The sequence below is a fragment of the Lepisosteus platostomus genome, chromosome 2 (assembly GCF_059453375.1).
Source record: "Lepisosteus platostomus isolate fLepPlt1 chromosome 2, fLepPlt1.hap1, whole genome shotgun sequence".
Classification (NCBI taxonomy): domain Eukaryota; kingdom Metazoa; phylum Chordata; class Actinopteri; order Semionotiformes; family Lepisosteidae; genus Lepisosteus; species Lepisosteus platostomus.
Window position 1 is genome coordinate 21,233,354 of NC_142612.1, and position 72,089 is coordinate 21,305,442.

Here is a 72,089-nt window from a genome sequence, read left to right on the forward strand (position 1 = left end):
CGCTGGGTGAACGTTCCGAGGTCAAATTCTTCCGCGACAGGGGTACCTTTAAAGCGCAGACGACGGCACCGAAAAATTTTGGCTCGCCCTCTCTTTAAAGCCCTGGCCAAATACGAAGACAGTACGTACAGTTATAATTCAAACTGAATTAAAAACTACTCCTATTTGGCATTTTAGTTATGGAGGCAGAAAGACGCCCTCCCCATCTCTGGGTGCCTGAGTTGTCGCCATCTTTAACCATTCTGTGTCCGAGTCGCAGCAGGTAGAGACACGGTCGAAAAAAAGTTCATCCCAGCTACAATACATTATTTTTAATATTTTTGTGGTAAGAGGGAGCAAAACATCAGTATTTACTGCTAGTAATTAGTGAAAGATCTATATTTGAAATCTGAGCCTAAATAAAAAGAAAAGGCATTTTCAGAGAGCAATTACGCTGTATTTATGTAGAATACGTGATTAGGTTTTGATTAGGCAATCTAATTACTTATTCGTTTAAAACGATATATAAAATAAAGTTTATTATTAATTTTCTGGACAGAGTGGTGAACATTATTTTGCAGAAGACAAAGATAACGATTTACGTTAAAAGACATTTAATTAAACACGGGTCTGTGATTTAAATGGGAATGGGGGTGACGGGAACTCTTAATCTAAATAAAAAATAAAAAATAAAACAGGTTTGGATAGTTAATAACCACTTTTTATGCACGCAACACGGGTGATTTTTCTTCCTCCTGATCAGCTTAGAAATCTGTGCACACTGTAAGGTTTTTACTTCTTAATTAAACTTTTAAAATACGCGTTTGGAATAGAAACAACATATGTTGTTGACTTCCTGGTGTGTAGGGCAGATCAGCACGTCTTTTTTCCCCAATCAGAGGGGTGTCAGATGGTGACAGCCAATCACCATTCTGAAGCCCTACCGTAATCTCTGGTATAGGGAGACCCCAGAATTCTGTCCCATAGTTTAGATAGATAGATGATAGATACTTTTATTGATCCCATGAGGGAAATAAAGTAAATCATTTTCATTTTAGGAAATTATTAAACGCTCGGTTAAAAGCAAAGGAGATTGTCTGTTATAGTGGACATAAAAACAAGAGTTTGCTGCGGTGTTATTGGAAACCCAAATTTAACAAAAAATCGCTGGCATTATATTCTAGACTGGCGCCAGAATGCCCGCAGCGTAAAAGAAAATGCCTGATGAACTAGGGATTGGACAGTTTCCAAGTGCTTGTACAATCGATGGAAATGTTAAAATAAATGTGCAAAAGAAATAAACAAAATAATAATTTATTTCTTTATCATATTGGCTAGCTACTGTCCTCTTTTTGCTAGTTAGTGGCTGTGTTTCTGCGTTGGGTAGCAACGGGTGACTATGTTCTCAGGCGGAAGATGTAAACAGCTTAATTTTCGTGTTAAATAATTTTTTTTAATTAAAATTAATTCTATACAGCAATCGCATATTTGGGTACCGTTTCATAAAACTTTCATGCTTAAAATGTTTAGGGAGAAATGGAAGACTGGTGTGTATTTTTTCTTTAAACTACCAAGACCAGCCATACACAGTAAAGTTTACATACAGTAATGTTTATGTTCCTAAATTAATATCGTTTATGACCTTCAGATGCGTTATGCTCCTCTTCTTTTTATGCTCAGCTACTAAAATTTCTCTTTAGTGGTAAAATTTCATATAAATATTCAATACTAAGCAGATTAAAATGTGCACAGTAAAGAGATTAAATTATTAAATCTTTTCACTACCGACCAATGCACCACGAGTGCCCCTGTCGGTCATTTTGGCCAGCCAATCACTTACCGCGGTGCACTGTGGTGGCTTGTGGGTAGTTGCATGCGGTACGGGTTTGTACCGTGCATTTTGAATGGCTGCATCTGTAGTTAGAATGAACATGTTGAACCCTTTACAAAATCACCACAGTAAGTCACTGTGTTAAAGACTTTGATGCAGAAAATGCTTATGAAGAATGTTTAATACTGTTGTATCCTTTATTTTTTATTTTTAGCAATTACTACCAGCTATATAGAGTAGTTATATATGAATTGATATCTTTAATGACATTCAATGTTATACTTCTGTTTTTTTTATTTTCATCCACAAACATTTCCCTTTATTTACATAACTCCATATAAATATTCCATATTAAGTGGATTTAAAGATGCACAGGAGAGAAACAGATTAAATGCAGCAATCATTTCACTAACATCTAAGACACCACAAGTGTCACCTATCAATCGTCTTTGGCCAGAGAACCACATACTGTGCTATGCTGTGGTGCCAGTAACACCTTCAAAACCTGCTTAATGACTTAATTTAGAGTAAAGTTTTTAAGGTGTAATTTAATTTTACTCTTGATTTCACTAGTCGATGTGGTTTCCTGTTTTTTTCTTCTGTTGTGTATTACTTATGTGATATTGTATAGCAGTTAGAACTGAAAAATACTCATAAATACATTTCAATTAATATAATTTTAAATTTATTTTCTATCTAAACAAGTCTAATAGCTTCTTGAACTGTTTAAATATCATGTCCATGTCCTGAACAATGCAAATTATGATTTATTTATCACCACTATACAATATAATGATAAAGGTAAGAGCCCAGGGTTTATATCTGAGCTCTACCTCTGGAAATGTTTCTGTCAAAATCTCATGTAACCTATTTGCAAGGGACTTACATTTAATATGGAGCCTGACCCACAGAATAAATGACTGAATTTTGTGTTAATATAGACACTTAAGTCAGTCTTTTGAACAGGTAGTATTTCAAATTCAGTGTTTCCCATATTTTACAGTTAATGTTTCTGCTGACTGCATGTAACACATTTTCCTCAATTTCCACATTTAAATTGCATCTGTCAGGTGTTTTCCCAGTCTAGAATTTTACATTCTTTTTAAATATCCTATGAAGCTTCTACAGTGTTTGCTTATCCTATTTTTGTATTGTCTTCAAACTTGACAAGTTTAATACCTATAGCAGAATGTGGACCATTGACATAAATTAGAAGAGCAGTGATCCTAATACAGATTCCTGTGGTGCTCCACTAATTACATTTCCCCAATTGCATCACTGTCCTTGAGGAAGCAATTTATGAAAACGGATAAGATGTTTATGTACATTTCATTGCAATACAGTTTATTATAAAATAAAAGACTTTTCAAATGGTTTTATTTGTTTTCAATTCTAACAGTGGATCCTTTATTTAGAATATTCTTCAATTTGATCATTCTCAGGAAATACAACCACTGCTCTTATAATAAAAGTTGTCAGGATTGAATACATAAAAAGTTTGCAGAGATAACTCTATGTTATGATTACTAACAAAATGTATGCAACCTCTTTCATAACAATGTCATTTTATATTAATTTTATTATACGTTTATTTATAGTTTAGAATTATTTTCTCAAAAATTGTTTTGTTTACTGAATTCTTATTCTTCACTCCCTCATTTGTACTGCAATGGGTCATGACATCGCCTAGTTTTATGCTCCAGCTACAGTAAACTGTGGATTTGTATCCTATAGAGGCACAGCAGGATTGACAGCAGAACTTCGGGCTGGTCAAGGAATGTTAGGTATATTTTTGTCACAAAAGCATAAGAACATAAGGATATAGCTTATTTGTTTGCTCGTATCTAATTGAACTGGAGAGAACATCTAATCTATTCCTATATCCAGGTGGATGCTGCACATTGGTAGGGAGTCACCATTACCTGTAAAGCACTTAGAGTGGAGTGTCCAGAAAAGCGCTATATAAGTGTAAGCAATTATTAATGATTATTATTATTAATAAGAAACCAACATATCACATCATATCAATTTATACAAATATACTGTAGCTGGATAGCTTTTTGCTGCCCTTTTTAGTAAAAAATACCTCTGCAGTTTTAAATGTTTTTAAATTCACTTCCTTATGTAATTTTGTTTTCTAGTATTTTTGGTACATACTTCATAGTTAATATTCCAATGGGTTCACTTTATCAATGCCTTTGAGGATTTTTAATACTGGAACCAAGTCCTTTTGTACTCCTCTCTGTTTAAGACTAAAGTCGTTCTGTTCATTTTGCCTGTGATTGTAGGACATTCTTTAAGCCTGATTCTGATAGGTTGAAGGAGGAGGGACTTCTGAAACACATCCTGGTTTCCAGTAGAGCTACTGAACACTTTTTGTGTTGGGGTATCAGCATTCCAACAGAACAAATCAGAAGAAAAGAAAATGAAAACAGAGAAAATCCATCTTGAGTTGATGTCTATTGCTCAAATTATATCCCTGTACTGTCTTGATCATTGTTTTGCAGTCCATCATACTGTGAAGGTTGGCAGCTGTCTTGATCATCAGCACCCTACTAAAGATAAAGGGCTGTTTAAAAAGACAAGGGCACAGCTATGACTTGTCTAGTCATTTTAATCACCAGCAGCTGTGCTGTGGCTCCTCCTGATGGGTAGAGTGCTGATAGCTTGTCACACTGAGAAGGTGACTAGTCACACTTCTCTGGACCTATTTCAGAGGAATAATGTATTGTAGTTACCAAAATTAAAAAAAAAATGTTCTGTGTTCTTTCTGGTGCATTGAGTCATATTGTACACTTTAAACAATATACTAAAATTGTTTGCCTTTTTATTGTTTTATTGATTAAATGGTGTGTTAAACTTCTCCTTAGTTCTCTATGTAGCTTCTTCAAACTCAGTACTTCCCACCAAAATTGATCATGTATAATTTTACTATACGCACGCTATACTCTGAACTTCACAAATGTAGCTTCTACTGCATTTCCTAAGCTTCCCTAGTTGTTCCAATGTTACACCTTGACCAGTTTACTAGATATATCGAGATCATTGATAGAATGTACATCTCTGTGGTACTCAACTAATTACATCACCACACAATTTGAGCATTTACTCCTTATCTGTGTTGTTAATTTTAATACATGAATTACATTGAATGCCTACCACCTGCAAATGTATCCTTTCCACAGTCCTGAATGTAACTGAAATAAGACTTATTGGCCTATAATTACTTGGTCTATAATTGCTTGATTGTTGCAATTGCTAATGAAATAATTTGAAACAGTCGAAGAGTCCAACAGCTCTATTTGGAATTAATTTTATTAATGGCATTGATAACCAGGTTATGGAAAGTTGCTGGTGAAGAGGTGTCATCATCACCTCAGCTCTGAGGTGGATCCTGCGGTAAAAGTGGTTGAGGCCAACTTGGGTTTGGGGGATGTCCAGCATCCTGGGGACCGATACAAAACTCTGTCTCAGAGCACATTTTGCTGATGACATGATATATCATCTTACAGGATGATCCCTCCACTGGCACCCTTTTTCTGACCACCCCATCATCTCATATCACCGACCACATAATCTGCGTAGCCTCCTTGTTCGCAGCTCCCTTGACTGTCCACAACAATCATGCACACCAGGCACTTTCCACTGCAACAGAACTCACTGCATCATCTGTAAATATATATCCAATACCACACACATTCAAATCCCCTCTGGACGAATTAGGATCACCCAGATAATATAAAGTATTTCAAGCAACCTTACTTTACTGCGACTCTTGCAGAAAATGCCCAGCTATTTACAATGTTGAGATAGGAAGGAGACTGGGAAATGTTCCAGGGAACATATCACAGCTGTGAGCATCATCACAGATCTCTCCAATCTCATAGTTACCCATTTCACCTCTTATAATAATAATAATAATAATAATAATAATAATAATAATAATAATAATAATAATTGCTTACACAGCGCTTTCCTGGACACTCCACTCAAAGTGCTTTACAGATAATGGAGACTCCCCTCCACCACCACCAATGTGCAGCATCCACCTGGATGATGTGACGGCAGCCATAATGTGCCATAATGTTCACCACACAGCAGCTATGAGTGGGGAGGAGAGCAGAGTAATGAAGTCAATTCATAGATGGGGATTATTAGCAGGCCATGATTGGTAAGGGCTAATGGGAAATTTTATTATTATACAGGGGCCTTAGGACCCACACACAACACAGGGTGAGCACTCCCTGCTGGCCCAACTAACACCTCTTCCAGCAGCAACCTTAGCTTTTCCCAGGAGGTCTCTCATCCAGGCACTGAACAGGTTCACACCTGCTTAGCTTCAGTGGGTTGCCAGTTGTGAGTTGTAGCTTGATATGGCTGCTGGAGTGATCTCTGATCTCTCCATCTGCATCCCCACAGAGGGCTTTCAGAACTATTATTACAGAAAGACATCCGAAACCAAAATTATCCTGAAACTAGGATCACATCTTCCCCCTTCCCTTAATAACAGGCTGGTCTTTTTCTAATCCTCTCTATTCATTTGAAGGTTTTGACTTCACACCTCTCTTCCAGTTCTCCCAAAGTGTTGATACTCCTGTCCCTCTCCCTGCCTCCTCTCAACTATCCTTTCTTTTGTTCTCCCATCCTTCATTAACTGTGGGTTTCCCTTTTTCACTCACACCCAAAGAAAGCTCTATAGCCAAAATGTTGTCTCTTTTCTTTTCCTTTCTCCATGGAATAAACCTTTAACTGTTCCTTTGCATACTCTGGATAGCGCCTTTTGGATTTGGGGTGGTCACTTCCATTAACGTGGGTTTTCCTTCATCTAATGGCTCTGGGTTCCCTGAAATTTTAACTCCACTGAGCTCATGAAAAAATAATAAAAAGCTGAATGATAAAAAGATAATCCTGACATACTTCTCATTCATGAATAACAACTTCTCTATTAAAGCAGCTTTCTTAAACTGTGCATATATTTGAGCCATCCATCCATTTTTAACTGCTCAAACATTTTCAGGATTGATGGGGAGCAGAAGCCTATCCTGGCAAGCAATGGGTGCAAGACATTATACACCCTAGATGGGACGCTGGTCCATTGCAGGCAGACACAGACACAGATACATATACAGAAACGTACACTGTAGCAGCAACGCTTATTAATAAGCCAGAATTAAGTGTTGCTGGGCTTTCCTGAATGAGGCCCCATCTCTCTACCTCATGCAAGCTATTCATGCAGTTTCTGATTTAAAGTGTTTTCTCTCCGATAAGGAGCAGCTCCCAAATGGGGATGCACCCAGCCATGCCTCGCTATCATGATCAATGGTCATTCCCGGTGCCTAACTGTCCATGAGATTCTTGGGAACATCTGGATTGCAGTCCTAGATGTCAGAGGTCATTGTTACTCATCTCTCAACCTGACCAACCAATCAGGAACCTGAACTTTGCTTCTTCGGCCATCTCTGCGCACCCTCAGAGACAATCACGTGACGGCCAGTGTTGTCTCTATAGGGACTGGAACCTTGTTTCAGCAAAGTGGCGGCCCAGGGAATGCCCATGCATATGTATTGTAGCCCATTGCTAGCCACCAACATGGATGCTTCGTTTTGATCACCGAAGTATACATTTGGACTCTTGTGTCGACAATCTGAATAAGTTTTTATTCAGCAGTAGTGATATGCTGCAAGCAAACCAAGTTTCTTCCACCCTAAAGAGTGACTTGCTCTGACCCGCAGTCACCCCCTGTGCATAGAGACTTTCTACTAGTCAGCCGGACTACTAGCAGGTCCCTGAGAGAGAAACTGTCGGGTACATTGCCACAACAGAAATCTCTCCCCCTTTTTCTTCAACTGTCTCCGAGCTGCACCACGACCGATTGGCCAGGAGCCAGAGGATGCCAATTGGACATAGGTTCTACATTGCATCTCAAGAATTCAATTGTTACCTCAACACAAGTTGATATCAATTTAATTCATATGAGTAATGCATTAACTTTGAGAATCTAATGTAGAAGTTGTATTAATGAGACTGATTAATGATAGTATAGATGAATGCAATACTGAAGTATATTCTTTGTATTGTATCTTTGTGTTTTGCATCTCTTCGTGATTATATACCTTGCATTTTGATAACCCTCACAGTAAGATCTTCTATCTGTATCCAGGCAAACTGTTGTATGTTTTATATACACAATTTATGTATTAATAAATATATCTCATATATTGAATCTGTGTGTGTACGTCGCTGATCATTTGATTTTCAAATAGCCATAAAGAATCACCTCGTGGTTACTGCTACAATTAATAAATTGTTCCAGTAAATTCACAAAACTCCTACAACACCCTCACATCAGGGCCGATTTTCCAAATCCAAAATAACCCACCAGTATGTCTTTGGACTCTGGGAAGAAAAAAGAACACCCTGCAAAGGCTCATGCAAACACAGGGAGAACACACAAAAATCATGGAGGTAGCACCCCAGGTCCGGAGATGTGAAGCAACAGTGCTTATCAAAGTGCTACTGTGCCACCCCATACATATTCCTATAATTTTTTTTTCTTTAACTTAATAACCAACACCAATTGAGAGTTCATCTTAAAGAAGGAAAATAGCTCTTGTTTTTCTTTATTAAACAGTGTTACATAAACATGCTTATATAATAACTTTTTACACTATATTGACCTTCATGTACTGTATATTTCTTTTCCAAAAGGTATTGCTACTAAAGCCACTACAAAACCTCTTCTCACAGCTGAGTACATAAAATGTATTGGTAATGCATTAACATAAAGGAAAGTTCTTCTGGGGTCATACAACTAAGGATACACTCGAACTTTGTTTGAAAAAGGGTTATCTAATTTTTGAACCCAACAAATAACATAGCAGAGTTACAATAAAAATGTGTTGCTTAATTCAAACATTACTGACTCCATTTTAGTAAGTGAGATGTTAAAATATATAAAAAGCAAATAATCATTATTGATTTATATTGAAAGTAGTTTATTCAGAAGTATATCATACAAAGTGACTATTGTTAACTTTTGAGCTGTAAACAGAATGGTAAGGCTGTTTAATTGACTCTGTGGATTGTATAAACCATTTGATTACTTTAGTTTACTGCATGCAAAAAGATCTTAACTATTATGCAATTTTCCACCAAAATAGTTTGCAACTTAATTTTGCTGGTTTTGTTTAGTAGATCCAAGGGCCATGATTTCTTTTGAGTTTGGATTGAGTATAGATTTCGTTCTACAGTTTATTTAGATTGTGAACACTTTCCAAACAGCTTGTCAGATCCTGCTGATACTTTCTGTCTAGCCTTTCGTGCAATGCATTGATTGATTAATACTTGTACATCCACACTTATGAACTGCAGAAATGTCACAATAAATAGCTGTTATTGCCTGAAGATAAATGTTTAATTGGTTAGTAATGTTGTCTATTGACATACAAAATATTTCTTCCACACTATCACCTGTAGCATTAGCTGCAGCTTCATTGTGAAACTGCTTGCACTTTCTTTGCTAAGTTTATTTGAAATTAAGTTATTTGCATTAAAACTAGTTCTGTTTTTTCCCCATCATAAATAATGCCCTTGCACTCATTTCTCAAAGACAGCATCTCATTTTGGAGATCATTTGTGTTGGCTGTTTCCGTATTTTTATATCTGTTAACTGAAGAAGGAGGTTTCTTTCTCGAAAGCATTTCATGAACTTTTGCCCAGGTTTGACAAGCACAACTACAGTGAAAGACTGGAAGTACTATAGCTTTTCAGACCTTTTGCTTTGGATTTGGCTTCATTTGACAGTTTTCCAAGATTTTATGATAATTTATAGAGCTTCAATAATGCCTGGAAGGTGCTTTGCAACAGAATGAACTACTTAAATTGAAGAACTTTACCTTGTTTCACACAAGTGATTTTGGGAAAGATTCATTTTTGCTTTTAAGGGCTGCAACTGATTATCCCATTTTTAACAGCAAAAAAGTTCCACTTTTTAGGAATTAACCTACAGTACATCATGCACTACAACTAGAGTCAAATAATGTGAGATATGTAGTAAATATGTAGCTAATGTTTTTTTCACACATAAACCTATCAGTACTTTTGTTTATATATTAGCTCCATTGTCAAAACATTGTTCTATTTTCCTCTCCAATCATTTAAGCAACTTTCAGTACATCAGGCTTTCAAGCATTCCACCAGTTCAAAATACTCTTAGTGCCCAGTCCCCTGCCAAGTGGCAGGGCTTTTCCAACAACAGTAGCGCAACATATTTGTACAAAAAGTCCATATTTGTACAAAAAGAGACTTTGTTAAATGTTAAAAGTTGTAATATTTCAGTTCTTCTTTTCAATGGCACAATGGTAAAGCTGTTCTTGTCATGGTTTATAAACTTTTTTTAAAAAGCATGCATGTCCTTGGTACCTTTATTTGATATCAGTTCTGTTGTTGCATTTCATTCTGTATGTCCCATTTCAGAAAGGCAGTGAATTAGATCACACTGTGCAATGACTCAGACTTTGGTTTTTCATTTTTCAGTATGTTCAAGGGCAAATGAAATCCCTTGAATTTCATGAGAAAATTCCAAAAGCTGATTAGTTTCTTTGTACACATTTCTGCGTGATAAAAATAGAAACATCTTGGCAAAATTAATAATGTGGACACTATGGCAGGCACAGGTTTATGCAGCAGGAGAAAAATCGGCGTGGGGACATGTTCGATAATGGAATCCAGCACACCTGGTTCTGTGTTGATCAAAGAATCTTAACAAACCACAGGTGTACTGTTTCTATTAATAGTTTTTGTTTTTCAACAGGAGAGGTAGTAGTGGCAGATAGAGACAGCAGAAATAGACTGAAGTTAGAAAAGGATAGGGAGAGGTGCAGCTGGAGTTTATTCACTTTCTAGAACAAGAGTGATAAACTGGTGAATCAATTGCAGGGGGCAATTGATTAAAAGTTGTAATAAGAACTCTGCCACCCACATATGGGGTGTTAAAGGACAATCATGACATGGCATTGATCCTCTTGTGTTTAACACAATCTTATCATGTAACCTAACTGTGAAGTTGATCAAGGTCTAATGTTGGTTATTGAGTCAGAAGCTGTCATAGCGGTTCTAAAACCTAGCACTGACAGCCCACAAAGAATTGCAACCCAGACCTTTGGGGCCTCCATTAGCAACTCATTTGATGGCACAGCTATTAGAGATGCAGACATCCCCCCTGTCTACCTGGCATCAGCAAACAAAGTAAGATGGGGAGACTATGAAAAATCTGATGTGGGTTTATACTACTTGGTTGGCAACTCTTCTGGAGTCATTGAAGTAAACATAAACCCCATGTCTAGTCATGGGGCTTCCGAATTTGGAACTGCCATAGATGGGAGATGTCCTGTTTATGATGGGTGATCAAGGAAAAAAAAATCTCTGTGTCAGAAGCTGTCATGTGTGCTTATTGCATCATCATGGTGCAGGAAAATAAGCTAAAAATCATACTTCTTTTGTTAATTTTGTGATAAAATCAGTTCTTCACCTAAATTGGTTTGAATGAATTAAGTGATCATGTGTTTGTATTGGAAAACAAATGTATAATGTTTGGAACTTTTCTAGTCTCTGTGATATAGTGCTATATTTTATTCTATTCTTAGTCTCTAACAATAGTACTAACTGGTGATAATCTAGTATGATAGTACTGGTAAAATAGGTAAATACTGAAGTAATTGGAATTAACTTGGTTGTTAAAATTAGTTAACAGCTCTGTAACAAAAATGTTTCCTATTGTTACAAACCCAAAATAAGAGCTACAGGTTACTGAAGTATGAGTCAGTTTAACACCTGTGAGAACATTCAAGAAAGTACTGGCAGCTTATTACTGAAACAGTTTGAAGTCACCACGCAATAATTGTAAACATCTTTCACCGAGACACATTTTAATGATTACCAGAAACCTGCATTCCGACTACAATATCATCGGCTTATTTTAAGTCTTACGTACTAATAATGAAGGAAGTTGTAATTGAGTAATATACCTACTAATGCACATAGTGTTGTGCTGCAGCGTGATGATTAGTCGGTCCAAGCACAGGAGTGTCAGGATCAGAAAATATAAGTGAGATCTGATGCAGGCAGGTGGAAGAAAGACAGTCTGTAAGGATCTGTCTATAAAAATAAGTGAGGCTCCAGCCAAAAAATAAAAAGGGAAGACTGGTGAGCCAAAGCAAAAAAAATATCAGGCAAGGAAAGGCGAGGAAGAAATATCCAGGGAAAAAAGACAAAAGTATAGACTAGAAGAGGGATCTGCTGGATTGTTGCTCAGGGAAACAGAATTGAATGTAGAAGCTTTACTAGCAAAACTGCAGCGAACGGTTGCACGAGTGTTGAGGCTCTAATGAAAGAGCAATGATATAGTGGTTCAAGGTGGCTTAAATAAGGCACCTAATTAGTGTGATTGTACTTGAACTAGATCGGCAGCCTGACTGAAAAAGTGGTGGCTTAATTGAAAGGTGTTTCAATCTAGTTTGAATGGAAGGTTGAGAGTTCGTGGGAATGTTGCTGTTGTCAGGGGCAGCAACAGAAAACGAGCCGGTCCAGAGACCCAGGCACGACACACAGAACCTGTTGTATGCAGTAATTAGTTTTGAAACAAATCATTTGAGGAGGGAAGCAAGTATATTTATTAAATGTAATGGAACTCCAAACATGTTGCTTCTTGTTTGAAAGAGAAGCAGGAATTGAGAGACAGTGTGTAATATGAGTTTTATGTGGTAAAATGTAAGGGTACTTTAATAACACTTTTATCTGCGTATCACTATCATGTGTCTGTGATCCAATAATAATGGGCAGTTAATATAATAATAACAACAATGTTGAAACAGTCTGTATGTGTTTTACTTCATAATGTTATTGTCCAATATTTGGGTGTCAAGTGTATTGGCAACATATTTTTCTGTCGTCTTCACTTTAAAGGTATCCCCGTTGTGGAAGAATTTAACCTCGGAACGTTTACCCAGCGTAATATTGTATTTCATTGCACTTTGACAGATTGTATTTAAATCGTTGTCAAAATATCCCCACCTCCAAACAAGAACAAAATTGCAACGATTTTATTAACTGGCTGTTTCAGTAACTTAACCTTTTACTACCAGTGACATATTTAGCCAATGTCCGCCTGGAATTTTCCCCCCTTAAACATTTTTTATATCTCTGCAGCAGAACATAGCAGGAGCCTGGTTCAGGTCTTAAATTGAAGATAACCCCCTTGGCTTTGAGTGTGAATAGTCAAATTTCTTATATTTCTTAATGTGTCCACTCAGCAGACAAACATGAAAAAAAAAACCCAAAAAACAGCTGGCGAACATTTTTTTGGGGTCTTCAGAGGTCAGATTTTTCAACTATATGCATGTCAAGGGCCTGGGAATGATTTGAAAACATTGTTCTAGGTGGCTACTAGCTTGGATAAAAATTTGGGACAAATTGATCAATTAGAAAAAATTCTACATCATGTTTTGTGAAGACTGGACCTGGAATGAAATTTCATGCCTATAATAAAAAGTCATAAAACTATTGAAAATAATAAGAATAAAAACCATTGCAATTGCTATAAAAACCTTAAGACACTGCTAGAGAACCTTTATCTGCTGTTATGCAATGAAAAAAAACCTCAGAGTTGCCTTCTGGTGTGAAAAAAGGAGCACTGATAAGAAACTGATAAAAAACTGATTGATTACCCCTTCTGAGTCAATGATTGACAGCTAAAAATGCAGCCTGAAGCTTCTAGAGGAAGTCTCACCCCCTAAGGGCTCTGAATGGCTGAAAATACAATGAATGACAGAGGTTTTGACCAATCAAATCGCCTTATTTCTGGCGCTCGTTCTTCAAACATTTATTACGTAATCAATAACGTTTACTAGTCTCTAGCTCTTGAGATAAACTAGTCTGGGTTATTTTGGATATATATCATGCTCCAGAATAAGGTAAAAACATGGGATATATATATATTTGCTGGTTTTTGCTTTTGCGGTTTTGATGATAAAAATGTATGATATTGACATGCTGTGCTTGCCGGGTTGCCGTGTGTTTTTATTGGGATTCTGCTAGTTCATTAATTTATTGGTTTATTGCATAATAGTGTCATGCCTGTGGAAACAAACTTTATGGTTTTGTTGTGGTGATATTTGAGAATACGTGCATGTGAGAAAATTTGTGGAGCGGTTTCAAACAAACGTTGTTTATCTCGCGTTTATCTTAAAAATAAAAAGTGTCATCTGGGGAGACAGGAGTGGTCCTCGGTGACCGCGATATATTTTAAGTAATAATTTAACAATATATGTAATTTTTTAAAGATATGTTTATGTTGTGAATGTCTGTAGATTGTATCTTATTTTTAGTTTTTTTTTGTTTCACGTTAATTTTATAAGGGAGAGTGTCATAGAGATGACTCCTTTACCCCCCATCTTGATTAAAATACTTTTATTTTTTCACAATCTGGCAATGCCAGACATAATTCACATTCGCTGCAGCCAAATGGCCTTGCAGATCAGAAAATCAAGGAACAAAACAACTATCGCGCCCGGCTCCTCAATGGTATCGCTTTAACATGCTAATGTGTTGGTATAACAGTCCGGGTGTGGCAAGCTTCTGTCTCCCAGCTTCGGCGAAAGGAACCCGTCTTTCATTGGAAGACAATGAACACATTCTAACCGTACTTGAGAATATAATGCTGGCGCGTGGGCGCGGTGGGGTGCTGTACCAGCTGTCAAAAAAAAAGTTTTTTTTTAAAAATGTCAATTGATTGTCTATAATATTATGGCCGATGATGTCGGATTTAGAGAAGCGCCGGTTCCCCCAGCCCCAGGACTCCAGAGGCCGTCGGGAAACGGGAGCGGGGCGGCCTTCCCCCCTTTAGGGGGCAACGCCGCTCCGGAAAGCAAGAAGGAAAGCTTCCTCCGGCGGCTGTGGGAAGAGTTGGCCACAGCCGGGGCTTATTCCGTCCCTGCCTCACTGCTAACTCTTCTCACCTGCTGTGGTGAAATTAGCATATTTAGATAAAAGCCTCAAATGTTAACTTCCAGGTTTATAACAATTATTTGTAAATTCCTGTCTTCCTTTCTGTTTTATTTAGGTGGAGTTGAGAATACTTTTTTGCATGTTGAAAGGGTGTCTTGATTGTTGGGTTGTGTTGCTAGACATGTTGAATTGATAACAATGCACAGTGTATCAACTGATTATTCTCTTTTCATGACATTTTAAAGTGCACTGTGGAAAATGGGTGTGGAAAGTGCACTGCTACATCAATCTTGATTCCTAGGACTGATATCAGGTCTGAGTGCCTTATGTTTTAGTATATTATTATTTTTATATTTCTCACTTATTTTTGCATGCGTTTTCTCCCAAATTTCAAAGACATGTTAACGTCCACAGAATACAATGCCCACTATAGAAATGGATAGCTGTATTTTGAAATGATCAAAAGTTTATAAGAGTCTTAAAGGCAACAGACAGATTTGAAACATATACTATAATCCAGTGGTTCTCAAACTTTTTGGAACAAATAACACCCCTGATCAAACCAAAGTATCCAAGTACCACCTACAAGTCATCTTCTCATAGGAACCACAGAAAATCTAAGTGACCAACATGAGCGTGTGTACACACACACTCACACGCACATATAATAAATATAATAATAATAATAATAATAATAATAATAATAATAATAATAATAATAAAACAAATGTATTTCATAAATAGTGCCTTTAAAGGTGGCTTCTCAAAGCTCTTTACAGAATGAAAACAGGAACAACAACAATTAAAAATAAACAATAAAAAGGCACAATTTCATTGAGAAGGGTGAGCCTGTTTAGTCGAGCAAAGCAGATGTGAATTAATTGGTCGAGCCTTGGTACAATTCACAACAGAGTCTAACCGATTTTAAGTCCTCAAGCATTTTCTTGATGGCCAAGGCCTCACAGTGGATGCTGCAGTGCGTCCACTTCATATCTGGAGCAACCTCTAATTCCTGCAACTACACCGCTGTGTATCATTATCATCACTCTAGCACAGTCTGTACAAACTCCGACGCATTTTATCCAGTCGATGCCATTGTCTTCGATAAATTCATTCAGGAGCTGAAATATGTGCTCCCCTGTAGTTCTTGTTGGTAGCGGCTTACAGAACAGAAAGTCCTCATGGGACATACCCTCAAACTTGTATCAAACGTAAATTGGCCAAATCAAAGGCATCTACAGACTCATCTCATTGCAGTGAAAAGCATCTGCTCATCCTAACGCGCTCTATCAGCATACTTTTGATATCATCTGCCATATCAATAATTCTATGAGTGACTGTGTCTTTCGAAGGGGGCAGCAGGTCAAGCTGTTTAGCAGCTTTTTCTCCACATAATACGTGTCAGCTCTTTTTCCAACGGTAAACAAACGTTCTTCACAAATAGTGTGGGGCTTACCTGCTTTAGCAATCCGCAAGCTTGCATTTTTCCCCATTTCCATTTCAGGAGTCCATCACAGAAGTTAAAAGAAGTTTTTATTTCATGCACATGGGAGCAAAACACAGAGATGCTTGGTGTATTTTTCTCAAATTAACCTAGAACAGTCCTTAACTATTTTTCTATATCTATCACACTTTCCTGTGCTCACAAGATTGGCATTGTTCCAAAATCACACACATTCTCCTATCTCCTTATTTGCTGGCGATAAATAGATACATAAATACATTTTTAAATACAATTGGCCTCTTACATTCGTAGCACGCATTCCTATAGAATGGTATAGAATTACATAGTAGCCCTTGTGTCCACTCAAGTATTAGAGCGTGCTGTTTTATAGTACGTAGGCTGTATATTTGACACATAAACTTATTTATTAAAATAGAAAATATGAAAACCCATCCCAATTTTTCAGTGCACACAACACATTTCCACTGTCATATGGCGTACCACATTGGGGCACTCCGCATACCATAGTTTGAGAATCTTGGCTATAATCAATTTCAAAGGACTAAAAAGGTAAAGAATTCATTATATTCTTCTTTTTGACAAGCTTTTGAAGAATGTCAACAATGGTGAAGAAGCAAGTGAAGAACAAAGATGAATGTGAATCATTTTCACTTTGCAATGTCTTTCATGATTTTTTAACTGTTTTTTATAAGATTAATAAGAATAAAATGTAATAAATAGAAAAAGGAAAAAAATACTGTGACCTTGATTTTCGTCTCGTACAGTCTCCTAAGATGAACAAATAGAAGGCAATTCAAAGTGTTGACATGAACCTTTTTGTTTTATGATCCCTCTTACTTTTTAATAATGTAAAAAAGAGAAAAAAATAAAATAATTGAAGAAAAGAAAAAATAGAAAATAATTGATTGGCAGTTAATTTTGAGGTTTTGTGTTGATTTCACAGTCACATTTTTAACAAAGTGACAAAACATTGTTTTAGATCTTTTGATGTTATGCTGTTAAAGATCTGATGAAGAAAATAGAGCTGATTCTAAATGTTTGTTCTATTTATTAAATTCAAAATATTTTTTCTATTATTTCTAATATTTATAAATTAAAATGAATATTCTCCTTTGTAAAGAACTCCAAGTAAAACAATAAACAATTTTTAGATGCATTGAAGAAAAGCAGCTACAGTACATAGTATTATATAGTATTATAGTAATACATAGTATTACAGTATATCTAGAAGAAAAAAACACTTGGATTCCTTCACTAAATTGAGAACACATACTGTAAAAGGTTACAAAGGTTTTGGTTGCTAGCAGCTTAACAAGGACAACATCACTCAGTATGAGGACCTGTGCAGAGGCCAGTTTCATTTAAATTATTTAAGAAAATTTTAGGATTATCTAATTTTAAGATTCAGTAGCATTGTTTTAAGAAACATATGAACAAAAGTAACTGGTGGAAGGTAAAAAATATGAAAAGGGTCCTTTTGAAAATTGAATGTAAATGGCAAAGTAGATGCTGGATAACTGAGACTGATTCCTGAGCTGTGCACTTTATAAGAAAACCATACTTTGCTACTCCTATTTACAAAAAAATACAATATTACATATTTTCCAGTATCTTATGTTTTTCAACATAGATATTGAGTATGTATTTCAGTGATTTGTTCTCACTGTCAGTTTGAAAACTTGATGTTTATGGGTCAAATTAATGCTGCTCATAACAACTCATGTCTTTACTTATGTGAAATTAATTTATAATGATTTAAGATATAATAGAATGTAAAATAAGATGATCATTTAATTAATCTGTTTTGAAGTTTAAAAACTGATGGTTGACATTTAATGTGCTTTTCAGTCATGCTGATTTAAAAAAAAACATTAAGCTTATTTTTTAAATCCATCTAAATATACATCAAATTAAGAACATGACCCATTCTATTATTTGAGAAAATTAAATACTCTTCCATTTGTCTTGTAGAATTTTACACCAATCATTTCACCAAATTTACAATATTAGCATGTGTGTGGAGTTATGTAAAAATAATTAAGTCATGGAAAACACTAATTGTATATGACACTTCAATTAATATGAATTGTAATTATATAGGTATGGAAAAAGCACCAGATATTTGGACAAAAAAAACTTTAATTGGTCATGACTTAAAAAAAGATAAAATATGAATATTAAACAATTACACTATTATTTTACTTCTCTGCTTCACACAAAAAGAATAAAGCCCATACTAGGATAGTAGTAAACGCTGATTTTAGGTATCAGACACGTGCAGATGCAGCCATTCAAAGTGCGTGGTAAAAAGCCATACCACACGCAACTACCCACAAACCACTGCGTTATACCGTGGTACGTGATTGGCTGGCCAAAATGACCGACAGGGGCACTCGTAGTGCATTGGTTGTTAGTGAAAAGATGTAATCATTTAAATTCAAATTTACTGTGCACATTTTAATCTGCTTAGTATTGAATATTTATATGGAATTTATATGGAATTTTACAATATTAATACTAATATTATTAATATTAATATTAATACGATATTAATTTAGGAACATAAACATATTACTGTATATTATATGGCTGGTCTTGGTAGTTTAAAGAAAAAATACACACCAGTCTTCCATTTCTCACTAAACATTTTAAGCATCAAAGTTTTATGAAACGGTCCCCAAAAATGCGATTGCTGTATAGAATTAATTTTAATTAAAAAAATTTATTTATCACGGAAATTAAGCTGTTTACGTTCCTCTGCCTGAGAATATAGTCCCTCGTTGCTACGCAACGCAGAAACACAGCCACAAGTAACAAGCAAAGAGAGGACATTAGCTAGCCAATATGATAAAGGAATAAATGACTTTTTTTTCTTTATTTCTTTAGCACATTTATTTGAACATTTCCATCGATTGTACAAGCACTGAAAAACTGTCCAATCCCTAGTTTGTCAGGAATTTTCTTATTATATTTCTTACTATAACAGACATAAAAACTCGCTTGCTTTTAACAGAGTGTTTCATCATTTCTAACAACGAAAATGATTTAAACTGCGACACTTATCATTCAACCAGAGCTCAAAATATCACAAGGATCCTCAAGAGCACAACAAAGAATGCAGAAAAAGATACGTGTATCAGATACATGAGAATCCAAGCTTTTTTATCTACACTTTCTTATCTACGCTAAGAAGTAGTCTTAAAATGTCTTAATCACACAGTAAAAAGTCAGATTTCTGGGGTGTGCGTATACCAGAGATTATGGCACCGCTTCAGAAGGGTGTCAGCCAGTCAGATTCCAGGACCGGAATTATCTGTTTTATAATCGAGAATATAATATGGAATCACGTATCTAAAGAAATTAATAATGATATTAATTTAAGGATCTAAATATCTAAATCTATGTATCTATATAGCTGGTAGTATTACTGTATTTCACTTTCTTTGTAAACACGTTTTGTTAACACCCGAATCGCAGGTGGATTCTGTTTTTTGTTATGGTCTGTAGCTCAAATCCTGTGTAAAGTTGCCATAGCCAAAATGTAAATGTAGTGGCTCTCTGAAGGCACCAGTTCTGTAGGGTTTGGGCATTTACTGAGACAATTATTAATTGTAGCAGTAAATCACAAAGTTGATTCTTTTGATGGCTTTAGAATCCAACCATGCGACATAACTCAAACAACGCACACACAGGTACTAATACACGAGGATACTTTTATTAATACATAGAATATGCATCTAAAACTAACAGATCTTATCGAGAGGGTTATCAGAATACAAAAGGTATATATTCAATCAGTTACGAAGTGTTACACATATCAAGAGGACATACGTTCAGTATAGCATTCATTAAGACCGTTTCATAAATGAACTTGGTTATAACTTCTACATTAGATACTCAAAACAAGTACATAACTCTTAGGAATTAAATTGATATCAACTGGTTGGGATAACAATTGAATTCTCGAGCTGTAATGCAGTGAAGTTGAATACTCATCCAATCTCTGGGGATTCAGATCTCCTGCGGGCGCAAAGAAACAGTTGCAGGCTGTTGCTGTCCAATCCGCGCTCTCTGGCTGCGTGCCAGGCTGTGCTGTGCGGCTTGCGACGGTGCGCTGCTGATGTTCACTGACCGGCTAGTTAGTGTTGGCTTTAACTAGCAAAGTTTGTGCACAGGAGAAAAGATGACTGTGGGTCCCAGCAAGTCAGGAAGAGGACCGATTCGTTCCTGATGAGGAGCTAGTTCTGAATAGTGATTCAGCTGTCCACAGTTCCGACCTGTCCACGAGGCCTGCTGCTGGTGCTAACCTCGGGTGGATCCTCTGGTTACTCTCTGGCAACCTCCGCTCTAGACTCTTAGAACAAAGGAAAGTTCTGGCACTCGGACACACTGGCCGTTCCGTGGTTGTCCGGGCTGAGTCTCAGGATGGTCAGGAAGCGCGCTGCGAGAATGTCCTGCCCTTGGGAGCCTTCTGCTCCTGGGCCGTCCTGCCCTGGAATTCTCCTTTGAATTCCCTTTAGAAAAGTCCACAGAATTCTCCTGAATCCCTTCTGAATCTCTCAGGCTCTCTGTGTTGCCTGTTTTTACCTGGAGGAACTTCAGCTCGTTGATTGGCTGAAAGTTCCATGGGCATCAGAGTCCCACGTGGGTTACTCGGCCCTACCAGTCCCTGATTGGTTGATCAAGGTGAGATATGAGTCACTTACTCCTGACACTTAGGAATGCAGTCCAGATGTCCATCTGGCACTCCCTAGACAGATAGGCGCCAATGGATGACCATTGATCATGATAGCCAGGCTTAGCTAAGTGCATCCCCCTTTGGGAGCTGTCCTTATCAAAGGAACCTTAAATCAGCCTGCATGAATAGTTTCTCTGTGGCTGCACCACAGAGATGATCAGAGAAATGAGGCCTAATTTGGGAAAGCTCAGAAACACTTAATTCTGCCTTATTAATAAGCCTCACCGCTACACCTGCTTAACTAAAAATTAGACACAAGAAGAGTATTATTGGACAATGTTCTGAGGCTCTGGCATTTCTCTGTAAACTGAAGAGTTATAGAGGAGACATGTTGTGTATCGCTTCTTTTTACACAAAAAACAGTCCAATGTTTAAGTGACACAGAAGATATTGTGGTGTATTGGTCGTTAGTGAAAAGATTTCATCATTTAATCTCTTTACTGTGCACATTTTAATCCGCTTAGTTTTGAATATTTATATGGATTTTTACCACTAAAGGGAATTTTTTGTAGCTAAGCATAAAAAGCAGAGGAGCATAATGAAGGTTAAGGATTTAAAAATAACACATGTTCGTACTGTATGTACAGTACACACCGGTACCGCAGGTTTAACTGTAGGGTTGCAAATCCACCTGAGCCCAAAAGCCCAACATTAATGTGTATTCACCTGGCGCTGCATGGTTTTCATCACTCTCTGTGGGAGTGCTGGCTGTGATGAATTAAACCGGTTCACAGGTATTTTCAAAGTAGAAGGGGGCGAGTCTTCAACCGAAAGACACCTCCCCCCACTGAAACATGTTTTCTTTGAAAAAGAGATTCATAGCGTGAAGCTGTGTCAGTCTTCTGTGTAAAAAAAATAGGTTTAAACACCATTGGTGCTGTTTTTAATAAGCTGCTGAGTAAAAGCATGGGGAATCTCCCTGCTGTCAGCAGTATTGTGTATATAAAATTTAAAAAAACTTGCAGCTAAATTAAAGATTCTAAGATGATCATGAGGAAGTTTTTGCATGTCTAAAGGTTTAACAAAACCTACAGTATGCTTTAGAGTTGTTAAAACGGCTTTTATTTTCGGCACAGAACTATATCCTCTTGGGGGATATTCTAACAACAAGTGATTATAAGACGATCTGTCAAAGTGCAATGAAATACAATATGCTTCTCAAAGTGCTTTACAGGATAACAACAAAAATAACAACAACAATTTACAAGGTCTGGGAGGAAGAATATTATCAATATTGATAATAATAATAATAAACTTTATTTTACATAGCGCCTTTAAAGGTGGCTTCTCAAAGCGCTTTACAGGATAACAACTGATAAAACAACAGTGGCTGGGGGTTGAAAATACCTGTGAAACAGGTCTGTTTACAAACAATGTAGACACAGAGACTCAGATAGTAGCAATAGCAATTAGCGATAGCAAAATAGCAATATTATGGACACTCAATTTACTTTTTTTAAAAAAAAAACTTTTTTTTGACAGCTGGTTTTTTGTTGACAGCTTGACACAAGTTCATCAGTGAAAAGACCACGGGCATTTTTCCTCCCTCCTACATTCTCAGAGAAGAATAGAATTTATTATTAGCACAATTTATTACAGTGCTAAATTGAATATTATTGATTACAAATAGTTTATTCTAACACCTAACTTTCTTAAAGCGAGAAGTACTACTGTAAGTAAGTACTGTAAGTAAGTACTTACTGTACTTACTGTATTGTACTGTACTTAAGTACTACTGTAAGTAGTACTACTGTAAGCAAAAAAAGGGGTTTGGGGGGGGGGGTGTCTTTCGCTTGAAGACTTGCCCCCTTCTACTTTGAAAATACATGTGAAACCGGTTTAATTCATCACAGTCAGCACTCCCGCAGAGAGTGATGAAAACCACGCAGCGCCAGGCGAATACACATTAATGTTGGGCTTTTGGGCTCAGGTGGATTTGCGCCCTACAGTTCAACCTGCGGTACCGCTGTGTACTGTACACACAGTACGAACATGTTATGCTTCTTTCAGGCTTACATCGACATTGAGATAATCTATATTGTGCCTTAATGTAAATTTCAGCAAAGAGTAATCAGGATAGTTTAACTTTAAATTTCGATTGTGAAAAATATATTTCACACTTACTGTACTGTAGTAGCTTTAAAGCCATATGGTCTCATACATAATATATACCTAGTATACTGTACATACCAATGGTATTGGTAGCTAAATCTAAAAAAATATAAACTATACATAGTATTTCACCGTCTTCATAAACATGTTATGCATCCAAATCTTTAACTCTGTAACTTGCAGTGTTTTTTATTGGAAAAGTTTTGATGTGCTTGTTCTAACTATTTAGAGTTATATACTTCATAAAAAGCTATGAAATGTTTTTGATACAGGTTTTTACCGTGCATTCTGAATGGCTACATCTATACTTCCTGTTAACCATATATAGTATGTAACACAAATCACAGCAACAAGCAGGAGTTTATTTTTCAAACTGAAAAACATAAACACACACTCACAAAATAATGTTCTTCAGCATAGCAATCCTACAATAACAGTGTTGTATATAAACACAGTATTTCAGGAATTACAGTAAGGTACAACAAAATAGCATATTCAATACTTTTCAGAAATGACACAATTAATTATTCTATATCCAAACATATTTTGTTTAACTAAATCAAGCATATACTTTGTAAAGAAATGCAAGAATATCCTGCATCAACATAATTCCATAAAATAGTTCTACAAGTAGAAACAAATCCAAGTTCAGTGCTTAACAATACAGTTGTATTCTTTAATGTTTACATTGCATTTCTGCATCTCCAAGACACACTTTTTTATTTCATATGCAATGTGAAATAAAAATGACACTATAATTTAATGTTTGAGCTTTTTTCAACAATCCCAATAGTACACATAAGTTACACAACAAGAGCAAAGAAAATGTAATGAAAAGAAGCACTGCAAGTTAACAATTAAACTGAATTATATACTTAAACATAAAGATTTTTAAAATGCCAACAGTTGCTGAATCTATAAAGGATTTCTGTTGCGACAGAAAACAAACACTGTTTCCGAACCCACAAATCACCCCATACTGCCAAAAACCTAATTTACACAACCTTTTTGTCAACATTTCTCTTAACTGTCCACAGGTGTCATCAACACCAGGCACCTTTTATTCCAGCATAAGCTGCTGTATCAGCTACAAATATATATCTAGAAGCACACATATATTTGAACCCTCTGGCCATTTCAAGATCACGCAAAGGGTATCATGTTTGTCCAGCAAATCTCTTTTATTGCTTATCTTGCAGAAAGTGTCTTGATATTTACGTACAAGAAGGAGAATGGCTGACCATTTTATAGAACGCCAGAGCCGTGAAGGTCAGACATTTCCTCAATCTGATAATTCATTATTTTTGCTCCCCAAGCCATGATGTTCTGTCTACATACTTTCAGGGGTTTAGGGATCTCTAGGAAGATATTAAAAGTCACAATTATACCTAAACAGCTTTTAATGCTTAACAAGTGTCTTTCTAAAATCATAGATGATCAAATGATTAAAATATCATTTACAAATGATACTTTAATATAAAATGATAAAATTATTGTTTACAGATATTAAACTTCTGAAACTCATTTCCCAAATGTCCAGATTCCCTTACTCATCTATCTGCATTCACATTTCATAGAATTTTTTGTTTTTCTTGTTCTCATATTCCTGCTCTCTCCATCATTCACCCACACACAAAGAAGACTCTACAGATGAAACATTTTAAAATTTATTTTGTACTTGTACTTTGCACTTATTTCATTATTGTAGTATGGAATTAGAATATTGTTGTATCTACAGTGCATCTTACTTAGATTTTTCTGCAGACTAAATCAGATAGTACTGCACTTTACAGCCTACTGTCTGACATTGTCATCAATAGAGGAGTAAATCCCATCCAAACCGAATTGTGTGCCACTGTTTGTGAAATCCTGGTTTCAGCTAGTAACAATACCAGGTTCAAGTAAATGATCATGGAACTTAACCTGTACTTGAATGAACGCCTTTACTGGTTGAGCTACCAGAGACATTTCCTCATGTTTATTTAAAGCTTCTGCAAAGTTCTTGAAGCATTTAGAGGCAGAAGAAACAGACAAATAAAGAGCCAAAATATAAAACACTACTATATAGTAAAAATAAAGTTCCAACAAAACCTTTTAGAATTATTTTGGAACAAACATTTGGAACATTTTAAATCTAGGTCCATCTTAACAGCTCTAGTGATGGAGTGTCCTATAGTTGGTGTCTCTTTGTTTCCAACCCTAAATTCTTTGCTTATCATCTGATGGCCAACTAATAAGAAACTGGAGGGGTGGCGAAGAGGACTGCAGTATCACAACCAATCACTGTGATTACTAGACTTAAACATTACTGCACAGTAACGGAAATTACTCTCCTTCATTTGAAACCTTGACAACTTGAGAAGTCTCCACGTGACAGCAACCAGTGCAAGCTCCAAGTAATTCAACAAATAGCAGGCTGGGAGAGTTAGTATGTGTGTAAACAGACATCTGCCCAAGGCTTGCATACAGCTACCCATTTGTAATTTTGCCTGATCAAATAAATATAAATTTAAAGTTGAACTTTTATTGACATAGATGTTTATAAAAATGTATTCACTAGTAGCATCTAAACCAAGTTTGGAACTGAGTCACAGTTTGTCCACACTTTCTAGGAAAGACAAACCTAGCACGACTCTAGCAAGGAATTCCTTCCATGTCTCTGGTATAAGGCCAAGAGCAACTGCTGTCTACTTTCTCTGTGCCCAAGGACAGCCCAAGGAGAGGGGTTGAAACCCGTGCTGGCACTCAAATGGCGTTGGAAAGAGCTGTGAAGAATAAATTCAGTGTTCTCATTATAAATCTTGAATGTTACTTTGTTTCAAACACTTTTGATAAAGTTCACTACAATATTGTAAACGTTTCAGAACTTTTTTATGTCATTTTGGTATTAAGTATTATTTTTGTATAAAGCTTTTTACATATTTTGCCATTTTCCATTTTTTATGTTGTAGAGGAGTAACTTGTGGACACAAAACCTATGATGTTGAAATTTAATGTTGGAAAATAATTCTGATAATACCAGAGTTTGCTGAAGATTTAATTATATTATCTTTGGGTCTGAATTAGCCACCCACACCATTCTTTTAACTAAATATTTGAGCACAACTTTAAATCCCAACATTCTTGAGCTTTCTTATGATTGATACTGTTGCTCCAATCATTTCACTAGTGTTGGGGAGATCATTTTTTGTCAGAGACCATCAAACAGTGGATTTCTGCACGTAAAATATTGAGTGACATAAGACATATGACATAAGATATTGAGTGCATTACCTCTGTGTACAATCCACTTTACATGTGACTGCATGTAGTTATCCATCTAGTTGCAAGGTAAATGACAAAATTAAAAGAGTTTACCCGGTACAATAGGTTTTCTTACAATTTATAATCTTACTCAGTTTTGGAGTACATTTACTGAATGCTGCCATACACAACACAGGCAGCAGAAAGTCTCAGAAAAAAGAAGTTGCAGATAAGAGCAAATTGTCACTCATCTTACATTTCCCTTGGGACCCAAAATCCAGCACTGCCTCTAAAAAAGGTCTATGTAGTGTTGGAATGCTAACCCTAACCCTAGCTGGGGTCACAAGGGAGAAATCCTACAATCTGTCTCTGAAGCCCTTCAGTCAGCAGATTTGATAACATTCCTTAAGCCCAGATATATGAGTGCAAAACAGTCCAAAACCTTGATAAAAGCTGCAGGAAATTGATTGTGTTCAATATTGTGTCTTGTTTAGGAAAAGTTTCATTCAGCTGAAAAATGCTATTAAATGCTAATGAAATGAGCAGGCATTTCAGTCCAGTATAGGGACTGGGTTATAGGATCCATTAAATGTGACTACATTTTTCCATCCAGATGCAAGTTAAAGGACAAAATTAAGAGGATTTACCCAGAAGAACAGGTTTTCTTACTATTTTTGAGGTGACTCAGTTTTGTAGTACAATCACTGAACGCTGCCATACAGAACACAGGCAGCAGAAAGTCTCAGAAAAAAAAGTTGCAAATAAAATCAAATTATCACTCATCTTTAATTTCCATTGGGATCCAAAATCCAGCACTGCCTCTAAAAAAGGTCTATGTAGTGTTGGAATGCTTACCCTAACCCCATCTGGGGTCACAACGGAGCAATCTTGTAATTTGTCTCTGAAGCCCTCCTATCATCAGATTTTAAAATGTTCCTTAACCCAGAAATATGAGTGTAAAACAGTCAAAAACTTTGATAAAAACTGTAGGAAATGTATTGTCTTCAATGCTGTGTTTTGTTCAGGCAAACCTTCAATCAGTAGAAATATTATTTTAAAATGGTACGGAAATGAGAAGGCAATTCAGGCCAATGTAGGAATTGGGTTATAGGACCCATTAAATGTTTTTTTACAACTTTTTATCTGACTCATTTTTGGAATACATTTGTTGAATGGTGCCATACACAACACACCTGTATAATATTTGGGGTTAATTTAAACAAAATCATTAATCACATCTGGAGGGATGGCAGGGATATTTGGCATTTTGTTTTGGAGAAAGTGTTGGATCTGAAGACAATGAGGAAAGTGTGTTTTTGGTAGTTTAAATCTGCCTGAAAGCTGTTCTAACTACACAAATCAGCCATCAGTGAATACATATTTGCAAGATGTAACACTTCTACTGCTACAGAGGACGAATTCCTGATCTATAACAAAAGTAGGAAATGATTGGTTTATATAAAAAGAAACACAAACACTGAAGGACTGAAATCCAAGGTTTCCTAAACTGAGCCAAAATACTAAGAAATCAACTGACCAGGGAATTACTGCTAAATTGGGAAATTGAGATGGGAAGGGAGAAAAATACTAGGGAAGTTAGTGATGAAGAGGAACAGGAAGATGATAGTTAAATAGATAGTTAAATCAATTTTTCACAATTCTAAAATGAATAAGATTACTAAGTTGTAAAATTCTAAGATGACTAATGACTAAGAGGGCACGTCTGAGCAGGTGTGTTTATGGATAAACAACTAAATTGTGATTAAAATTACGTTTGTAACCAGAACACCTGCCAAACTGTTCAAAGACAGAGATTCCAAGAGGAAGGAAGGAGGCTGGGTCTGTTAAATACAGTAATTGGTTATCGGCATAAAGTGATACTTTAACACTCAAGACCACCCCTCATCACTCCCTGTATTTGCAGACAGCCATGCAAAGAAATAGCAAGAGGCTCAATGGCAAAAACAAATAGAAGTCGGGAGAGGAGGCAACCCTACTTGTACCAAGGTGTAAGGAGAAATATTGAGAAAAAGTACTATTCGTGTGCACGGAAGCCTCAGGAGATGAATACAATAATCTAATCCAGGAGATGAAGAATGATCCAAAACCAAATCTTTGAAGGGCTGAAAACACATACTCCTCTTCAACCAAACTGAAGGCATCTCAGCATCTACAAAATTAGAATCTCTGATAATGATGAAGTAAATTATTATAGATAATACTGAGCAATATAAAGTTGAAAAAGCTGTTTTTACCTCATATGAACCCTGTCTGATTTGGTGGAAATCTCTGCTTTTTTATACATATCTGAAGTTATTACCATCCATGACAACAACTTAATATTTTAATCTAGAAGTTCACATAAACAATAGAACATGACAAAAGAATTGCATGCATTTTATGTAGTGAACATCCAAAAATAAAACATTACATATGTGTTTTCATAAATGTTCTGGAAAACTTTCAATTGTAAGAAAAAATTGATTAAAAAATGGCACTGCAGATCTGTAAATATAATATGATAATGAATATCATAATGAATCAATTTTGTCTTTTCGTTTCCTTTCAAAAGGAAATAATGACTTTTTTTAATATAATAACTATAAAAATTCAAGATTGTACTTTTTAAAGTGTTATGTTTTATATAACGTGCAATGTTATATTTAAAATGACATACAGGAGGTGATGAAAGCTCAGCAGTTCAAGGAGAAATGGATTTCAAAAACAAAACAAAATGTCACAGATAAACAAGGTGAAATATTTAAGATAAAAAAATCATTACTTTTGGAAACTTTAGTTGGTTCAGGTACTGTAGAAATAAAGCAATGTTTTCCACACTGGTATTATTTAATGTGTTTAAACTGGTCAACAACTAACTTCTAATGGCAATCTAATGTTTACTACAAAGATGCTCTCTTGAAAAGTGATGCTCTAATAAAATGGTCTGTACTGAGTTCTCAAACATAAATTGGACATCAATAGATACCAGATGACTTTTTTCAATTGGAATTCCCATTTTTTATGCAATTGTGATCACAGTGTACCTATTTCACAATCACTACTAATCAGTCAGTTGCATGAGAAAAGGACAGGGTACCCAGTACCCACAGCTCCAGTAAGAATTGTCTTCTCCAAATGTTGAAAACAATCATGTCATCACAAAACGAATTTTCAAAGCTTCTGGCTCTCAAATCAATCAACACCAATTTTCCTGCAAGAAAACACAATATTTTTGTAAATTTAAATGTGAAACAATGCATAAACACTTGTATCATATGTACATCACTAGCATATCATTTTTTTTTCTGAATACGAAATGTTCAGATTTATTCAAAACCCTCTAAATATGTCACATATAAATTCTATATCTATAAATATGTTTTGGACACTTTGTACTGTAGTTCATATTTTCTTCTGGAGCCCCCCTTGATTGTTATCGTGTATTAATGGATCCTCTAACCCAGTCCCTATATTGGCCTGAAACGCCTGTTCATTTCATTAGCATTTTATAGCATTTTTCATATGACTGAAAATTTGCCTGACCAAGACACAATATTGAACACAATCAATTAACTGCAGCTTTTATGTTTTTGACTGATTTACACTCATATATCTGGGTTTAAGGAATGATTTCAAATCTGGTGACTGGATGGGTTCAGAGACAGATTGCAGAATTGCTCCGATGAGACCCCAGCTAGGGTTAAGGTTAGCATTCCAACACTACACAGTCATTTTTTACACTCAGAGCCGCCTTTCTGCTGCCTATGTTGTGTATGGCGGCATTCAGTAAATGTACTCCAAAACTGAGTGAGATCAAAAATTGTAAGAAAACCTGTTCTACTGGGTAATCTATCTTAATTTGTCATGTAAGTTGTAACTATAGATGGATAACTGTAGTCACATTTAATGGATAGTTTAACTCAGTCTTTAAATTGGCCTAAAATGCCCTCTCATTTCATTACCTTTTTATAACATTTTTCAGCTGACAGAAAATTTGCATCAAAAAGACACAATATTAAACCCAATCAATTTCCTGCAGCTTTTAACAAAGTTTTAGTGTTTTGCACTCATTTTTTAATTAAGAAATATTGATACAAAATCATCCATGCACTACAAAAAAATAGAAACATTCCATCCACAAAATAAACCTATTCATTCCCATCACTTCTGCGAAATAACAATACAACACATAGACTCAGCAATAAAAATCTAGAAAATCCTAAAAATCGGGAAAACACATAACAAATGACAATAAAGGGTTCTATATTTTAACAGGCCAGAAAGACAGACACAGCTCTACCACAGCATTCCGTAGTCTTGTACAGGGCAGAGTATACCTGAAACAAAAAGCCTCGGGCTGGTGAGCCTAGGGCACCGCAGACCAGCACTAAGCCAGTCTCAGCCAAGAGTCCATCTTCTAAAAGGCTTCCACTTCCTCTGCACTGGAGGTTCTCTGTTGAAGTAGCAAATGCTGAAGAAACCATGCCGGGGGTGTACAGTACAGTCAGAGAGGAAGGCATCATGCTTTTCCTTATTTTGATGTTGCGCCTCCGCCATATTGCCGCCTGAACACAACAGATCGCCTGCCAGGTTCTACTCTCCCTTTGTCTTGACAGAGCTCCCAGGTCCTGACCGTACAGCACTGCCTGGGCCGACAACCCAATGTCCCCTAGGAAACAAGCCATCCAGCTGGCCATTCTCCTCCATAGCTCCTGTGCTACTCCACAGTCCCACAGCGCATGGTGGATCGTTTCCGGCCGGTCACATCTGTCCATGGGACAACAAGCTGTTTTCCCCATTCCTCTTGAGAGCATTACTTCTGTTGTGGCTAAAGATCCTTGGGCGATCAACCAGGCCATGTCACAGTGCCTGTTCAGCAACCCAGAGCAGGTAATACGTCCCTAAACAGCTTTACGGTCCTCATCTAAGAGACCACGGACATGGGATACTGGAGCCCTGCCCTGTACAACACATTCCAATGCCCTTGAAGTCCCTAGGACAGTCAGCTTCTCTGATTCCAAGGCCCTTCGCCTTAAAAACAAAAACAATTCTGTAGCAAACGTATGGCGGCTCAAATGAGACAGGTACTGTTAAAGGGATAGAAAGACCCAATCTCCTCAAGTATGACCCGAATAAAAACCTGCTTAAAAAGAAGCTTTCCCTTGTCCTGCAGTGGCAATTCGAAAATGACTCGCAACATATTTACACATCAAGAATAAAAATATATCTGGCATCCCTACAACCCCCTGCTTCCACATTCCTTGTAAGCACCTCCCAAGGGACCCTCTCCCATTTTGAACCCCCCCAAAAAACTAAACAGAAGCACGTTCATTACTGCTAGCGCTGATCTTGACAGAAAGAACACTAAACCATCATACAAAATCAAGGGTAGGACCACTGCTTTTATGACCAATACTCTGCCCTGCTAAGTCAGAGATCAATTTTAACTATTTCCATCCACTTCCCGTCACCAGACCCCTGCCCGTCAAGGACAATTCCCAGTACTTTAACACTATCCGTATGAACTTGAACCCCCAGATCCCCTTCCACCTCCTCTCACCAACCGTTAAAAAGTATAAATATATGCTATATTTCACTGGTGTCCTCAGAATTATGTTTCAGTGTTGATGCTGTCTACTTAGTTACCTTGCCTATGCCTTTGTGGGTTTTTTAAGACATGACTCAAGTTCATCATAGTCTTTAATAAACATGGATGTATAATGCTAAAATTTTAGGTTGACTCTATGTACATCAGAGATTGTGTGCCATCTACACAGTTCATATTATGTCTTTAAAAACAACTTGTATGAAACAGACTTTATATAAGTCTGTAATAAAAAATCTTCAGCAAGTTTTTATGATTCTGTTTATCTCACTGCTTTCAGATATTGAATGGAAGAGGTTTCCTAAATAAAACACAATAGGAAGATGTTATTCTTTTCACTTCTAAAAGATAGTTCACCTCAGTCCTAAAAAATGTAATATTAAAAAATGTAATATTATAATCAGCTAGTAACTATGAATCTTTGTTTTTTCTGGCAATACTCTCAAATTATGTATTTTCTATCCAGAGGCTACAGTCTGATGATATACAGTACATATATAGTACAGATGCAGCCATTCAAAATGGGTGGGGTATTTCGCGGTATACCCCGGTGGGCGTGTCGCAGTATCACGCAGTATCACGGGGTAAATCGCGTCATTTGACGTCATGCCGGAAAGTATCCGGCATCACCTTGTAAAACCGCCAGAAGGAGCCAATAAAGCTTAACCTCTCATGTACAGCATTTGAGCTTTTAAATTTAAACTGTGTATTACAGCATGTTAATCATCAGTCATTAAAAAGTTGGTATATTTTATGAAAGCAAGATTGCTCAGTTGGACAAAAGTACACAACCTACCTTTATCAGAAATATTTATGCATCAAAGCCTTTACCGTAGATATTACTAATAGTATTAATAATGAATGACTTTGGACAAGCTGTAAACTCAAAGTATAATTTCTTTAGCACATTTGTACAAGCACTTGGAATCTGTCCAAGCCCTACTTTGTCAGGCATTTTCTTTTACTGTGTAGCGGCGAGGCTTATTAATAAGAAAGAATTAAGTGTTTCTGAGCTTTCCCAAATTAGTCCTCATCTCTCTGTTCATCTCTGTGGTGCAGCCACAGAGAAACTATTCATGCAGGCTGATTTAAGATGGTTCCTTTGATAAGGACAGCTCCCAAAGGGGGATGCACTTAGCTAAGCCTGGCTATCATGATCAATGGTCATCCATTGGCGCCTATCTGTCTAGGGAGTGCCAGATGGACATCTGGACTGCATTCCTAAATGTCAGGAGTAAGTAACTCATATCTCACCTTGATCAACCAATCAGGGACTGGTAGTGCCGAGTAACCCACGTGGGACTCTGATGCCCATGGAACTTTCAGCCAATCAACCAGCTGAAGTTCCTCCAGGTAAAAACAGGCAACACAGAGGGACTGAGAGATTCAGTAAGATTCAGTAAGATTCAGAGGGAATTCTGAGACTATTCTAAAGGGAATTCAAAGGAGAATTCCAGGGCAGGACGGCCCAGGAGCAGATGGCTCCCAAGGGCAGGACATTCTCGCAGCGCGCCTCCTGACCATCCTGAGACTCAGCCCGGACAACCACGGAACGGCCAGTGTGTCCGAGTGCCAGAAGTTTCCTTTGTTCTAAGAGTCTAGAGTGGAGGTTGCCAGAGAGTAACCAGCAGCAGGCCTCGTGAACAGGTCGGAACTGTGGACAGCTGAATCACTATTCAGAACTAGCTCTTCATCAGGAACGAACCGGTCCTCTTCCTGACTTGCTGGGACCCACAGTCATCTTTTCTCCTGTGTGCAAACTTTGCTAGTTAAAGCCAACACTAACTAGCCGCTCAGTGAGCATCAGCAGCGCACCGTCGCAAACCGCACAGTACAGCCTGGCACCGAGCCAGAGAGCGCGGATTGGACAGCAACAGCCTGCAACTGTTTCTTTGTGCCCGCAGGAGATCTGAATCCCCAGAGATTGGATGAGTATTCAACTTCAATGCATTACAGCTCGAGAATTCAATTGTTATCCAAACCAGTTGATATCAATTTAATTCCTAAGAGTTATGTACTTGTTTTGAGTATCTAATGTAGAAGTTATAACCAAGTGCATTTACGAAATTTTTGAGTTATGTCGCATGGTTGGACTCTAAAGCCATCAAAAGAATCAACTTTGTGATTTACTGCTACAATTAATAATTGTCTCAGTAAATGCCCAAACCCTACAGAACTGGTGCCTTCAGAGAGCCACTACATTACATTTTGGCTATGGCAACATTACATATTTGGCGTCCCTGAACGGCTATGAAACATTACATATTTGGCGTCCCTGAGCCGGTTTTCTTACAACGGCAACGGACATAAAAACTCCCTTGCTTTTAACAGAGCGTTTCATAATTTCTAACCACGAAAATTATTTAAACTGCGACACTTATCATTCAACCAGAGCTCAAAATATCACAGGATCCTCAAGAGCACAGCAAAGACTGTATTAAAAGATACTTGTATCAGATACATGAGAATCCAGGCTTTTTTATCAACGCTTTCTTTTCCGTATACCAGATATTATGGAACCACTTCAGAAGGGTGTCAGCCAGTCAGATTCCAGGAATTGGTACTTTAAAGAAAAAATACACACTGGTATTCCATTTCTCCCTAAACATTTTAAGCATCGAAGTCTTTAACTAACATGTGAAATAGCGTGTAAAAAAGTGGTAGTTTTAAGCTTTTCTGCTAATATAATATGGAATTGCGGATCTAAAGAAAACATTTATATTAGATTCCAAGTGCATTTTTGCAATTTACGTTGCATTGTGCATTGTGCTGCTGTAATACAGTTTAAAATAATTAAAAGTCTAAACAGTATCAGCTTTATTTATGGGTTGCAATTTAAAAAAAAGTCTAAAACCGCACTCAAAATGCAATTTAGAGCTTTCTGGCAAGAGGAGACACCCAAATTAATAATGTAACATGCCACTGTTTGTGCATGAACAAGGTTCTACTGCTATTTCCTTATATACGCAATTAAAAAAAAAATTTTTTTGAATCCCCGGCGGAACCGGGCATCCATAAGAATCAAGTAATAGGTTTATTCCATGCTGAAAAAAAGAAGAAAGAAAACACATTCCATAAGAATCAGCGCTTTTATATATTGCCTTTAAAGGTGGCTTCTCAAAATGCTTTACAGGATAAAAACAACAATAACAACAACAACAATATTGTATTTCATTGCACTTTGACAGATCGTCCTGAAATCAATAGTTGACTCTTCTCTCTTTACTACTTGTTTGGAGTGAGCTCCGCTCTGTACCACACAATGATCACTCCAGAGTCTCTGCCCCGGCCGATTTGGTTTTTTTTGACAGAGGGTAAAAAACTCTCTCTCTCGCTTGCCCTCACCCCCCGTGTATTGTCTGTTTTTTTGTGCTGTCCTTTGACAAAACAAGGCTCGCCAGATAATGTGAATCGAAACCTGTTTTTCTAGCTTTTAAAGTCGTGCGATGTGTAAGCGGGAACACATCATTATATCTTACATATGAAAATACATAATAAAGCTCCCAAACAAACGCAAACGTGTTTTTAATAAAATGCTTTTATTCACTCATAATCTGACAATTTCAGGAAGACTAAGGAAGGACTAAGGGAATTGTCATCTGTTGTTGAATCTCGGTGACTTTGAGACCACTTGTTATCCCAGGTTATTTGAATAGCCACAATTCAAATAGAGAAAAAAGAGCCGACTGACAAGATTTAAGATGTGACTGTCAATGTTGGATTAAAAAAACACATTACTTGAAAAATAATTTTATTTCGAGAGACTGGATAAGTAATTCAAGTGTTTTTTTAACTTCCTGAAAAACAAGTAATAATTTAACTATATGTGCAAACGTTTTATGATATGTCGCTGTTGTGAATGTCTGTGGAGTGTATCTTATTTGCCTGTCTGTCCTGGCTGTGCTCTCTTGCTCGCCCTCTCCCCCTCTCTCTCTCTCAATTCAATTCAATTCAATTCAAGGTGCTTTATTAGCATGACAGATGGGTACAAACAGTGTTGGGTATTTACTTTGCTTTGAGATGCCGCTTTTAAAGGTGATATATAAAATCAAGGCTTTAACTTGCTTTAACTCTGCAAGTCTGAGTTCTTGTGTCTGTCCTATCCGAACCCGAAAGTATTACAATATGTATCTTTATAGCAGGTGGTGTACAGCTTTTTAGTATAGATTACACTTTTCTAAAATGTATTTAAAAAATAGAAACAATTACAATCTAATCTTTCCACGTTTGATCCCAAGATCCCAAGAAAAATAAATCTAAACGGGGAGAAAGCTATGCTGAAAGTTTATTAAGATACTTAGAAGACAAAGATACAATTTATGTTGCATTTGTCTGATTGTGAATAAAAAAACACATGTATTTAAACCCGCGTTTGTGATTTAAATCAAAACGCGATTTAAATCAACATTAATGTTTATATTGTAACGCATAGGTGACTATTCATTGTTATTAAAATGACTTAAATTCGATCATGTTGTGATATTTAGAAATATACATTTGTATGGTGCGAGTGAGGTTTTATTTAGTCTCTGACCCAGGGAAAAGTTTTATTTTTTCAAGGAAATGTTTGTTAAAAAAAAAAGTCATGGCTTCAGCTGGATTCGAACACTCACCATTTGACGTGGGAGTCAGGAACCTAACCCACAGCACCACCGGCAAGGTCACATGCAGAGTGCTGAAAAAGCAGTACAGAAACATTATCGACAGACAATGTACAGTGTGTACTATTCTTGTGTTGCGGTACATGAATATAATTATATCGTTATTAATTTCTTTAGATACGCGATTCCATATTATATTCCCTTTTAATCAAATTCTAAAAGTATGCTTGTTGACTCCGTTATACCAAATAGAGATAACACGTTTTTTAAAATTTATCTAAGAACATATCCCATAATATTTTCAGAAATATTAGATATTTATTACGTTAGATATTAGAACAGATATTTTATTTAGTGTACAATAATCAGAACTGTGATATTTTAGATAATGAGTTAACAATACTAAAAATACATGTACAGAGGATACAAAGTAATTTTGCTAAATTGGTGACAAGTAAATACAAAGTCACCGCTAATTGCATTTTAAGGGGAGATATTTCATTGTAAAAAAACATAAAATACTTTGAATATGTAACATTGTGTAATGGCTGTGCTTAGTATTTCTCTAATTTATAGCTTGTATGACCTGTTTAGATTGTATTTAGATCAAACCTTCCTGATCTATGGGAATTGATGATAAAATATTTTGAAACAGCAAAAAGTTGAATGATCACCATTAGGGATATTCTTTTAATATTTTTTTTAAGGCTATATAACCATAATCACATGCACACTACCACATGCAAAACCACTCAAAACCACAAGTGAAGAAGCAAGGTTGTGATCCACCAGTGTTGAACAAATATATACTGAGAGACATTAAGAATAAAAAAAATGCTGTTGAATTAATATTTTTTACATATTTTTTGCATTTTAATGCCTCTCAGTATATATCTATCATTCTTATGTGCAGGTCCTTGCTGAACACTCTGTGGGCAGCAGAGTTAGGAAATGGTGCCTGTCCTGCATTAGACTACTAAATTTGTATCTGTGCTCTAGATACCAGCAGGGAATCTCCTGGGTTAATGCTCATATGGGTTTAGGAGTTGGCATTGCTGGACTCCTCTGGCCTTGTGAGCAGTTGAGATGCTCGGGTGCTGTCGTGCTGAGAGTCTGCTATCACCAGATAGCACACATACACACTGGTTCTGCATTTTAAAGTAGCCTTGTTACTTTATGTCATGGTGGCATATAACCCCTCCTGACCAGGGATTGCTGCTAGCCAGGCAAGTTAAGCTTCAAAGGGTTGATTAGAGGGCAGGGGGCCTAAAAGTCTAGGATCAAAGTCAATTGATGTCTATGACAAACATACAATACTTAATAAATACCCTTTCACATAAGCACTCCTATCTGAACCTATATCTGAAATTATTTTATGTTTTCCCCTGATTTTGTTTCATTACCCGATTGTTTCATTTTCCTTATTTTCACAGGAATAAATATAATTAAATGATTTACAGTATTCTAACACTGTAAAATATTAGCACTGCTTAATAATATAGTTTTTGAACAATTATTATTATTTTATAGCTGTTTTAAAGAATTCTGTTAGTACTATTTTTACACCCACACAAAAGCACACCAAATTGTTAGCAATTGCCTTTGGATGTCCCAACAGACAGTAATCATTACTGATACTACACTTCTGCAATGAAAGGGAAATCTTTTATGCAAAACAGGTACTTGAAGTTTCTTTAAATATGTCTGTTGACATATGATACAGGCCACTGAGGTATACTGTATTTTTAAGCTATTATTAAAGGATAACCATGCATTTTCCTCTTTAACATGCCCCTTTTAGAAGGCCTGTATGTGTGCTTTTCAAGATTAAAAAGGTCATTACAAGTTAGAAGGAAAGACAGTTGCATGCAGACCCCATTTCTTCACATAATTAGATTTATTATTTTCAATAGAGAAGAGTGTTCAATTAATAAAACAGTTGGCTCTTTTATTTCTCATAAATAATATAGAGTTGAGGTAAAAATGATTTGTGGTTGAATTTGAATCAGAGAATGTTTTACAGATTACAATTAGTAATACAGAAGGCCAACTGCACCTGCTTTCTTTTTTTAAAAAAACCTTTAAACCAATGCCAGCACATTTTCTGTGTTTAAAAGGTCATCCTCCTAGGGAAAACTAACAATATGATCTCCAAGGAGATATAACCCTGCTTTGTGTCTTAGCTCTTGAAATTGTGAACAGTAGCACTTTGACTAGAGTCATACAGAGTGAAGGGATTGCAGTACTAATGAATTATCAGTCTGTTGATCCTCCTTATAATCTCAGAAGAAAATGTTTTTAAATTAAAATAGTTGATTTCCCTGAGGGTACATTGAGAGTAATATACTATACCTTAATTAATTAGTATGTGTGCCATTTCATTAAAAACTTGCACTGTGGAATAAAACTTTTTAATATAAAAAAAAAACATAATTTGTAGTATCATATATAGAACGCCTTACACACAAATGAAACACCTGTACTACTCTTAAAATTTGTTTTTAATGCAGTATTTTACAATACCTCTGAGTACATTTCTAATGAGTGAGGTTATTATTCATTATCTAAATTACCAAATAATTTCTGCTTACATTAAATGCAGTTGTATTTTCATTTTCTGTACATTGAAAGAAAAAAATTAAGTAAAACAAATTAAACTTATGTTTTAAAAGTATTGTGTGATGAGAAATCTGAACCAAGGTTGCCAGAGGATTAAGGACAAATTTTAGAAAATTTGTAACGTACAATTTAAACATATATTACTAGAAGAATTCCCCTTTTCTATGAATAAAAAAAGTTCAAGACATAGGTCTTAGGTACAAAATGTGCCCCAATAAGTGGTAAACAATCAAGTCAGGAATGCCAGATCATGTCAAATGAGAAATAATCAGGTATCCAAGGCCATGAAATATGCAGAACCTTCAGACTGTATTCTAACGATTCCATCATTATGGATTTCATTAAATTAAATCTCAGGTATTTCCTTTAAAACGTGAAAGATCTGGCAGCATGCATCAGAGACCATTGCAAATGAAAACATTTTAATTCAGCACAAAGTTAAAGTGAATTCTAAAAGTATTCACTTTTAGAACAAAGAAGACAACATTAACTGTGACATTGTCACTGGATAGTGCCAAGTGGATGGTTTTTGTCAGCACAAGAGACAAGAGAGTGGGTGGAACACCTGAAGAGACCCAACTGGTTGGGCTGAAGTGGACTGGGACAGAGGGAAAGCAGAGTAAATGGAAGTGATAATAGAGTAATTGATTACTGGCTTAATTAGCCCAGGCTGGTCAGTAATGGGAAAGAAATGAAAAAATTAAATAAAGAATTGGCCAGCAGAGCAAGGATTCCCCTAGCCAGTCAGCAAAGAAAAGAGCTGGCGAGGCATGATGGTCCTAGCAGTGACAGGCTCACTGCATCCCTGGCAAAAAAAGTGACACAGCTCCAGCCCTTTACAAACTGCTCAACACAGCCCGTCAGTCATAATCAGAGAGCCTCAGCTTCAGAAAAAGGATCGCATGGGTCTTGGGGGGAAGCACTCTTGAGTAGCCGGGGGTGCAGGCTGGCAAGCTAGAAGACTGACGTGCTGAACAGAAAAGAGCCACCAGGGATCACAGCTGTGTTACTCCCTGAAGGCTTCTCTAAGAGGAGGGATCTCACTGGATAGCACTGAGGCAGGAAATCCTCACTCAGTAATCCAGTCGGAGGGCTCAAAAGCCAGGCCAGGTGTATGCTGTCAGCTCCGTCTCCCAGATACCACACTCCAACACAAGCATCCAGGTGCAGATGGAGTTGGATAACCAGGTGCCCTTCGGATCAACCGGGGGAGACATCTGCAAGGAACAGGTGACAAAGAAACCTGTCCTTAGTCCTCTTTAAATTCCAGGAACCCTGGAACAGCACAGCTACAGGGCACAGTCCCAGTTAGAGCCAGAGAACAAAGGAATCCTCAGGGAACTCAGCCTAAAAGATTTTCTGACACCTGGTTCCCTAGGCAGAAAAGGGAGAAGGCTCCGCTTGGATGCTGGAAAGTGGCAAAAAAAAGAAAAATTGACCCAGACAGCCCAAGAAACAAAGGTGAGTGTAAGGAAAACAGCCCTAAAGGTCTGGAGAAAAGGCCTGCTTCAGAAAAAAAAAGAAAATGTGGCAGGAAAGAGGCAGTCAGAGAATGACTAAAATGCAAAGGCGGGACTCTCTACAGAATAGGAACTAGGCTAGGCTAGTACTAGGCTGAGGTAAGGATAAATGCACAGAGAGAGCATTGGGGTCCTGCACGATGCAAGCTGCCTCCTGAAGCAGGTACAGTAGGAATTGCAGGGGAAATGGAGGCAACTGAAAAAAAGTCTAGGATTCCAGGGCAAAGGCCAGGAGCCGCCATACAGACTTTAGTCTGGAGCAGACTATAACTGAAACTGGAGCTGCAGTGCAGAGCAAAGTGAAGACTGGAATTGAATCTGTTACACAGGGCAGAATGAATACTTGAACCAAAGTTGCAGTGAAGGGCGCAGTGAAGATTTGAACTGAAGCTGCAACATACACAAAGTGAAGACTTGAAGCTGGGGCTACAGCAAAAGCGCTGTAAGAAAATGGGCTTTAAAAACATAGGTTGATTTAGCAGAGAAGGGTGAGGGTAGTTTGTAGAGAGCCTGGAAAGCCCTGGACCCTCAGCCCGTCGTCCAGCATTGGGAAGCATCAGCTCTTAAGGTATCACTCACTGAGCTATAGGGAGTGGATTCCTGCTGCTGAACTCTCAGGAATAGAAGGAAAGAGGTCTGGCATCACAGGGCACATAACTACCCAGGGAAACCACTGAAGCTTCACCCCTCTGGAGCTACAGGCCACAAGACTAGAAAAATGAGGAGAGCAGTACTGTGTAGTGTGCTCTCTGAAGGCACCAGTTCTGTAGGGTTTGGGCATTTACTGGGACAATTATTAATTGTAGCAGTAAATCACAAAATGATTCTTTTGATGGCCTTAGAATCCAACCATGCGATATAACTCAAACAACGCACACACACAGGTACTAATACACGAGGATACATTTATTAATACATAGAATATGCATATAAATCTAACAGATCTTATCGAGAGGGTTATCAGAATACAAAAGGTATATATTCAGTCAGTTACAAAGTGTTACATATATCAAGAGGACATACGTTCAGTATATCATTCATTTAGACCGTTTCGTAAATGAACTTGGTTATAACTTCTACATTAGATACTCAAAACAAGTACATAACTCTTAGGAATTAAATTGATATCAACTGGTTGGGATAATAATTGAATTCTCGAGCAGTAATGCATTGAAGTTGAATACTCATCCAATCTTTGGGGATTCAGATCTCCTGCGGGCACAAAGAAACAGTTTCAGGCTGTTGCTGTCCAATCCGCGCTCTCTGGCTCAGTGCCAGGCTGTGCTGTGCGGCTTGCGACGGTGCACTGCTGATGCTCACTGATCGGCTAGTTAGTGTTGGCTTTAACTAGCAAAGTTTGCGCACAGGAGAAAAGATGACTGTGGGTCCCAGCAAGTCAGGAAGAGGACCGGTTCATTCCTGATGAAGCGCTAGTTCTGAATAGTGATTCAGCTGTCCACAGTTCTGACCTGTTCACGAGGCCTGCTGCTGGTGCTAACCTTGGGTGGATCCTCTGGTTACTCTCTGGCAACCTCCGCTCTAGACTCTTAGAACAAAGAAAAGTTCTGGCACTGGACACACTGGCCGTTCCGTGGTTGTCCGGGCTGAGTCTCAGGATGGTTAGGAGGCGCGCTGCGAGAATGTCCTGCCCTTGGGAGCCTTCTGCTCCTGGGCCGTCCTGCCCTGGAATTCTCCTTTGAGATTCTCCCTTTCAGAAAGTCCACAATAGTCTCTCATGCCCTCTGTGTTGCCTGTTTTTACCTGGAGGAACTTCAGCTCGTTGATTGGCTGAAAGTTCCATGGGCATCAGAGTCCCACGTGGGTTACTCGGCCCTTCCAGTCCCTGATTGGTTGATCAAGGTGAGATATGAGTCACTTACTCCTGACACTTAGGAATGCAGTCCAGATGTCCATCTGGCACTCCCTAGACAGATAGGCGCCAATGGATGACCAGTGATCATGATAGCCAGGCTTAGCTAAGTGCATCCCCCTTTGGGAGCTGTCCCTTATCAAAAGAAAACATCTTTAAATCAGCCTGCATGAATAGCTTCTCTGTGGCTTCACCACAGAGATGAAGAGAGAGATGAGGCCTCATTTGGGAAAGCACCGCAACACTTAATTCTGTCTTATTAACAAGCATTGCCACTACAACTGCAACCAGGAATGAAGAACAGGGTGAAATGAATAATAACAAAATAGTATTAAATAGAGAAAACAGCAACTGAATAATTGAAAACAATTGCTTATTAGAATCATCAGTAGAGATGAGTGACAAACACTGGAAAACTGTGAGCCCTCGTGATAATTTGAGAGTTTCCCAGTTGACTGCAGGGACAATAATAACAAAACAAAAGCCAATCTTTGCCTGAGCACTAGCTAAAATTCTTCTGCTGTAATCAAAAGTCTTTCCCATTTTTTTTTTCTAAAAAGTAACAATATAATGTCCACAGGTTTTTCTATCTCTTCTTTTGCTATTACCTTATCATTGCAAAAATATAATGGAAAAAAAGAGGGAGCTAGATTGCCACTTGGGAGGCTCCCCTTCTTTGTTTTAAATGTTACCCAATTCATTTTTCAGGTGGCTGAGGACAGCAGGTCATTCTGCATGGCTGTCTGGTGAATGTAGTTTAGACAATAGTCTCCATCTTGTCTCAGCAAAACATCCTCTCTTATATTGCCCCTCCCCCCCCTCCATTAGAGGCCATCAGCTAACTGAAGATCGGTTGCAAGGCCACCTCTCCTTGTGGGAATAGCATAAATAGCATGAGACAAACTGCTAAACTTCTTACACCAGGGTCATACAACCATGATATCTTTAAGTCTTGTGATCCTGGCAGCAGCCATTCTTACTCTTTGGTTTTGCTGGTGCTTTCCTTTCCTGCAAGACCCCCTATTCTAGGTGCAGTAGCCACAAGTCTTCCTCATCCTCTTCCATATTTGTCAGTGAACAGTCATGAAACCTTTCCCTCTTTTCTTGCAGTAACTCAAAGTCATCTATCTCTGCTTCAGGCGAAGAAGGTAACACAGTCTGTTTTGCTGTCTCTATTACCAGGTTCTCTGGCAGTCTCCCTCCAATCTTCCATGGGGATCCCATCTCTGACCTTAATTCTTTTTTTTTCACAACTAGAGAAATTTTGTACTGCTCACACTCTTGCCAGCCAGTATGTTCTGAGTCTTCTCAGCCCTTTTTAACTTCATTATTAGATCCAGTGTTTCTGCGGCAATCTGGCAGAGAATGCCATATGCCTCTTGCTCGAATTCCTGCAGTTTTCATACTCTGTGTCAAGGGGAATCTGCAGGAAAAGCATTTGAAAAGTTTCTCTTGTTTCAGTCTGTCACTGGATCAGCTGCTGTTCCATAACATCCTTTGCGGTCTGGTAATTTAATATAATTATTAAAAAGTCTTTGAAAATAATGTTGAACAACTTAACAAATTAACCAGATCTTTTGATTTTGAACAAAACCTATTTCTTTTTACTGTATATTTGAGATAATGTTAAAATAGTCTGTCTGATGCCAAGAGCTGATTATTATAATTATCTTTCTGCAAGCACTTGTTAGAAATCAATTGGTAGATTTTAACTTTAACAAAGAGTACTATGCTCATCCTTTAACTAAATGAAAACCACAGCCATTTCAGAGTCCAGCAGAAAAACAGATTTAAAATCCTTTTGCTAAGTTCTTAAGCCTAAGGGACCTTCAGTCTTTTTATCTGAAGGGTTTGTCTCTTCAAATGCCCTGTTTCCATGTTCTGTGTTCATCAGTTTTGTCAGCTCCAAATACCAGAAAGTGTATGTGCCATGGATGTAGAATTCTTCACTAAAAACTATGCTAGAGAAAAGTTGTAGGGTCAGATATTTTTATTAATTAAATATTAAAATTTTAGTTTGCATATAGAATGTTCTACAGTCCTAGATAGAATGAATGCTAATTGTTTCAGATAATAAAATGATTTTATATTTTACTTTTATTGTTATTTTTGTAGTTTGTGTGTGCTCCCTGTGATGGTTTGTAGCTAATGCTTTATACATAAGAATAAGCAGGTTAGATGGGCAAAAATGTCTTCCTTTCATTGTAACCTTTCTTATGTAATTATATATTCCTGGAATTCCCGGCACTAGCTTATCATGATCATTATCAGGAATAGGTGATTGTCTGATAATAGATAGAAGTTATTTGTAGTGTTCTACAGTGTCTTTAAATGCTTGCCATGAATGGCACTTTACAAGTAAAGTTTTTTATGATTGTGATTGAACTTCCCAATTATAATAGGCAAATAGGCAGTAGTGTGATATAGCGCCTAGGTGCTCTACACTCATGTCCTCTCATGCCTGAATGGTTGTGCATTCAAACTATGGAAAGAGACTGCTGTTTTTACCTTAGGAGATGGTACTTCACTAGGACTGTTGCAGTTAAATATTCGGGTGAATAGAGGCACAGAAATGTGAGTTTCTTTGTATGAAGGCATTAGTTAAAAATATATGCTATCATATACAGTATATTGTATATGCTATCATTGTGTTGTACATTTTCTCCATGTCTAATACTAAACACATTAAAAGATTACAGTGTCTCTGCCTGATAAAAATGACTTCAAAATGGTATTGCACAGAAACCATAGAAACAGAAAGCATAAGCTACATTCCGCACAGCCCACAGCCTTTCCAAACAATGTGTTTTTCATCCACATCACAGAAAATATTTCTTTAATTCCTTTCAGTGCCTGAAGCTTCTTTCCATGAAGCTCAAGTGCTGTATAATTGTTTTACCCAATTAATGCCTTGACCAATTAACTACTTAGTTTTTGTGGCTTGGTTAAATGGCTTATTATGAAAGCTTGAATAACTGTCCTTGAAGGCTAGGGATGAATGCATTTTACTTTATAATGTAATCCATTGTTTTGTTTCAGATTTTTGATAAATATAGTATCTGCTGATGCTACTGAGATTTCAGACAGCTTATATCTCAAAACTACACTGTATAAGTTGTTCAGCTCATGTTTGTATCAATGTAGTGCTTACCCACTTCATTGTTCTTTTTATTGATCACTAAAATCTGGCAGTGTAGCCTACATTCAGTAAAGTAACTTAAGATCTTTTTTAATGACTTCATACTCATTGTGCATGTTCAAATTCATGGTGCTCACAAGAGCTGCCAGTAAAGGGTCACCTTTTCAACCCTGTGGGATGTAGACATCTGTTCTGGGTGTTAGGAGTAGGTAGGGTACATGTACAGTACATGAAATCAAATTAAAAATGTTATCATAGTAAACTTTAGTTTTGCAAGTAAATTTGTTTTTAATATCCTAGATTCAAATGTTATCTGTCACGCCCAGTACATCTAGAGGGCGCTCTACTTCTGTCCTGTTCCTAGTTCCCTGAGATTATTCATGTCTTTCTGGTGTGTCTTGTTGTGTAGCATATTTTCTTCCTGCTTCTGCTCTGCTTCTCGCTCAGCACTGAGGTTCGGATGTCTTGAAACCCACCTAGCACCATGTCGCCCCACGTCTGCTACCTGAGGTTTCTATATGGGATTTCTTGAACAGCTGAGCCCGGGCTAACCCCCTTCTCGTCGCTATGCATAGTGTCTTTTTCGCTCTCCTGCCATTCCACGGTTCATCCTTTCTGACATCCGTGACATTGTCAATGTTTAATGTATATGCTCTATACATTTCTAATAGAAGTCTCACTATTCTTTCTTTACTTCCCTAAAATACCAGAAGAAGAGCAATTGCCCACAGGCAAATCTGGTTACACTGACTAGAAATACAAAGAGTGAATTTAATGTCAGAATTGTAGAACAGACAGGCTGCTCAGTTAGCATGGAGAAATGGATTAAGGGGATATATTTTAATCTCATGAGTCAAATAAAAGGTTAAAATACCTTTGGGAGAAACAAGGATTAGGATATAATATAATCCTGCCTAAAATGAAATGTGTGTGGGGAGTATCCATCACTAGTGCCTGTAATTCACTGTTGCAACAAGCAGAAACAATTTCTAGAAATAATGTAGTTTCCTAAATATGGAGCCTTTAGCTCTAGGGTAGACATATTCTTCTCATAGAACCACATTCCTTTGGGAGTGTAAATCTTGTTTAAAAGAATGGTATGCCATACATAAAGTAAAAACTATTTAAAAGATTAATGTTTGTCAATATAAAAGCTGTAAATGAAACAATATTGAAATGTGATTTAAAGATAATGGTACCTAACCAAGAATGTGTTTGTTTAACCAAATAAAGGGATTAAGTAGGAATAAGTTTTAGTTAAGTCTGTTATTTTTTATCCATATACAGATTCTTAATATCTATAATTTTATGTATCAACAGCTCTGACACAATCATCATTTTCTTAATGCGCTTCATCCAATTCAGAGTGGTGGAGAGAGCTGCAGCCTAGTCTGCAGCATTGGACGCAACGCAGAATACACACATTACGGGACACCAGTTCATCTCAGTGCACAAACAGATACACACACTCTTACACCAGGGCTGATGTTTCCCAGAAGCCAGATAAACCTCCTGTATGTCTTTGGACTGTGGGAGGAAATTAGTGCACCCTGACGAAACCCACGTGAAAACAAGGAGAACATGAAAACTCCACACACACCAGGAATTGCACCCAAGGCACCAGTGCTGCAAGGAAGCAATACTAATCACTGCACCACTGTGCCCCCCTTAAACATGTTTCAGAAAATCATTTACCTTTGTGTCTCCTTTTTTCATTTGTACTTAAAGTAAAAATCTCCTTCTCTATTTCTTTTTACTGTAGCTACATTTGGATATTATTTTAGAAACTGAGCCAGAAATGCAGGGGCAATTTTTATCTCAGAATTGCTCTGTACTTTTAACGAGCACTTGCTAATGTATGGTTGCTCATCCTGCTTCATGGGGCTACTGCAAGGAGTATCCCATTGTATTTTGTCATGTCATTTAATTCACTCAGGGAAATATATGGTGGAAGATTTGGGTCAGTCATTACAGTATATATTTTGTGTTTTATATTGTATTATAACCCACACTATGGAAGAATATTTGAAATAACTAAATCAGTCATTTGAGCCCATACATTGTTAGTCTAACTATTTTTTAGCATTCAAGATATTGAAAATGTTTTGTATTTTATGTGCCTTAATTTGAAAATAATTTAAATTGTGAATATAATGTTGCTCTGTTTCTAAGATAGCTGTTTAGACTTCAACAGCACTGTAATGGATAAATAAAAGTTAAAATACAGCATGACCCTCGATATCCAGTTACCCTCTTACAGCAGAAGATCTTCATTTTGTGAAAAAAAAATATTATATAGTTTTAGAATTAATAAAATGACATAATATGATAAAATTATTAATATGAAGCTAGATATGAAGCTTTTCACACTTCTCCTGTAACTCGTAACCCAGATTTCCATTCTTTTGGACATTATTTCTCATCCACTATGACCATTTCACATGTTCTTTCTTTTGTTTCCCTTTGCTTCATAACCCAGCACCATTTCTCTCTTCCTCACACTTGGAGAAGGCTTAGCAGTGCAACAAACCTTTTATTCATTTTAGTGCTTAAATTAAGCTCTACTGGTTCATTTGAGCTCACATGCTGATACAGAATTGCCCTTAAACCTCATAAAGTTTTGCATTTAGTAAAAACAAAAGAAAACGTACGCAGTATTATTTTTCAAATGTATTACATTTGTAAAATATATTTATTCCAGACAAAAATTCCATAAAATAAATTATTTATTCTACTTGTAATTTTCTTACTGAGCTTTAGCAGTTTTATGGCTCACCTGCTTTTAGCCAGTATTCCAAGTGTACATATTGTAGGATTATTATATGAAAACCAATTAAAGACAGCTTTACCTGAGGGAGATGTGCACAGCCTGGTGCTTGCCATCCCAAATGAAATGCAACATGTGTTCCTAAAGAGGAAATCTGGTCTCCTCAAAGAAGTACAGTAACATTTTACAAGATCACGTAGCTCTTTCCAACTTTTAAATTAATTTCAAAATAATAACCCTTTAAAATAATTTCATCAAGTGCAGATTAGAAGAAGCATAATTTTCAAAACATACAAGAGTGAACTGACAATCTGTTCATCTAATAAATCCAGATTTTCAAAACAACAGCCAGCTTTTTCCTAGATACAATTCACAAAATTCTACACATCAAACTACTTCCACATTTAAAGCGGTTGATTTAAAAAAATGAATATAAAATATAAATTTAAAGTGACACACATTGACAGTTAACATGTTTAGTTAAGTACATGTACATGTTTAGTTATGTACAACCTAAAGGATTATGTGTCCTGCTGTCTTACAGGCATTCTATACCTTATTGCTATGTTCCTTTTCATTTTGTGACGTCCACATAGAATTTTCCACTATGTACAGTGTAGCGGCAATGCTTGTTAATAAGACAAAATTAAGTGTTGCTGTGCTTTCCCAAATGAGGCCCCATCTCTCTCTTCATCTCTGTGGTGCAGCCACAGAGAAGCTTTTCAAGCAGGCTGATTTAAAGATGTTTTCTTTTGATAAGGGACAGCTCCCAAATGGGGATGCAATTAGCTAAGCCTGGCTATCATGATCAATTGTCATCCATTGGCGCCTAAAAGTCTGCAAGATTCCAAGGGAGAGCCTCATCCAAGTGTTTTACAACCCCAAGGTCAGAGGGCATGGTTACTCATCATCAGCCAATCAGGAACTGGTAGGGCTGAGTAACCCACGTGGGTCTCAGCCTGGACAACCACGGAACGGCCAGTGTGTCCGAGTGCCAGAACTTTCCTTTGTTCTAAGAGTCTAGAGCGGAGGTTGCCAGAGAGTAACCAGATGATCCACCCGAGTTTAGCATCAGCAGCAAGCCTCGTGAACAGGTTGGAACTGTGAACAGCTGAATCACTATTCAGAACTAGCGCTTCATCAGGAACGAACCAGTCCTCTTCCTGACCTGCTGGGACCCACAGTCATCTTTTCTCCTGTGCACAAACTCTTGCTAGTTTCAGCCAAAACTAACTATCCGGTCTTCAGACAGCATCAGCAGCGCATTGTCGCAAGCCCCACAGCACAGCCTGGCACCGAGCCAGAGAGCGTGGATTGGACAGCAACAAGCCTGCAACTGTTTCTTTGTGCCCACAGGAGATCTGAATCCCCAGAGATTGGATGAGTATTCAACTTCATTGCATTACAGGTCGAGAATTCAATTGTTATCCCAAATAGTTGATATCAATTTAATTCCTAAGAGTTATGTACTTGTTTTGAGTATCTAATGTAGAAGTTATAACCAAGTTCATTTACGAAACGGTCTAAATGAATGATATACTGAACGTTTGTCCTCTTGATATATGTAACTCTTCGTAACTGAATGAATATATATCTTTTGTATTCTGATAACCCTCACGTTAAGATCTGTTAGGTGTACATGCATATTCTATGTATTAATAAATGTATCCTCATGTATTAGTACCTGTGTGTGTGTGTTGTTTGAGTTATATCGCAAGGTTGGATTCTAAGGCCATTAAAATAATCAGTTTTGTGATTTATGGCTACAATTAATAATTGTCCCCATAAATGCCCAAACCCCTACAGAACTGGTGCCTCGTGAGAGCACACTACAACATGTTTAAGGAAAACATCCATCCATTTTCTAAGGAATAAGTAAAGGTTTATTCCAAGTTGAAAAGAGAAGAAAAGAAACACGTTTCGTCAGTGGAGCCTTCTTCAGTCACCTGAAGAAGTTACTTGTTCTTTTGCAGGTTACTTCAGTTACTTGTTCCTTTGCAGCCTATGCATGCTGATGCAGCTACCTACTTGAATTAATCCATTTTCTAATATAGGGTCATATAGAGTCATGAGGGAGTCAAAGCCTATCCTGGCACGTAATAGGTGCAAAGCAGGATATATACAATGAATGGGATGTCAGTCTTCCAGAGTTTATCCGAGTTATATATCAGAAATATAAAACACCTCAAATATCTACACAAATCTAAGGCAGTTCCACATACTCAAATAAAACAAGTCCCATGATAACCTTAATGAAATATATTATGCCAGTCCATAAAGTGGACAAAAAGTGACTAAATTTCTAAATTTAAAAAAAAATCGAAATCACCATATGCTAACATTATATTCACCATATACATCTTCTGAGTCATTATGTTCTGTAACAGTAAAACTCATTTTAAGTGACAGTAAAACTTAGGTTTACACAACAGTTTGAAACATGACAACCTACATTTTTTTCATTTCATTTTATTTCTTGTAAACACACATCAGATCCATAAGCAGCTGGTTGATGATTGCGTGAATAAAACAGCTTCAGCAGGAGACAAGCAAATCCTGTAAAAACGAAACTCTCTAATTAAAACTCAAATACCATATGTCATTGTCCAGGAAATAGGCAAGTGGCATCACTGGATATTACATGCCTCATGGTGAGACTGTAGTTTGATCAGTTCTGAATATTTAACTTGAAAAGTAAAGAAAAATTGAAAAAATTACAGAGATGGGGAGACATCATTTCAGTTCTATTATAGTATTGTTTATTACCACAGCTGTGTACTTTCCAATTAAAATAAAGAGCCTTTCAAAAAAACAACAAAGGTGTCTCTATGGGATTTTCAGCGGAACAAGAACTGACAAACTCTGTTTTTCAGTATATCTAAAACAACACATTTTATTAAATACTTCAATATTTATTCAAATACTGAAGACAGGCAAACAAAGTGTTAACATAGCATTTAAAACACAGCTCGTGAGGAGAATAAATATTCTCTTTACAGAATGCTCTCAAGGTCAATTGAAGCATGGTTAAAAAAAAAAAACAGGTATCTGCTTTCAGTGTCCAGTCCATGAACTTCAATCTAATCCTCCAGAGAGCACAATCTGCTTGTTCATATTTACACTTTCTCCTGCTGCACTCTGTCTTTCTGGAATACTGACACTAGGATGCCAAATTAGATGCCAATTAGTGCATTTTGCATATAACAAGTCTTAATCTGGCATTGATATTAATTTCTAGAACCAAACTGTCAACCTACCTTCCTGCCTTACTAATTTAACAACTCCCCTATAACACTAGGTGAACATAAGCCAAAGATTTATGAAAATTAATCAACTTGCCACCCAAGCACCTTTCTCAATGTGTAATGATGATACACAGTAAACACATTTAATCTATACATTCAAAATACAATATGGTTTTAGTAGTTTTCTTGTAACATAATTAATTGTAAAAGCTTTGTTAGAGGATATTTCAAATAAATACAAATGCATTGATATAAGTATATAAAAGGGGAAGTTATTTATGCACTTCACTGAGAAAGTGTCATGAGTGACCCGCTGAGGAAACGGGAAGATGGACCCTATGCGGTACCTAAGGGGGCTAGACAAGAGGCGAAGTCCGAGTCGAGTTCTGAGTTTCGTAGAAAAAGGTAGCAGAGTAGGTTTCCAATCCAGAATAGGGCAAGGCTGAAGTCGTAGTCGAAAAGGCAGTTCCGTGATCAAAAGGTGAAGGTCAATTGAGAAGGCTTCCAAATCCGAAGGGGCAAGACAGTAGATGTAGTCAAGGGGAGTTCCGTGGTAGGTGACAAAGAGCGAGAAGGAAATAGAATCGAAGGCGAGGTAGGTGCACAAAGGAACAACCAATACCACGTGAAGAGCAGAGGCTTCAGAAGGGTTTAAGTACTGTGCGAGGAAGAAGGCGCGTTGATTGATGAAGTGTTGTGGTTGGCCGATTTGCAGGGGAGGTGTTGTTTGGCAGAAGTGCTCAGTGCTGGAGTAATTGGTGTGGCTGTGTTTCTGTGTGAGAATGGGGTGAGTAGAGGGCATGACAGAAAGGTCTATCCAGTTTAAATAAAATATGGCATACTGTAACCATTTATTAAGTTATTGCTGTTATATATTAGCATATTCATTATTAAAATAATAAAAAATCATACTGCACATAAATGACAAAAACACACTTAACATATTATATAGATTAATACATATTTTTAATAAAGTAAAACTGACTAATAAGCACTTGCTGATGTTTGCTACAACTGAATTCATGAAGGCTTATTCCATGCAAAACCTCCAAAAGTAGAAGAAATAGTAGAGAAGGTAAAGGTATGGTCCTGACAAACAATTGCAGTTGAAGTGATGGTCGAGAGGAAAATCAACAATCAACAAGCTTGAGAGACTGGGTGGAAGCTTGAGTGGGGGTGGAGGAGTAAGAGCCAACACTGCACCAGCTGGACCTCAGTGGAGTGGGAGAATAAGAGAGCTAGTTACCTGTAGCTGTATTAGCCAAGCCAGTGACAGTATGTTCAAATGTTGTTCTCAAACACACTAATGACAGACTGGAAATGAAAGACTGGGGGTGGAAAAGGAAGTCCTATGGAGACAGAATAAAGGAGGATTGAGGAAGGGGAAGAGATTAAACAATAAAGATATGCTGGGACAGTTGCATTGGGTAGAATGCTTGATTACAAATGAAGAGAAAGGGTAAAAAAGAGAGACAAAGAGCAGAGCACGTTGGGAGTCAGGGATGGTGAGAGAGAGAGGAAGAGAAGACAGGTACAGGGAACCAGTTGTTATCCATGTAGAAGTGGAGGTTAACGTGCTGTTTGTCCAAGAAGCTTGTCCTGGCTTGCACAAAGTGAATAGTGGTTAGATTACTGAGTTGGAAAGGTCTAACAACACCAAGTGATGTGTGTCTGACAAGACTGAAATGCCAAGTGCTTGAAAAGAAGTGCACAAAGGTTTCTCAGCATGCATAATACTTATAATAAGAGAGTGAAAATGTAAGATAACAATTGGATCTGCTCTTGAATTTCTTAAATGTATTTTTTTACAGCTCCATTTAGTACTCTACACGTGCATAGTTTCTAGCTTAGTGTAGAAATTACAATAAAAAATGTCTTAAACTCTTATGAACATTATTTTATTTGATACTGTTACTGAAAAGCATTATACATTTGATTATAACATGTTGTGTAGCAGTTATGAAGGTATTTAGAAGCCATTATGACATAACATTCAAATAAAGCATTACCAAAATAATTATAAAATTCAGAATACAAAAATACAAGCCTGTGATAATCGGCACATTTTATTTTATTTACTTTATAACAGCTTTTATTTAATCTTCAAGGTGAGTTGTGGTGGTTTTGGGATGTTTTCAGTGCATCCATCAGTGAAGTGTGATGTCTGATTTGCTTTGAGTGATCATCTAATAAAACACAAAAGTATGAATTTGGCTACAGCACTGAAATGGTTTACTTCTGTGCACTTAGAAAATGTTTTTTTTTCACATTTTGAGATGCATAAACGTACAGAATGTAGAGCACATAAAGTGTCTTGCAAAAGTATTTAGACCTTTGCACTGTTTTCCGTTTTGTTCTTTTAAAGATAAGATCACTTTATTAGCCATATACAGTGCCTTGCGAAAGTATTCGGCCCCCTTGAACTTTTCAACTTTTTGCCACATTTCAGGCTTCAAACATAAAGATATAAATTTTTTATTTTATGTGAAGAATCACCAACAAGTGGGACACAATTGTGAAGTGGAACGAAATCTATTGGATTTTTGAAACTTTTTTAACTAATAAAAAAATGAAAAGTGGGGCGTGCAAAATTATTCGGCCCCTTTACTTTCAGTGCAGCAAACTCACTCCAGAAGTTCAGCGAGGATCTCTGAATGATCCAATGTTGTCCTAAATGACTGATGGTGATAAATAGAATCCACCTGTGTGTAATCAAGTCTCTGTATAAATGCACCTGCTCTGTGATAGTCTCAAGGTTCTGTTGAAAGCGCAGAGAGCATCATGAAGACCAAGGAACACACCAGGCAGGTCCGTAATACTGTTGTGGAGAAGTTTAAAGCCGGATTTGGATACAAAAAGATTTCCCAAGCTTCAAACATCCCAAGGAGCACTGTGCAAGCGATCATCTTGAAATGGAAGGAGTATCAGATCACTGCAAATCTACCAAGACCTGGCCGTCCCTCTAAACTTTCAGCTCAGACAAGGAGAAGACTGATCAGAGATGCAGCCAAGAGGCCCATGATCACTCTGGATGAACTGCAGAGAACTACAGCTGAGGTGGGAGAGTCTGTCCATAGGACAACAATCAGTCTTACACTGCACAAATCTGGCCTTTATGGAAGAGTGGCAAGAAGAAAGCCATTTCTCAAAGATATCCATAAAAAGTCTCGTCTAAAGTTTGCCACAAGCCACCTGGGAGACACCCCAAACATGTGGAAGAAGGTGCTCTGGTCAGATGAAACCAAAATCGAACTTTTTGGCCACAATGCAAAACGATATGTTTGGCGTAAAAGCAACACAGCTCATCACCCTCAACACACCATCCCCACTGTCAAACATGGTGGTGGCAGCATCATGGTTTGGGCCTGCTTTTCTTCAGCAGGGACAGGGAAGATGGTTAAAATTGAGGGGAAGATGGATGCAGCCAAATACAGGACCATTCTGGATGAAAACCTGTTGGAGTCTGCAAAAGACCTGAAACTGGGCGGAGATTTATCTTCCAACAAGACAATGATCCCAAACATACAGCAAAATCTACAAAGGAATGGTTCACAAATAAACGTATCCAGGTGTTTGAATGGCCAAGTCAAAGTCCAGACCTGAATCCAATCGAGAATCTGTGGAAAGAGCTGAAAACTGCTGTTCACAAACGCTCTCCATCCAACCTCACTGAGCTCGAGCTGTTTTGCAAGGAAGAATGGGCAAGAATTTCAGTCTCTCGATGTGCAAAACTGATAGAGACATACCCCAAGCGACTTGCAGCTGTAATCGCAGCAAAAGGTGGCTCTACAAAGTATTAACGCAAGGGGGCCGAATAATTTTGCACGCCCCACTTTTCATTTTTTTATTAGTTAAAAAAGTTTCAAAAATCCAATAGATTTCGTTCCACTTCACAATTGTGTCCCACTTGTTGGTGATTCTTCACATAAAATAAAAAATTTATATCTTTATGTTTGAAGCCTGAAATGTGGCAAAAGGTTGAAAAGTTCAAGGGGGCCGAATACTTTCGCAAGGCACTGTACAATTTCTTGTATTAGGAATTAATCTTTTTTCACATACCCCAGCTTGCTTTCCATGAGACACAGACAGGGAGAGAAGCATGGGTTCAGAATGCAAGGTCAGCCATTGTACAGCACCCCTGGAGCAGTTGGGGTTAAGGCCCTTGCTCAGGGGCCCAACAGAGTAGGATTCCTCTGCCTGCTGCAGAATTTGAACCGGCAACCTTGCAGCCACAGCCACAGATCCTCAGCCCCAGTGCCACCGCTCCATCCCAAAGCGGAAAAACTTGCAGTCATGGCATTTTGAAGTAGTAATTAATGCTTGTATTACAAATAACTTACATTTTATACACATTTAAAGCAAAATACAAAAAGAAAGAAGGGGATAAACATTAAAATGAAAGAAAAAACTGAAAACCTATAAGACTGCATAAGTATTAAAACACTTTGCTGTGGCAAACCTAAATTAATGTAGGTGCACAAAATTACCTTAATGAGCAACACAATTAGCCCTAAGAGGTGTATGTGCAATTGTTACACCCCCGAATAGGGGAGATGATTCATAAGTCAGAGGCTCAAGCAGTGTTTCCTCAACAATGGCTTTATTGCGAATATAGAAAACAACATTTACCATTTTAGGACTATAGTGTTACTATATTTCCCTTAAATGCATTACATTCTTTCTCAAGTCAGTATGATTTACATAGATTACTTGGATATCTGTATAAAATTTTATACATTTTTAATTACCTCTAATTTAATTTTCCATATTTCTTCCATATCAGTAACCAGCTCCTTTTACTAGCCATTTTGTTCTCACATACAGTAGCTTTACGTTTCATTTTTACACATTAATCTCATTAGTACACGATTTACTTATCAATTTTCAAATGGACAAGTGATGAACATTCAAGAAAAAACTGCGTTACTAATTCACTGAACATATTTCCATACGCAGGTTATCACCTAAACGTTATATGCGCTCCGTACATAAACCTTGTGGCATTTATGCTAGCGATGGAGCTTTGGACTGACTAGTCATATACTCATAAGTCTAATAGTCTTAAACAACCCGACAAAAATACTCAACACTTGCTCTAAAACATTCTTAAGATATTTACAAAACATTTATAGTTACGTTCTATGAACATTGTTTTCTGTACTTCAAATCTGAAAATGGGAGATGATTAGTAAATCAGATGCTCACACAGCGCTTTCTCAACAACAGCTTTATCACGAATGAAGAAAACCACGAGAGCTCCCCCTATAGTGTATGGGCAGACGAAACTAATCAATTGCAAACTGCTTTATCAGTATGGACTCCACATGTAGATTGCAGATCTACTTCTAATACAAAAACAATCCTAAATGGCCAGTGTTCAGAACTTTTAAACCATTTTAAGCTTTTAACCCTTTTAAACATTTTAACTCTTCTTACACAACACACGAGTTTCAACTGAAAGATTGCATCAGTTTTTTTAAAGTCCTTTTAAAATCAGGACAGTGCATGAATTGTTTTTAACTCTTATTGAACTACAGTACAGATGCAGCCATTCAAAGTGTGCAGTACAGACACGTACCGCAGGTAAGATGACACGGGGTACTGCGGTGCGTGATTGGTTGACCGACAGGGGCACTCGTGATCCATTGGTCTGTCGTAGAAAGACTTACTGTAAACGTCTTTACTGTGCCCGTTGTAGATATTGAATTTTACCACTGAAGGGAAATCTTAGTAGCTGAGCATAAAAAGAATAGGAGCATACTGTAACGCGTGTGAAGGCCATAAACGATATTAATTTTGGAACGTAAACATACAGTATATAGCTGGTCTCGGTACTTTAAAGAAAAAAATACACACCAGTATTCCATTTCTCCCTAAACATTGTAAGCTTCGAAGTCTTTAACTAACGTGATACCGGATTCAACAAGCATACTTTTAGAATTTGATTAAAAGGGAATATAATATGGAATCGCGTATCTCAAGAATTTAATAACGGTATGATTACATCCGTGTGCTGCGACAGGGCTGTGTAGGGCTGTTTCGCCTGCCTGTTCATGCGAGCTGTCTTGTAGCTTACTGGTCTAGGTGCGTGACTACCAACTGGCAGGTTGTGTGTTTAAATCCAGCTGGTGCTGGACTTTTCATTTTTATTTATTTATTTTTTAATCGCGTAACATAAACATATTACCGTATGCAAACTGTACTGTATACAGTATGTATATGTATGTATATTTAATGTCTTAACTGTGCCCGTTTAATTGAATTAAAAAAAATTATTTAACACGAACATTAAGCTGTTTACATCTTCCGCCTGAGAACAGTCACCCGTTGCTACCCAACGCAGAATGGTGATTGGCTGACACCATCTGACACCCCTCTGATTGGAGAAAAAAGACGTGCTGGTTTGCTATACATACTGTACCAGGAAGAGGATTTCTTTCTATTCAAAACGTGTATTTTAAAAGTTTAAGAAGTAAAAACCTTACAGCGTACACAGATTTCTAAACTGATCAGGATCGTTATCTTTGTCTTATGCATAATAATGTTCACCACTCTGTCCAGCAAATTAATAATAAACTTTATTTTATATAGCGTTTTAAACGAATAAGTAATTAGATTGCTCATAAACCTAATCACTTGCTTTTTCTTTTTATTTAGGCTCAGATTTCAACTATAGATCGTATTATTAATAACCATAATAACAACCAACCAACAAAAACAACCATATAAACTTAATACCAACCAAAAACATAAATAACAACCACAATACAAAATCAAATATATCAAACCATTTTACTCTCGCAAAGTCCTCCAATTATCATAATCCCGCCCCTTATGCAAAACCAAACCTTCCTCCCATCCCAGTTTATCCTGTTTATCATAAACAAAATCCACCTCAATTTTCAACATAAAACATTACACAAAATCAATACCTCAACACTCCATACTCAACAACGATAATTCACAAACAGCCAGAACATGTAACTACACATTCCCAAACAGACCTAATTTCCATAGCCCCGCCCCTTATGCAAAACCAACATCCCTCCCCTGTTCTCTCTTTCCCCTGGCGGGGGATAAATAAATAAACATAAACGTTATATTAAATTTATTATATTTATTATATTTATAATAAAATAAATTTATTATTTATTAATACAGGATAAATAAATAAACAACGGGTTTAGAAATGAGTTATTTCAAGATGAAAAAGAAAACATACACGAAACATGGTTTCATTACGACCAGAATCGGTCTTGAGATATTTTTAACTTGATTTACAGTATTTGAGAGGTATGTCTTAACACCGATACTACAGTGCTTAAGTACTGCTCACGTATATGTTTCTAGGTTTATATTATGCATTACATACGGTCAAATTACTTTTGAGCAACTAATAAGAAGCGCGAAACGGTATGCGTTTTAGTTTCGTTTTGTGCTGGAACCTGTAGATTGATTAGACATATCAAGTACATACAAGTCATTTTTTAAATGTTGTAGTTCGTCTTGAAAAAATGTTACGAGTATATCATCTATCAACAATTACACAGGTTCTGTTTCCATATTGCGGATTTTGGTTAGGTATTATCAAATCCAGTGGCGCTGTGTTTTAGTTTACTGAGTCCCATGTCACATGGTCTGTGATTGAAACCTGTAAAACCGGTTTAATTCGTCACAGCCAGCACTCTTCAGGTGTGAGGGTCTTCTGCTCAGAATGAAACGCTAAAATTCTAATGGTAGTGGGGGCAGGGTGTGTGGGAACAGGTTTGGTTGAAATTGCATTGGAGATCTATGTTCTTCACACCTGAAACATTTTCTCTGAAAGCATTTTCTTCGCAGTTTAACCGATCTTGTTACAGCATGTTACAGTTGACTATTATTAACCATATTAATTTTAACTGCTTAATGTAAAATCTTGTAAAAATATATTTTCATTGTTCAAATATACATTAAGTCTGACTATCATATAATAAGTTAAATACAAAACTAAAGAAAAAATAGGGTTAAATATAATTCAAAATATTTTGCTAACAATGTTAACTGTTTATGAATAATAAAATGTATTAACTAAGGAGTAGGATGGCACAGTTGTTAGTATGTTTTTGTTTTGTTTCTTTTTCATAAATACAACAGTAGTACCTGATGTCTCAGTGGCTTTCAAAATTAAATTATGCATGCAAACCTGTGAACTAGAAAGATAACTAAGATATCCATCCATTATATTCCATAATATCCATGAAATATATGGCGCTGAAATACAGTATGTGTGACGCATAAAAGACACCAAGGGATTGGGTGAGCTCCCATCACAAAAAAAAAAACTGCGAACCTGCACTACAGCGACCATAGTACAGTATGGAGACCAAGGCGTTTTACGGGAAGAGACGGGGTGCTTCTGCCAGCTTCCAAAGAGCGAAGGGTAAGCAAATACAGCAGACTTCATCTGAAATACGCGATTACAGCGCATATTACAAGGTATTATTGCCGTTTTGAATTTTAAATTCAATTATAATTATTTCTTCGTAGCCTGTTCTTCAAGAAAACACCGCACGGGCAAAACGATCTACCACCAGGACAGTAAAAAAGAAAGCGGTAAGACGGAAAAAAAGAAAAGTTTATTTTGACTTCTGTTCCGCGACTGATGAATACTACTGTGTGACTTTATTTCTTACATGAATTATGTTATTTTGCCACAGGCCGTGGGTCTCTGCTCTCGGCCACTGGCCAGGGTGCCAACCTGTAGAAGCAGCACCTGTATTGAGACATTTCGGCAGCAGCGGGAGCATTACGATGCATTACTGGGGAGGATTGGGAGGCTAGAGTACCAGCAGTCAAACAGTTGAGCAGCTGTCTCCCGAAAAGTGCCTCTCCCCGCCGCGCAGGCTGCAATGCCTGGCGGAAGCTCTGCCCCCCGCAGAGCACACACCGCTTCAGGACACTCCATCCCGGTTCACCACCGCGCAGGAATCTGTTGATGCTGTCCCCGCCGGCTATCTCCCCCCAGGAAGCACAGCGGAATTCACAGATGCCAGTGGGACGAATAATTCTCCCAGATGTCCAACTGCTACCCATCACCCAGGAGATGGAGGGGGGGTTGTACTTGCAGTGCATCGGCATAGACGGGAAAGCAAGAGCCGACCGCTACGCCGCCCTCGTGTTTCGAAATCTTGTGACTTTTGAAATTTACTGGGGGTGGACCACGTCTGTAAATTTCGATGGGTCCAGAGGCAAAAGTGCCTTGCCTTGCAATCTCCGGGAAACCATTAGTACGATGGTGAATCGGAGATTCTCAACCCTTGCTGCGTACGACTGGAAAAGAATTTGTGATCGGATCAACGAAATGCTTCGTAGGAGGAGGCGGTCTTTTCCTCTTGTCTAACAGTCTGTCCACAAACAAAACATTCCTGTTAGACAAGAGGAATTGAAAAAAACAATTTTGTCAATGAAAACCGGTGTGTGTGTCTCTCCCTGCTGGATGTCCCTCTCACAAACTGCTGAATGAATAAAATAATTTTATTGAAAACGAGTTTGCGATTGTCTGGTCTTTAAATTCTTGAGATACGTGATTCCATATTATAATCCCTTTTAATCAAATTCTAAAAGTATGCTTGTTGACTCCGGTATCGCGTTAGTTAAAGACTTCGATGCTTAAAATGTTTAGGGAGAAATGGAATACTGGTGTGTATGTTTTCTTTAAAGTACCGAGACCAGCCATATACTGTATGTTTAAGTTCCAAAATTAATATCGTTTATGGGCTTCACACGCGTTGCAGTATGCTCAGAGACTAAGTAAAAGGAGATGCTTTGTATTGCTTGACTAATTTTAAAAACTAAGTTATAAATGCAGACGCTCCCTCGGTGCGCTGCTCTGGTGCGTCGGCTCCTACACAGTGCCTGTCTGCCGTAAGCGTTACAATATACATACCCAACACTACTTGTACCCATCTGTCATGCAAATAAAACACCTTGAATTGAATTGAATTGAGGGGAGAAGGGGGTAATGCTAAAGCCAATACTGGCTCAATGGGCTTTGATGTGCTAATGCGTTGGTTTAACAGTCCGGGTGTGGCAGGCTTCCAATGTCAACTCGACTCGATTGGAAGACAATGAACGTATTTTAGCCCTAAATGAATTAATAGCAAACATGGTTTACATAAAATACATTTTTCCAAGAAAGTTTATAATAATACGATCTATAGTTGAAATCTGAGCCTACTTTAAAAATAAAGGAAAAGCATTTTCAGAGAGCAATCACGCTGTGTTTATGTAGAAAAAGCGATTAGGTTTATGAGCAATCTAATTACCTATTCGCTTAAAACGCTATATAAAATAAAGTTTATTTAGAGATGAATGATCAGTGTCGCAGTTTAAATAATGTGAGTCAGGAAACTAACACAGCGCCACCGGATTTAATAACGCAATAAAAACGCTATAAAATAATGTGACACAGTACAGCACAGTACAATAATACTGACCATGACTTTAGAAGCATAAATTACCTTACACTCAATTTAAACACAAGCTGTCTTTCTGTATGAACCTCTAAGCTGGTTCATACAGAAAATGTAGAAATGCATTAGCCTGATTATGATTAAAAAACACATAATTAAACATGCGTTTGCGATTTAAATCAGAACACGATTTAAATGAATATAAATGTTTATATTGTAACGCATACTGTCCAGCCTCCATTTCTCTATAAAAATTTACTGTTGCACACACACACACAATAGAAGCAGGAACCGCTGTCAGAAGGGAAGATATGTTCAAAATATCGCAAATATCGATCATGTTGCGATATTTTGAAATATAAAAGTCAATTGATTGTCCATAATATCGCTTACCTATTTTTTCGAAGAAATGTTTGTTAAAATAAAAGTCCAGCACCAGCTGGATTCGAACACACAACCTGCCAGTTGGTAGTCACGCACCTAGACCAGTAGGCTACAAGACAGCTCGCATGATCAGGTAGGCGAAACAGCCCTACACAGCCCTGTCGCAGTACACGGATATAATCATACCGTTATTAAATTCTTTAGATACGCAATTCCATATTATATTCCCTTTTAATCAAATTCTAAAAGTATGCTTGTTGACTCCGGTATCACGTTAGTTAAAGACTTCGATGCTTACAATGTTTAGGGAGAAATGGAATACCGGTGTGTATTTTTCCTTGTGATATTTTAAGCTCTAGTTGAATGATAGGTGTCGCATTTTAAATCATTTTCGTAGCTAGAAATTATGAAACGCCCTGTTAAAAGCAAGGAAGTTTTTATGCCCGTTGAAGTAAAACAAAATGCCTGACAAAGTATGGCTTGGACAGATTCCAAGTGCTTGTACAAATGTGCTAAAGAAATTATACTTTGAGTATACAGCTTGTCCAAAGTCATCCATTATTAATACTATTAGTAATATCTTCAGTAAAGGCTTTGATGCATAAATATTTCTGATAAAGGTAGGTTGTGTACTTTTGTCCAACTGAGCAATCTTGCTTTCATAAAATATACCAACATTTTAATGACTGATGATTAACATGCTGTAATACACAGTTCAAAATTAAAGGCTCAAATGTTGTACATGAGAGGTTAAGCTCCCCCTGGCGGTTTTACAAGGCGACGCCGGATAGTTAGTCACGTGACACACGTGAACTGCGTGATACCACGTGATACCGCGACACGCCCACCGGGGTATGCCGCGAAATACCTCACCCATTTTGAATGGCTGCATCTGTATGTTTAGAGTATTTTTGTATGTTTAGTGACAATTTCAACCTGTCATACAATAATAGTGGTTCACATTATTTCAGAATAATAATGTAAATTTACAGTATCCCTTCAAGGTCTCTGCCAAGTAGTGAATTTCAAACGAAGATTCAACCATGAAGACCAAGGGGCTTTCAAAACCGTTCAAAACTCAATTATATAAAGACACAGTTCAGGAGAAGGATATTAAAACAGTTCAAAGACACTTAACTATATTTGAGCATGGTGACATTGATCATTAAGAAGAGGAGGTCACCAAGACACTGCAAAGACATTTTAACTGAATATGTCCTAGCAGTCACTTGAAATCACTGGATTGAAAAGTATGTCTTTGTTCTAATGTCATCGAATTTATTTTTAAATTTTTCTTTTTTGGAAAAAAAAGAAACACAGACCTAAATTTAAATAAGTACAGAATTGTATTAAATTCATTCTGATTAGTTTATCCTTCTACTGGTAAATGGGACACCTATTGATTCTTCAAATATTGAAGTGAACAAAAACAGGACATTCTTTCTTTATTAACTGTGGAAAGTTCACTGAAATGTTTTCTGTCTGAAATATTTTAAAGGTCAAGGCTTTGTGTGCTGATTCTCTATTTTAATTGAAATGTTCAAGATTGCATTCTTTTAAAAATTATTCACTTTAAAATCCATTTTCTATTAAAATAAATTAATACTATTAATAATGTAGATTTCTAATTATTTCTCATATTTTTTGTCTGTAAGTGATCATTGTCTTACAAACTCAGTCTACTATTTAAAATGTCAAGATGTTTGAGGTAGATTATTTAAAAAAAAATTTAAACCTGTTTAGTTTCTCTGAAGAATTCTATGAAATTAGACATTTTGTTTCTGAAATAAAACCGTTTCATTTAAAAGAATATGAATATACTGTATGATGTTCAAGAAGAATGAAGAAGAACATTTTTTGAAGAAACTCAGTCTTGAAAATAATGGATAGATTTTAACTTTTATAATTTGAAATATTACAACCCAAAAGAAAATACAACGCTCACATTTTACCAGTTAATCAAAAGAGATGCAAATAAAAAAAACATCTGCTTACATTTCCAACAACATCCATTCGAAAAAAAAACACCTTTCTGTAGAATGTCACAACAAAGAACTCAGAGCTCATTACATTCTGGCGTAAAGAAATGGTTGTCACTTCAGACACATACTGACCGACCTGTTTATACATGAGGCTAAGTAGCAGTGAATAAGTAAGAGTAAATAAGAAACTGAACAAATAAGTAAAGAAAAATAAGATACCAACTTATCTTTCTAAACAAGCCTCACCCTGTTTAGAAACATACCAGATTGGTAGTTTTCCTGTATATACAGAAATTAAGAAGTGAGGGGATGAATCATTTCTGGGTTCTATACAATATGTGAAAATATGAGAACTGATGATTAAGCAGAAGTATGGAGAATACTACACTGAATGGATAATTATTTTAATGCATATCTTCATAGCAATATGTAATGTATTTTGGTTTTTATAATGGCAAAAGACATTGGTATAATCTCAGTGCACATTTTATAATATTGATTATGACATTTTTCAAGGATGTTGTATGCACACAATTTGCATCCAATGTAAAAGCAGCATTATTGCATTTAAATAATACAATTTTATTCCATTGAGGTTATTGTATAGTACACACTATGGAGCTGCAAAGAAAGACCAGTGTAATATACAACAGAACAGTGACAAGATATCAGATTCATTCTGAAACAAGAGCCTGGAGTGGGAAAGATCACAAAAAACTGTTACCGGCTATAGAATGATTCTGACAGAGCAATTAGAGCAGTACTGTCTTGACACTTCAGTTTGACTAACCTTCTATTCATTGTCCTGAGAGATTTCTAAATTGCACCCATATTTGTCACAATGAAACTCCTATTACAAAAGTGAATAGGTTTGTGGTGTTCTGGACTAGAAAAAGCAGCTATCCAATTAAATTTGTGTCTGAAAAAGTCTCTAAGGTATTACATAATTTCTTAGTACAATCTTGCGGTATACTGTATACCCCATTATCACTCTGGAAAAAAAGGCCCCTTAAAACATAAAAAAATATATTATCGTTTTATCATCATCTGATTGGAAACCACAATTTAATCTCCAGGTGCATGTGATGAATCAAAAACTACACTGTGCTGAATAAATTCCAAAATTTACTTTCATCTGGTCATGGATTTTGCCTAGTTTGTAAGTAAGTTTTTTTTTAAATAGTCTATGAACCTTCAAGTTATGCAAAACATTATTATCCATTTCACAACAAAATATTGCAGTGGCAACAATTTAATGCCATTAAAGAAGCACTGATATGTTTCCATTATATACTTAACCCTCATGAGGGAGAGCACATTCTACTTCTTAGTTAGAAGATAGCAAATAACTTGCAAAAGCTGAAATAATTGCTACTATATATATATATGTATTTAATATGAAATGTGAGAACATTAATTCAATGCTATATTTATTTTATATGACATTTTTGTTGATCTAAAATATAGATCCAAAATATATTGATATACTGTATATCCAAATATATTGATACCTTCAGTGGACTGTTACTAAAAGCTGATTTAGCAGGAAAATCCAGGAGTATATTTAATAGTTTTTAAAAGAAATAAATCATAAGGTAAAGACTTGTATTACTTTGCAATATACAGTACTAGCTGAATGTCTGTGATGTGATTTTAATTTAACTTGAAAAATGCCTGCATTTTCATTGGGAAATCAACATTTAGTTACAATTCAATATGGGCATGAATACATTTAAAGCTACGATATTTCTGCTAACATGAAAGTCAATATTTTTGTCCTTGAGTACTGCTCGCACCAGCACTCCACTTTCTAGCACTCATCCCTTTCTACTACCTTTATGTCCTCTCCAACCCACTTCTGCTTGCTGCTTGTTTCTGTTTTCCAAGAGTTTTTCATCCTCCTCTGTATAGTGGAACCAGCAACATAGCAAAAGCAGAATAGTTGACCATCCTTGACCATCTTCTCATAAAGCTTGTTAATTCAACTAATAATTAAATTAAGTAAAGTGCTTGGCTAGAATTAAAACAAAGTGTGTCTCCTGGTCTCCAAGACCAGTGTTAGGAATCCTTACTGTAACATATACTATGCAGTTGTGTCATTAATTATGTTTTCTTGCACAATTGTCACAGTTTGTTAACCATTTCAGCTACTATTAATAAACTCATATTTATTGAAAAATGCAAAAATAAAAAACTATTGTAAATGTATGAGAAAATGCATGAAACTTTAACCATCTATACCATTCATAATAAGTATATTTTGAAACAAACAATGAGCTCTCATATTAGGGCTTCGATACGATGCTTGACATTACTGTAAATATCATTCATTATCATAAAAGAAAAGAATACTGTATGTTTTAAGAATTATATTATTATACTACATTTATTTAAATAAAGAAATATGAATATTCAGATCAGTACAATTAAATTAGCAGTTATGGTACTTGTGCAACATCTCTGGTACTAGAGAAATGTTCCAAAACATATTAAGAATATTTAATTCATAATCAGAATCTATTTTAATGTTCACAGTCAGTGGAAAGTTTCCTTTGGCCTCACTGAGACATCAATAAAAACAATGTAATGCAGAATACATAAAACATCCAGTGGTTTACAATACTTATGCAAACAATGCAATATAAATAACAATACAATGCAATACAGTATAGTTAAAAAAACTGCAGGGTTCAGGTGTGACACATATACAGTATATGAAGTGAATGCCATGCTTTGAAGGAAATATACATACATCAGAGTTTGAAAGAGCAATGGGACTAAGAATAAAATACTTATTTTTTTAAAGTAAAACACTCTTAGTATACATGTGGTTTATTTGATTCTATTTCTGACCAATAATTTTGCTGCCCATGTTTATAATCCTTGAGAGTGGCGAGTGGTAAAAGAGAGCACACTATCTACCAGACTTGTGTAGGCCAACTCAGGGATGTGTTTTTTTTAACATCAAAGCTCCTCAGCATTCTCAAGAGAAATAATCTCTACGTGTTTTTTTAAACATGCTCTGTGTTGTCTGAGAAGTTTAGTTTGTTAACAATGTATGTATCCAGATATTTCAAAACAAGGAGCAATCTCCACAGGTTGATCATGTATATTAATAGGTTCACATGAGGAATTGAACACTTGAATGGTGATTTAGTTTGTATTCTGGTTCTACTGTATGTTCTGAAAACTAACAGCAGCATTTGCCTCAGGTTAAAAAATGGTTAGATTCAGTTTAATTTCCCACACTTCCATTTCATCATCATTATTTAAAAAATGTTCTGCAAAGGTTTAGTGCCACTTGATTATAAGAATGGAGGGACATCTCATTGCTTGTAATTAGGCTTTGCAGCATGTCAGTAAATAAAACTCAGAGAAAAGGAAAAGACTAGTGTCACTTCATTGGCAGAAGAACAAAGAACCTCGCACAGTGCAATTATTGCTTGGTACAGATAAAATACAATTGAGAGGATTTCTGGAAAAAGAGGACAGCCTGTGATTTCTTTGGTAAGTCATTATAAATAAAAAGAAAACTGGTACTGCTATGGTCCAATGCAAAAATATCTACCCAAGCTTTAAAATGCATGATAATCTAGTATTCATGTTTTGATATTTATACATATTTTTGCACCATATTTTTAGACTGTTTAATGCACCACTGAAATCTCCTGCTGCTTGTGATGTTAACAGCTGTTCAGAGACTTAAGCATAATGGTAATTTAAAAATATCTGTATTATCTTATTGATTTGTGTTTGGAAAAAGTATTATTTCCTTATTCAGACAAGCACAGATATATGTGGTAAGCATGGGTAGAACTGATTGAGTCTCTTTCTTTGTAACGCACAGTCCAGGTTATAAACAAAAAGCCAGTGGTTAAGAATATTAAGATACCATTCTGTTTATGGTTTGAGTGGATTGTGATTTCAGATGAGATGTAAAAACCTACAGCTATAATGAATTTATTTGAATTGTCTCTAGAACTGAACATCCTTGTAAAGTTGGATATTTGTAATGCAACTTATTAGATTTGAAGGCATGCAACCTTAGTAAAAAAATCAATGCTGTAAATATGTTTTTCTTGACATGGCTTTCTCATTCTCATAGAGCTGTTATCTCTGTGCACCTTTTCAGTGTCTGAAACAAGATGATCAGTCCCATGTCATCTTAAACAACTGTCTCTTATTTCATCAATAATGAATTTGGGGTATATCCTACCTTGCTTCCTACAACAAAACTATCTTAATTAAAACACTTATGTTTGAAATGCATAGTGCTCTGTCAAATACAAACAGGAGAGATAGCCTCCGGAGAAAATACAGGTGATCTATTTAATTTAAATCATTTTTTTTTGTAGCTAGAACCGTGTAAGTGAATAAATGTTTGTCATTGTTGGTCTTCAGTGTATTCTGATTTTTTAGTTACAAATGGACAGCCAGGCAATAATTGTGAATTTAAAAGTAAATTTTCTTGACTTTTTGATTTACTCACAGGAGATTCTTTGGGAAGTATTATAATATTTCTCTAAGTCTTTGGTAACTTTTTCAGCACAAATAGATTAGGTGAGTAGGAAAAATACATAATAATAATAATAATAATAATAATTACTTACACTTATATAGCGCTTTTATGGATACAATTTAGATGTAGTACTATATAGTTATTAATAACACTTTTACATGTAGCGGATATTTTAATTTTGTAGAAAATATTGAAGTTTAAAATGAAATTGAAATTGTGAGTAGCAGGATCACAGCTTTAATGTATGTGTTTTATTTCTTAAAAAATAAATAAGCCTTCAAATGACTAATTTTTAAATATATGGATATGCACAGTATATGTGTTATCTTTGTAACTGATATTTTTAAACCTGACCAACTTTTGTTAAGAGACTAGTTCTGTTTTATAACTAAGCATAATAACTCAATTTTGTTTAAATTACACATGCTCACAACATTGCATTCAGAATGTTTGGAAATAAAATATCTTTATTCAGCTTTTGAAATCACTTTATGGCTTTCCCTCATTTCACTATGGGGTGTGAAACAGTCCCCTATGATCTATCAATACCTTAGCATTTTGTACACTTGGATTAAATTTCCTCTCAGGCTCTTATGTTTTAGACTGAAAAGATTGACTTCCCTCAATCTGTTCATATACTGCACAACTCAAGTTTCTTCAAATCCTTACAAGTTGTTTGGGAATTGTGGATTTGCTCAAGCTCTGTCAAATCAGTTTTTCCTATCAGATTCAGATTCAAAATTTTGAAGTCATTCAAGATTATTCATTTTCCTCTTGCTAAGCCTCAGTTGAAGTTTCTACTTGTGATTTATGTCATTATCCTAATGTAAGGTCAATTGTGAGGTCTTTTACTAACTAGTGGGTTTTTCTATAAGATATACCTTATAGAAACCTTACCAGTACTTTTGAGATTTGCCTGGCCATCCTTTTTCCCTCAATCTTCACAAGTGTCCCAGCTCCCATTTAAGAAACAGGCAACAAAATGCTACCACCACCGTTTTGCGTGCTATTGTTGAATGAGTGATTTGCTGTGTTGGGTTTTGGCAAGATATACAGATGCAGCCATTCAAAATGAGCGGGGTACGCTGCGGTACAACACGATGGGCATGTCGCATCCAAACGTGTCATTTTGCGTCATACCACAATATACTGTATGCAAATCAGATTATGTTAATAGTATCCAGAATCACCTTGTAAAACCGCCAGGTGGAGCTAATAAAGCATAACCTCTTATGTACAGCATTTGAGTTGTCACCAGAAAATACCAGGTTTCGAATCCCAATCACTGCTGAGGGACAATCTTTATTCAATTAAGAATTTAAGTTGTATACTCTTTAGACTTTTAAATTTAAACCGTGTATTACAGCATGTTAATCATTATACATTAAAAAATATTTTTTGAAAGCAAGATTGCTCAGTTGGACAAAAGTACACAACCTACCACCTTTATCATAAATATTTTAATTATGCAGAAATATTTTATGCATCAAAGTCTTTACCGAATATATTACTAATAGTATTAATAACGAATGACCTTAGACAAGCTGTAAACACAAAGTATTACTCTACATTCTTTGTAACCATCTTTGTAAATGAAAATACTTTATTTTTTCATTGATAAAAAGTAACACCACCGCATTTGTTTCCAATCATACAAAGTAAGTCTTGAGAATCTCTGATTCACCATGCCTTTCACATGCTCATGAAATATATTAATTTGGGAACATAAACATATTACTGTATGTAAACTGTACTGTATATTGCTGGTCTTGGTAGTTTAAAGAAAAAATACCCACCAGTATTCCATTTCTCCCTAAACATTTAAAGCATCAAAGTCTTACATGTGGTTATTTCGGAAATGTTTTTACGTGCTCCTTCTGACCATATGACTATACGTTTATATACTTTATGAGAAGTCAAAGAAAATAGTTTACGTTGTTTAATTTTAAACACTGAGTTATGAATGCAGACACAATTGGTGCTTTATGGCCATTGTGCAATACTGAGCTCCACGCTTCCTCCCTATCTCTGTGCCGCCTCCACCTCTGACACAGGGCAATGGGCGGAGGTGGCCCACACTGTTTTCAGAGCCTCTGATTGGGGAAAAAAAGACCTGCTGATATGTTCTACATACCAGGAAGACAACAGAATATTTTCACGCATAAAAAGTGGTTATTAACTATCGAAATCTGTTTTTACAGCTTTTAAAGTCGTGCAATGTCTAACCAGGAACACATAATTATATCTCGATTTTGATTTAATTTTTAAAAATTTAAAAAATCATTTGCCCAACCTAATTTTAAAGACCTCTACTTATAAAACTTTTCACAGCCTGTACATAAAACTATATACACAACACTGCTGACAGCAGGGACATTCCTATTCTTTACTCAGCAGCTTATTAAAAACAGGAGTCATGGTGTTCAAACCTATTTTTTATACAGAAGAGTGACACAGCTTGCGTTGTGAATCTGTTTTTCTAAGAAAACATTTGTCAGTCTGTTCGTGGGGGGAAGGTGAACTGTCTTTCATTGGAAGACTTGCTCTATTCTCCTTTGAAAACAAAGAAAGTGAGAAAAAACCTGTGAAACCGGTTTGTTTACAAACAATGTAGACACAGAGACTCAGACTTTGTGGAGTGAAATTCAGCACAGCCAGCACTCCAGGCGAGAGAGAGAGAGAGAGCACCAGCCGGTCGCTCCTCGGCAGCAGTGCCAGGCGCATGCGCAATATCTTGTTTGCGCCCTACACCCTGCAGTACCACTGTGTACATACAGTACAAACATGTTGTGATATTTAGAAATATAAAAAATGTTAATATAATGCCAATAATATTTGCTATTTTAGTTTTTCAAAGAAATGTTTATTTGTTAAAAGAAAAGTGATGTGACGTACAGTAAAAGTCACAGTAACGTAGCATGGTGGTGAAACAGCTGTACACATCAATAGAAAGTCTTATACTACTGTTTGTGCTACAGTACCTGAATATAATTATATTGTTATTAATTTCCTTAGAT